At 52.0% G+C, this 68,988-nt stretch overlaps 3 protein-coding genes across 3 annotated transcripts in view; all 3 read left to right on the top strand.

The window, feature by feature from the left end:
- The first annotated feature begins 18,524 nt into the window (after positions 1-18,524).
- On the top strand, positions 18,525-39,071 carry GRHL3 (grainyhead like transcription factor 3). Its single transcript, XM_054292271.1, has 16 exons — positions 18,525-18,541; positions 27,206-27,392; positions 28,064-28,125; positions 29,103-29,439; positions 29,588-29,667; positions 31,175-31,328; positions 32,266-32,377; positions 32,540-32,634; positions 34,106-34,264; positions 34,684-34,762; positions 34,984-35,117; positions 35,649-35,683; positions 36,300-36,388; positions 36,471-36,556; positions 37,406-37,470; positions 38,957-39,071. Exons 1-16 carry the CDS (start codon positions 18,525-18,527, stop codon positions 39,069-39,071), a joined length of 1,806 nt encoding a protein of 601 aa, XP_054148246.1.
- A 12,761-nt stretch (positions 39,072-51,832) lies between these two features.
- NIPAL3 (NIPA like domain containing 3) lies at positions 51,833-61,440 on the top strand. The gene is made up of 12 exons (XM_054292275.1): positions 51,833-51,883; positions 52,550-52,852; positions 54,431-54,499; positions 54,587-54,758; positions 54,848-54,907; positions 55,425-55,570; positions 56,172-56,268; positions 57,664-57,799; positions 58,528-58,616; positions 59,303-59,366; positions 60,228-60,322; positions 60,770-61,440. The coding sequence occupies exons 2-12, from the start codon at positions 52,754-52,756 to the stop codon at positions 60,967-60,969; spliced, it is 1,227 nt and encodes a 408-aa protein (XP_054148250.1). The 5' UTR covers positions 51,833-51,883; positions 52,550-52,753; the 3' UTR covers positions 60,970-61,440.
- Positions 61,441-66,804: 5,364 nt separating this feature from the next.
- The window catches only part of RCAN3 (RCAN family member 3), a 6,814-nt gene continuing 4,630 nt past the window's right edge, over positions 66,805-68,988 (top strand). The window contains exon 1 of the mRNA XM_054292301.1: positions 66,805-66,845. The gene's annotated coding sequence lies outside the window, so the exon portion shown is untranslated. The remainder of the gene's footprint in view (positions 66,846-68,988) is intronic.

Raw genomic sequence — 68,988 nt, 5'->3', positions numbered from 1 at the left:
ATGGTTTGAAATTCCCATTTCTAGCATTAAATCTCTCAATGTAAAATTCTCCATGGTCACATCTAAGGAGAAAACAGAAAGGTGGCACCCCTCTAGTGAGAGCCCAGAGGGGAGCAGCCATGGGCTGGATGTTGTGAAAGAGGATTTGGAGCAGCCAAACCTGTAGTTATGAAATGAAGCCTGCCTCAAATATACCAGAGGAGGATCATAGAGGCACTTACTGTAATTACTGCTAATGACACTGACACTTAGCCATACGTTATTCCATATAAACCTCTTTCATTCCCTGTGCAGACAATGAATAATCAGCACCCTCCATCCCTGCCTTCTGCAGGATTACTCGTGTTCTCTGGGACAAAGACCATCCCTTTGAACAGCTCTTGCACCCAGGGCATCGAGTACCACTGCAATAAAAGCTTGTCAGAATTGCCAGTGAATTCATTAAGATCAGGAGGGACAAGTTATCTGTAGGGCAAAACTGTTCCCAGTGGAGCTTTTCATTAGCTTTTTATTGGGGTGTAATTTTCTAGGCTGTCATTTCACTTTATGGAGGAAATCTGTTTTAGGCTTGTTTCTTTTGCCACTCCAATTGTAGTGCACAGATGTAGGGGCTCTGCTGGGAGAGTTCTGCTGTTTCTGGATGTTTTGGCATCCACCTGCAGCTGTTTCCCTGTGAAATACCTTTCTCCTACCTGTGTTTTGGCACCCTCTCAGCCCTACGTGAGTGAAATGCCTCTCTCAGCCTTGATTAGGCATCAGGCATTTGCTTGTGAAAACAACAGCTCCCTTTGCCCTTCCAACATCATTTTTCCTCCAGACAAAATTGGATTTATTGCATAAACAAGGAGTTCACTATAGCTAAGGTGAGTTGGTGGTTAAAAGCTGCTGTGGTTTCCATCCCTTTCCAGCCCACCAAAGCCCAGCCCTCTGCTTTGGGCTGCTGCATTCCCGCTGACAGCAGTAATTTCTAGTGACAGATACAGAAATGTCCTTAGGGAAAATACAATATTGATGGAAGTTTCCTGTGGGAAAAAAGGGTTTTTTTCTTCTTCTTTTTCTTCTTAAGTGCTTTCACCTTTTCTGTTTGTTTTTTGGTTTGTGGGGTTTTTTTCTCCAAGGACAGTTTCATGACAAGTGTTACAAATCTCTTCATCCTCTTAATTCCCCCATGGTTTCCCCTGCACCTCACGAGGAACAATCAAGTTCTTTTAGGATCAAAGCTGAAGAATTGGCTGTGCATTCCAACTGTACTGCATGGAAGTGCCAGCTGTGGTGTGGATTTGCTGCAATCTCTGGCAAGGCCACACCTCTGTATGAAACACTGTCTTTTGCATAGCAAGTGATACTGGGAGTTGAGTTGGATTGCACAATTCAGACTCTAATCTTGACAGCCACGATAGCATCAAATCTGAGTCAGAACCCTGTTTTCCCGTATCTCAGAGACAGGATATTTTTTGCACTGCAAATGGCAAAAATTTACATGTATGCAAATGAGTTTAATCTTGATCCCACCGCTCTTGAGCGAGTCCTGGGTCAGGGAAGTCTCCCACTGGATGCAAATGGCTCTTGATGAAGCCCAGGAGGAACAAGGGTGGTACAGCCCTGCTCGAACCAGCCCAAAATCCCAGGGATTGCAGTAAACAAAGGGGAGGAGACTCCCAGGGGAGGAGGGAGGTTACAACAGCCCAGATCCTGAGATTCACCTGTTGTTCTAAACCAAATGGTTGGGTCATAGTGCAGAACCGAAAAATTTCATTGAAACAACGCTGGGACGTGATAACATTGTCCCTACTGAGAGCAGGTAAATCAGCAGTGTCAGAGCCAGGAAATGAGTAAGGGAAGAGCTGCCCACAGCTCCAACCAGTCAGGGACTGCCCAGCTCAGGCCACACTGGCCACCCTCACCTGTGAGCAACAAAAAGTGCAGCTCTGAGCCTGGGAGCCCATCAGGAAACCCCAGGAGCTTGTGCTGACAGGCACAAACATCACCTCTCTGTCTCATTGACCACCACAATTTCACTGAACTCAACAATTTTCTTGGCCTGAAAACAGCTTGGCATTTGTTGCAGATGTGGATGTGTGTGAGTGCCCATCTCTGCTCTGCAGTGCTGGCAATGCTCAGGGAGGATAACACATCTCCCTTGGCATCTCTGCCTGCCTGAAGTGTTAATCCTGGACAGGGAGAACCCCCTCACTGCAGCTCCTGCCTGCCTGAGCCCAGGGAATGCTCACATCTGCAGGGGGGCTCCTCACAGCTCACACAGTCAGGATTTCTGGTGTTAGGGGATGTGCTTCAACATCACATCCTTCATTCTGCCCCAAAATTACTGATCTCTTTCACTGCTTTGGCTCCGTGATGCCATTCCCAGAATGTTTTCTTTGAAGCAACATGGAAGAAAATCATTAATTGATACATTTACTGACTTGCCTTTGTGTATTTGGCTGTAATAATGGCAGCTATTACCTCTGATAATGAGGAAATGTATCTTAATTAGAACTTAATTGTTGTTGTAGCACAGGACCCCTGTCTGGAGCTGGACCAGCTCAGAAATCCCTGTCCAAAGAGCTCAGCTCCGATGGGATGTGTCATCAACCTGTTCCTGTAGCTTTCTTGCTTCTCCTTGGAGTGTTTGGTGCTAGAATTCCTGGGTTTTGTTTTGATCAGGCCAGTGACTAAGATATTTATGCTGTAATTGCTGCTTGTTTCTCTCTGTTTGATTACAGCGTGCGTGGTGTGAGGAGCAGGAGGTTGATGGCACATGGAGCAATCCCTTGTTTTGCTTCTAGCTGATGAAGCCGGGCAGGGGAAGTGACAAACACCCCTCTGGGAGTCTGGAGCAAGCTCTCAGCTGTGTCATTGTCTCCTGACATCTGCACAGCTCCTGACAGGAGGGTGCAGCCAGGTGGGGTCGGGCTGTGCTCCCAGGGACAGGGACAGGAGGAGAGGAAGGCTCAGGGTGGGCACAGCAGGAATTTCCCCATGGAAAGGGGGCTCAGGCCTTGGCAGGGCTGCCCAGAGAGATTTGGAGTGCCCATCCCTGGAGGTGTCCAGGGAATGGCTGGAGGTGGCACTCAGAGCTCTGGGCTCTCACCTCACAAGGTGAGGATCAGCCACAGTTGGACTCCATGACCTTGGAGATGTTTTTCCACCTCAATGATTCCATGAGTTTGTGATCCTATGGTTCCATGAGTTTGTGATTCTGTGGTTCCATGAGTTTGTGATCCTATGGTTCCATGAGTTTGTGATCCTATGGTTCCATGAGTTTGTGATTCTGTGGTTCCATGAGTTTGTGATCCTATGGTTCCATGAGTTTGTGATTCTGTGGTTCCATGAGTTTGTGATCCTATGGTTCCATGAGTTTGTGATTCTGTGGTTCCATGAGTTTGTGATCCTATGGTTCCATGAGTTTGTGATTCTGTGGTTCCATGAGTTTGTGATCCTATGGTTCCATGAGTTTGTGATCCTATGGTTCCATGAGTTTGTGATTCTGTGTTCCATGAGTTTGTGATCCTATGGTTCCATGAGTTTGTGACTCTGTGGTTCCATGAGTTTGTGATCCTATGGTTCCATGAGTTTGTGATTCTGTGTTCCATGAGTTTGTGATCCTATGGTTCCATGAGTTTGTGATTCTGTGTTCCATGAGTTTGTGCCTCTGGGGTTCCATGAGTTTGTGATTCTGTGGTTCCATGAGTTTGTGATCCTATGGTTCCATGAGTTTGTGATTCTGTGGTTCTAACTTGGGTCTTTTTTTGAAGACATTTTCAGCAGGATTCCCCAGGACGTTTCTTCTCAGCAGACATTCCATCCTGGATCCTGGAAACCTTTGGATCCTCTTTGCATTGTATCTGATTTATCCCTGCATTCTGTACAAACTGCCCTCCAAATAAACCAGCTGGGATGGAGGGAAAGAGACTTCTCCTGCAAGTCCTGTATGAAATCATCCTCAGAGACCCTGGAATTCCTGGGTTTCTCCCTGGCCATGGGAGCTTTGGGCTGGGATGTGGAGGGAGCAGCTGGAGGGACGGAGCCGCTGCTCAGGGCACCCTACAGTTACCTTAATTGGGACAGCTGTGCTCCAGCAGCCCGTGTGTTCATTAGAAACTGATGCTTATTACAATTAACCAGACACTGACATTAATTACTGGGAAGAAAATGATGGCTGTGTTATCCATCCACGGGAGGCAGAGCAGAGTTCCCTCTGTGGCACTTTCCTCTCTTGGCATTTTGCTGATTCCAGGAGGCTCCCAGTGCCTGCTGGGGTGACAGTTGGATGGATTTACTGATGTAATTCACTCCCCTGTGCAGCCCCATCTCCAAACAACAAAGCAGGAGACAATAAGTGCTCAGGCAGCCCTTAATCCACCCCAGCAGGGCAGAGACAGAGATGCTCTGAACTGGCCTGACAGGAATGATGAGCGACAGAGCTGGGGCCCTGCAGGGAAAGCTGGTCCCAAAAACCACCAATCCCTCTGGATCCCCGTGGCTCTGGGGCTGCTGGAAATGTTCTGGGGCACGAGAGCTTGTGGGGATTTGAGTCCTCACGTCTGGGGTTTAATCTGTTTATTATGGGGGAGCCTGTGCCTGAGACCTCCTCAGAATGGGATTTGATGTGGATGTGGGAATTCACTCAAAGCATTCAGGAAAACTGAGGCAAAGGGATTCATCCCATAGGTAAATGTGGAAAGCACTGGGCAGGAACAAGGCTATTTCCAGGATCATTTTTGGCCTCAATTTTATGCGTTTTTTTAGTGTGGACTGATAAAATCTGATGACTGTTGTCCAGATTTTATCATCAAAAGCAGGGGAGAGTCAGAGCATTCTGTGAAAAGAGCGGAGTCACCCTCAGGAGCAGAGGAGCAGAAGACACTTGGCATTCAAAGCACAAAAATGCAAATTCAGGGATTCAGGGATTAATAACTGATCAGCTACAAACATTTAATTTGGAGACAACAAAAGCAGGGAAGGGCCTGGGAGTGCTGTGGGGATCTCTGAGCTCTGGCAGGGTAAAAAGGCACTTTTCAGAGGAAGGACAATTGTGATTTAATGAATTTGAAGTGAATTTAGGATGACACTGACTGATTTTTCTGCCACCACCGATGAAAGGCTTTGGAAACACCCAGCAATCCTCCTGCCCTCCCTGTGTCAGTCAATGGGGAGGGTTCAGGAGGAAGAGGAGTCCAGATCCAGGCACATATCCAGTCTTCAACCTCCAAAGGTGGGGATTTAAAGCCAGTGGCTTGTCCAGTGCAGGACATTTGTTTTTTACCTGGTATTTCCATGGATGGTGAAACTCCTGCAGAATGTACCCAGCCACTTGAGCAATGCTGTGAACAGGAGGAAAAATTCCTCCCTTGCCACCAGCTCGTGCCCTCAAGCAGGAGCTTTCATGACGCCCATTTCCCCTTGGGTTACAGGACTGCCAGGGTTATTTGCAGCTGTAAAACTTTCCAACTCCAGCTTGAAACCCAAACGTTGTTTTTTGTCTCAGTCTCCTTCCTGCAGCTGCAAATTCCTGTGCTCTGCACACAGCTCCTGTAGGAGCCCACCCTGTCAGGAAACATTGTGGAAATTGTGGGATTAATTTAGATTTGTTTGTTCTTTGGTTCTAGATTTTATATTCATTTCCAGTAAATCAGGCTGAGAATTCCTTTCCATCCTTTTCCCTTCCAGCTGAGGGGTTTGCAAGGGTCTGGAGAGAAGCACATGGAATCTTTTTATTGCAAAGGGAAAATCCTGTGGAAAGCAGGAAGGGGCTCAACACTGAGTAAAGGGTCCCTCAGTGGCTGGGATGGGGACAAAAGTTGAGAATTCCTGCTGGAGAGGGGAGGCACTGCCACACCTGCCAGCTCTGCTGGTGCTCACAGCTCCACAGGCCCTCGGGGGCTGCTTTAGTGGAGATTTTTCTTTTTGCCTGGTCCTGCTTTTGTCTTTTTTGTGCCCTGCTCCCCTCCTGGCAGTGAGGCACTATAGTATAGGTGGTCTTTGAGTCCTAGTAAAATATCTGGATTGTACTTGAATATCTGTATTGTACTTGAATATCTGTACATAGGCCTTGCCTCAGTAGGTCCCAGTTGCCCTTGATGGGCTGCAGCTGTGGCTAGTGAAGATAACTGGGATAAAAGGGGGTGGGCTGGCCAGTTAGGGAGAGCCTTGAGGGGGTGCTGGCTAAGAAGGAACAATATACAGAGGAAGGAGTCTGTGCTGTGAAGATCTGCAGCCATAGGAAACCACTGAGGAGGTATGGGACTTTAGGAATATGATAACAGCAATATGGGACTCTAGAAATATAATGGTAACGAGGCACAGGCTGGGGTTGAAGCTTTGCTGGCAGGGAAAGCCCTGCTGGGTTCATTGGCTCCAAAAGCAAATCCTGGCAGGGCTGCAGGGGCAGAGGGCACAATGATGTGAGCAGTGATGGATCCAGCAGTGCTGGGCTGCCCTCATCCTGCAGCCAGAGCCCTCTGGGACCTGCCAGGACAGGCAGGGGACTCCCAGAGCCCAGCTGGAGGCTCAGGATGTTTCTGTCCCCTGCAAACTCAGGTTCGGTGTCAGGAGCTGCTCCGGGAGCAGAGGAACCAGAGCTGGTGGTGGGATGTGGAAGAGGCTCAGGCTCTGCCCCTCAGTGCCAGGAGCACAAACAGAGATCCCCAGGGTGGTGTTTGTACTTTCATCAGGCCCTCCAGATGCGGAGGGCCCCTCTCAGATCTGGGCAGCGATAACTCAGAGCATGTAAATAAATCCATCTCTGCCGAGATGCCGGCTCCGGTCGGGGCTGGGAGCTGCAGCGTTCGGGGCTCCCATTTCCATGATCAGATGGGGAAGGGAGGCAGCTCGGTAACAAAGGTGCAGCTGCCTGCCCCACACACTGACTCGAGATGAACAGATTCCCTGTGCCCCGAGGTGCTGCGAGTTTAATCTGCAGCTCCACGGAGATGCTCCACGCCATTGGCACCTCTGCTCATTACTCCCCTCGCTCCGTTCTCACCCAAAGCCCTCCAGACAAAAGGGGAGACGTTTCAAGCTCCGTTTGCCGTGGCAGTTTTACCCCGCCTCTCCTTTCTCCCCGGCTCTGAGAATCTCCCAGATTTGTTTGTGGTTTTCATTCTTCACAGGAAGTTCAGACTTTCCTTTCCCATATTAGGAACGTCTGTAATTCCGTCTCCTACACATCCATTTTGCCATCCTTCAAAAACTTTTCCTCCACACCTTTCTGCGTCCCAGCCCCGGCTGGTTATGATTTTGTTCCCCCACTGGGTGGCTGCTCATGTGTTTATTTGCAAAACTGGGTGGAGGTCTTTTAAGAGGAAGATATTTTCATTTAATTTCGTGTCCTTGCTCCAAAGAGAAGCAGAGGGAAGATCTGAGGATTTTTCCATCAGTCCCAGCCACAATCTGAAAACAGGAGTTGTTGTCTTGGCTCTGCTGCTCTCTCAGCTGTTTTCCCAGTTATCAATAGAATCAATAATTGGTAAATATATCCCAGGGATGCTGCAATATTTGATTAGGTAGAGCATTTCCAATCTGCAAACTAACTTTTATTGTCCAGAAAAAATACTCTGGAGAAAGCTCTGGTTCTTCCCAAGAGAGGAGGAATAAAGGGATGGGGATCAATTCCCTGAACACAGACTCCAGGGGATTTGTCTGGCTTCTGCAGGTGGTAACTGGGAAAAGGAAGGTTCTTGTCAGTTGTTTTGAACTGGTTTTATGGAGAAGAATGGAAAATTCAGAGAGCTCCTCATCCAAGAGAGGTTGAACACTCCTGATGGCTGGAAATGGGTCAGCACTGGGGTGGAAGAAGTCAACAAAGCCTTGCTGCAACTTTCATGTCAGTTCCTTTGTGACTGTACCCCTGTGGGCTGTTCAGGGATGGGTCAGCTCCCGAGAATAATCCTGGAACTGGTGAATTTTAAGGAGCCCTGATTTTAATTCATGTAGTTTAGTTTCTGTGGTTTACATCAAAAGACACCAAAATGCTGGGAAAACCTCGGGAGCAGCCACACCTCAGTTCTGAGCAGGGCAGTTCATTCACACTCCTCCCGAGCTCTTCCTTTTAAGCTGTAGTAATTGTTTTAATAAACAAAACAGTTTTCTTTCCAGAGCATTCTGCCCTCTTAGCTGCCAATCCCTTGCTGTGTCTCCCTATGCAATGATTCCTTTTGTTTTTCCTTCCTCTGACTTAGTTTTTAGGGTTTCATTGAGTCTGAGATGGTTTTTGGGAGTCCAGTCCTGTCTCAGAGATCTTCACTGCTCTCATCTCTCCAAATCCTTCACCTGGACACCCACACAGGGCAGGGAGCTCTAATACTGGGGAATTGCTGCCTCCTTACCCACTCTGCATGCACAAATTGACATTTCTGTGTGCAAGGGCAGCTCCTTGGATATGTAACTGCTTAGGTGTATATTGAATTTCTCCTTCAGATACTCCACCAGTTCCTTCTGCCACTTTCACTTGCTGCAAATTAGGGTCAGTGTGATTAAACTGCATCTTCAGTGAAAACTGCTGTGAACAAGGAGAGAATTTGGTTTATTGCCTCTGTGCTGTGCTGGGGTCATTGACTTTGCTGCATATTTGGGATTTTTGCTGTTCCCAGTGTAGGAAATCCCTGCCCAAAGCCACCCCCAGAAGGTGCCACCACCAAACCCCCGTGTGATGCTGACGAGTGAATTCCAGATGGAGCCTGGAGAAGTGATGATTAATTTCCAGCAGTCCCAGAGAGGAAATTATCCTCGTTAAATCAATCCGGGCGAATTTCAGCCCTCGCATAAAAGGCAGCCTAATTGCGGTGGTGAATGGAGGATGAAGTGCAGGACAGTGACAGGAAGTTCACACACGCCTGGCGCTGTCATTAGCGATTGCACAAGAGCCTGAAATGTTTACTCACCCGGCCAATGACATGTTTGTGCTCCCTCTTTATTTGGCTTTTCTGACCTTTAATGGCAGCGGGAAGGGGGAAACCTCCGGGTCTGTCCTGGCTCCGTGTCAGGGGCTCAGCCCCGATTCCCAGAGCAGACACCCGGGTCTGTCTCGGTGTTATTTTCCATTTTTTGTGGCACCAATCCCAGCCAGAAACTGGGATTGGGATGGAAATGCCTTCTTCCCAAGTGCAGCTTTCCCTGAGCCTTTCCCAGTGAGACATTTCATCCTTGGGCTGTGTTGGTGATTTACCAACATTGCATCCATCGGGGCTCAGCTCAGCGAGCTGCGAAGCAGAAAACAGCCCAGGAATGAGGCAGAGAGTGCTGGGAGCTCCGGGGCTCAGAGGGCTGAAACTGGGGCATGGAGGGGAACAAAGGGGTGGCCAATGTCCCTTCCCACTGGGGACATCAGCATCAGGGTCTCTGCTGGGTGTTCATTCAGGCTGGATGAAGATTTTCCATCCCCTCTGTCCAGGCAGAGGTGGCTGCTGTCCCTCCTCTCACTGGGGACATCAGCCTCAGGATGTCTGTTGGGTTTTAATTGAGGCTGGATGAGGATTTTCCATCCCCCTCTGTCCCTCCCTAGTGAGGACAGCACCCTTGGGGTCTCTTCTGAGTGTTCATTCAGGCTGGATGAGGATTTTCCATCCCCTCTGTCCTTTCCTGCTGGGGACAGCACCCTTGGGGTCTCTGCTGGGTGTTCATCCAGGCTGGATGAGGATTTTCCATCCCCCTCTGTCCCGGGGATTTGTCAGTGTCCAGGCTGAGTGCTGAGGGTTGTGTGTGGTCCCTGTCCCTTTATGGGACTTGGGCAAACAGCCGTGGCTTTGTTATGTTCTGAATAGGAAAGCCAGCCCCAAATTAGAGCTAATGTGAGGCCATTTAACCCTTATGGGAGGTCTTTTGAAAAATCATAATAGAGCCAGGCAGGAGTCACTCACAGAGCCCTGCAAGATTGACAGAGTGCACCATTATCGTGCTGAGACCAGGTCAAAAATGTAAATACTCGAGAGAAACTTTTCCTCCCGCTGGGCTGATTATTCCCAAAGCAGGTGCTGCTCCCAAATCCCCGTGCAAAGGCCGCAGGCTCCCCGTGTTATTCCTACAGGAGAATTTCAGGTGAATTGGAGTGGGCTGAGACCTCTCCAAGCAGAGATTTCCTTGGCACAATGAAGCCAGGGCAGCTCTTCCTCCTTTCCTTGTCCAGCCCTGGGAACAGGAGCTGTAATTGCCATGGACAGGAACGGTGTGGGGCTGGGCTGGGAGCTCTGAGGGGGCTGCAGACACTGCTGTGCTCCCTCCCTGGGCAGGGCAGGTTCCCCTGGCTTTGGCGCAGGGGAGCAGAGCTGCTCCCGATGTGGGGTCTGTACATGGGGGGGATTTGATTCCGAGCAGAACCCACCCTGGGTGAAAGCTGTGGTGATTTTTGGGATTAAATCACCTTTAGGGAGGAATTGTGAGGGTGACAGGCCCTGGCACAGGTGCCCAGAGAAGCTGTCCCTGGATCCCTGGCAGTGCCCAGGGCCAGGTTGGATGGGGCTGGAGCACCTGGGACAGTGGGGGTGTCCCTGGCCCTGGGAAGAGAACCCATGAAAGAATGGAGCACCCCATGGGGTCAGAGGAGATGGAGATCAATGAACCCAGATTCCTGGAGCCCTCATCTGTGCACCAGCAAGGGAACAACAAACCCTTACCCAGCTGCCTCCTTCCAATATTAAACCCATTTAAAGCTTCTCTATCACTTAGATCCAGATCCACGCTTTGAACCCAAAAGTCAGGAGGGAAACCTCGTCCCCTCTTTGCTGGTGCAAACCTGGCCGTGCTTCCCTGAGTGCAGGAGCTCCCTGCTCCCATCCCAGCCTCCCCAGGAGCGTTCTGCAGCTGTGTTGGGAAATCCTTTCCTGCCAAGCAGGACCGGAAGCTCCGGATCCCTTCCCATCTGCAAAGGCAATCAGACAAAATGCCAAGCCCAGGGGGCAAAATTTCAGTCTCGGTGCCAGTCTTGCTTATTACATATCTGGGTTCTGCAGCCTGCTAGACTTTCATCATGTAATTTATTTGCTTCTCAACATCCCTGCAGTTATTAAAAGCGCCGTGCTCGGAGCTGCCACCCAGGCTCTCCCTAATTGGTACATCTGCCTCTCGGGCCGCTCTGGGGTTGTTCCACAGCCTCCCCTGGGGCCAGGATCCCAGCTGGCTTCCTGGTAGCCAGGGGGGCTGCCCGGGGTCCCTGGGACAGGGATCAGATAGTGCAGGGATGGGCTCTGCAGCAATGTCAGCCAGGTGTCACCCTGGGGTCAAGGGGACAGCTCTGAGTGCCCTCAGCTGCCACTGCCAGGGGCACTTTGTCCTTGTGTGGGAGGGGAGGACAGTCCCCACTGCAGAATCCCCCTGCACTGCCCTGTCTGGCCTGGTCTCCGCTGAGGGTTCAAGGCTGGGCTCCCCAAGGAGCCTCTCACAGGGTGGATTCAGTGGCTGCAGCAAGGAAATCTCCTCAGGCCGTGCTGTGTCCCCATCCCTGCTCTGGGCAAGGTTTGCCATCCATCCCATCCCTGGAGTGCACAGGCAGTGCAGACCTCAGGCAGGGAATGTCCCATTCCTGCCCCCTGAGCACCTGCAGGGACACAAATGGAGACACAGGCAGGCCAGGTGGGAGCCTCGGGTCTCATTTCTCTCACCTTTTATTCAAGAATGGATGAAATACATTGAAATTCTTGCAGCAAGGCTTGCAGCAACCATCTGGCATCCTCATCTGAGCCCAGTCCTCAACTTTGCCCCTCCACTGAGCTCTGAAGATGGTTGTGTTGTCTCACGTTAGACTTTTCTAATTTATCCTAAAATGATTTCATTCTATGCTGAGAATCAGAGCAGCTTTCACTGGCAGTGATTAATCCTAAAGCTGCTGTAGGAGCTCACAGGAAAAGGTCTCACTGTCAAAGCCATAAATCCTCCAGGTTCAGGTGAAATCTGAGCTTCCTTTTGTGCCTTTTTAGGACTCAGCTGTGCTTGGGTTTTGGCCAGGAGCAGCAGTTCTGCTGCAGCAGAGCCACACTTTGTGCTGGTGCAGCCTCATTTGTTTGATCTAGCTTCAAACTGGGGTGAAAATGCATTGCTGAAAGTCACATCTCCCCCCGTGGTTTGCGTGGGTGAGGAGACACCCAGGGTAGGCAAATTCTCCTGAGACTCACATGGAATGACTGCCAGGAGGGTCGGGGCTGAGAATCCAGGGGGTGGCTCCTGTCCTGGGGCTCTGTGCCCCAACAGGCCCAGGGGGGCTGAGGGCAGAGCCCAGGCTCAGGGACACGGAGCAGGAGGAGTCTGGGGGTGCTGATACACTGCAGGGCCTGGCACACTGATACATTCACACAGCCCAGGGCAGCAGAGCCTCGAATCCCACAGGGCAGCTCTGGCTCGGGGACAGCACCTTGGCAGGGGCTGGAGAGGTTGAGGTTGGATTTTAGGGATTTTAGCAGTGCCCAGGCTCCCCAGGGAATGAGCACAGCTCCAGGAGTGCTTGGACACCACTCCAGGGTGGGATTGTTGGGACTCTGATCCTTCATCCCTTCCAACTTGGGATATCCCATCATTTTATGGGTACAGATAAATCAGGTTTTCCACTCTCAGTGGTCCCACCTGGCCATCAGTGGGATTTTTACAGGGCCATAAAACTGTGGGGAAAGTACAACAGTGTCAGCTCAGGAGGGAGCAGTTCTCAGATCATAGAGTAAAAGAGGGAGGCAGTTCTCAGATCAGAGTTGATTGATTCATTTAACAAAGGCCAGGCAGCAGTTGGTTTTGTAAGAGGCATGTGCTTCTTGCAGGAGACATTTTCTCAGAGGAAGGAAAATCCCCAGGCCCCGAGGCCAGCAGCTCCCATGTGCTCCCTGCCACCCAGGACATTCTTGGTGCATCTCTGGAAATGTTGCAAAATACCTGTTCTTTTTCCATCCATGGGATGACTGGTACTTGCAGTGAACTTTCTCTTCATCCCACAGCAGCAGCCTGCCCCAAGAAGCAAATTCCAGCCCTGTAGATGGAGGGGCTGAAGGGCTCCAGAGTCACTCCCTGATCAATCTTCCAGCCACAGCCCCTGAGGACACCCTGCAGCAGCTCCCTTGAACCAGGAGAAAAACCCCAAAAGTTTCCCCATTCTGCAACCCAAACCTGTTAATTTTAACTGTTCGTTTTTACTGTTATTTTTTATTGTTAATTTTTACAGGAGGTTTCAGCCCTGCTGCTGTGCCTGGGCTTTGCTGCATCACCCACATTGTGTCCCTGCAGGATTTTGGGGGGCTGTGGCTGCAGTTAGCAGGACAAGGCTGGAGCCCCTGAGGGAAGGAGCGGCACCAGCACTGGGATGTTCCCAAGAGGGAAATCCAATCCCTCTGTGCCTGGAGAGAGCTGAGAGCTCCAAGGAGCTGGAGCTTGTCCCAGTGGGGCTGCGTCCCCTGAGGGTCCCAGGACAGCCCTGACCCACCCAGGCCCTTTGGATTTTCCAGGTTTCTCCCTGGGGAGGAGATTCAGTTCCCACAGGAGCTGTCCCAGCCTCTCCTGCCTTTGCCTTTTCATCTGAATGCTTCAAGAGCAGGAGGAGTCTCCAAACCAGGCCTGGCACCCAAGCATGGAATCCCAATTCCAGGGACAATTTCAGAGTCAAATCAAGATTGTGGAGCCGACTCCTTCCTGTTTTCTGTAAGTAATCAGCTCCCACAGCTGTGTTCTCAAGCTGTTGTGGGAAAGTCAGCTCTGCAAAGTGCTGAGGCAGAGAAAGGCAGGGTGAGTTCTGCTGTGTGCCCATTCTGGCCACCCCAAAACATCCCCTGCTCCAGTATCCCATGGGTGATTCAGATGAGTAATGACAGGGGTAGAGCTGAAGTGAGAAATAATTAAAATTTGCAGTGCTTTGATGAGTCCAGCACTGACCAGCACAGCACTAATGTGTCCTGAGCCCTGGTTCTGCCTGGAAACCACAAGCCAGGTCCCTGCTAGGTGGAGGATTGCCTTGGAAATTGCTTCACTTTGTGGGGTGTGTGAGGGAGTTATTTTCCTTTCTGTCTCTTCATTCCTGAGCCTGTAGAAATTGGGGTTTGGAGTGTTTTGCAACGATCCTGAAGGACAGAGATTTTTGTGTAGAGAACACTTTCACATGATGGGATGATTACAGGAAGCCAGGCTTGAAGAGGCAACTAAATAAACTAATAACAGCAAGTATCAGCAGATTTGAGATGAAACCAGGGAGGCTGGCAGGGCTGAGATGTTATTAGTTCCAGATGTTGCTCACAGATAAATATCTCTGGCCTGAGCTTTTCTAATTACTGACAGAAACTGAGCTGTCACGTTAAGATGCCTCTGAAGGCTCCCTGAGCACATTCATTACAGTCCAGGCAGGACTGATATCCATTCATATTTCCTTTTTTTTCATTTGTTACTCAGGAATTTGCTGAATGAAATTCCATTTCTGTGCTGTGCTCAGATTTTGGGTGAGAGGAGTAGACAAGGAACCTGAACCCAGCTGTGCTGCTGGGATCTGCCACACTCCTGATAAGGGAAATTTATTCTGAGCAGCCCAGGACAGCTCTGCCAGGGCCATTTCCATATCTCTGCTCAGCCAGGGCTGATTAAGGAGGAGAGGAGTCAACTGAGGTACCCGAGCCCAAGCTCATCTGTGCTGCAGTCACTGCCTGACATCAGATAATTCCCCAGGGGAGGCAGCTTTGATCAGGCTGCAGCACTGGGGGAAATGCTGGGGAGCGATCCCTGATGTTTTGCATCTGGTCCATTTTCAAAAGTGTTTTCATGCAGGGAGGTTTCTCTGGGGGAGGAATGGCAGCACTGAGGAAGTGTGGGCCCAGCCCTGAGCCCTTCCTGCTGCTGCTGGCACTGGGATCACTGGGGGGGATCCAGCTCTGGGTTCCTGCCAGGAGGAAATGTGGGTTTGGGGTTGCAGGTGGGAGGGAAGCCCTGAGAGCTGGGTATGTGCTCCCTGCTGGGTGCTGGGGTGAGAAAACACCAAAGTTTCCTTGGAGCCAGGCTGAAATTCCTGTTAAAAGGGACAGTTCTCTGTGAAACCTTCCCTGGCTCCTTCCCTGTGCATGTTTGGAGCTGAACATCACAGGAATGGGGAAGGAACATCCCTGTGGCATCCCTGGCAGACTGAGCTGGGCTGGGCTCTGCCCACCCTCTGCACTGACAGTGTCAGGCCAGCTCTGGGGAGCAGGGACAGGAAAGTGAAGGTGCTGGGCTGGGGGTCATGTTTGTTTGTTTAACTGGAGCTGCCTGCCCTGCAGCCCCTGAGCTGGGTCACTTGTTTGCAACCCAAACTTGTTCCTGGGTGAGAACTGGTAGAACCCGCTGAGGACAACAGGAATTTTCCTAAAGCCCCCTGGGCTACAACAGATAATAACAAACTGCCCTGACTCTATTAAAAAGACATTTAAGCATCAGGTCACATTGTTTAGTAGTACTGGGATGCAGCAGAGCCAGCTGGATTCCCAGGAATCCTGCAGATAGGGGCTGGAAAACTGCTGGGAAAGGGCCAGTGAGGGGCTCATCCCTCTTGGTTTCTCCAGAAATCCTCCTTTTCCTTTCCCTCTTTATTCTTCTGCTGTGCAAACAGAGGGAGGGCAGCACTGCCAGACCGAGCCTTGCAGCCCAAGGAAGTTTCTGTTCCTCTTTTTGTTCTTCCTTCTCTGGGAAAAGACTCTGGGAGACACAGGGAGGGATGATCTGGTTTGGATATCAAAGGAGTGAATGGCACAAGGTGTGTTTTTTGCTGGAAAAGCACCTGAAGCAGCCCCATCTCACTTTAACCTGCTCCAGGCTGCTTCCTCTTGTTGTGTATTAATTGCTGAAGTGTTTTAATAACCCTTGGTCAAAGACAACTGCAATTCCTGGCACATCACAGGACAGCTGGGAAGGATGTTTGACAGCTGTCAGTGGGAAAAGCTGTGTATCCTAAAGGGATTAGAGTCCTTGCTTTGAAGTTCCTCACAAGTTCCAGAGCAGAGAAGCCAGACTGGGAGCAGGGAGCGTGGAGCAGCTCAGGTGAGGTCACACCACAAATGGGAGGCAGGAACAGGAGCACTGGGGTGTCAGGGGCACAGGGCTCTCCTGGCGAGGGTTAAACACCCAGGGCTGGCCCTGCAGGGTGGGGACCCTCTGGTGATGCTGAATCCATCCTGTGTCCCTCACAAACACAGCTCATCCCAGGCTGCCCCTGCGTGTTTGAAGAGGGTTTAACAAGCCAAACACAAGAGCAGCCCTGTTGCCTTAGAGAGGGTGTAGCTGTGAGCAAAATTTGGCCCTCTCTTGTAGACTCTGCAGTTTGTCTTGACTGCTGCATGCTTTATTTTTAGAGCATCATAAAAGGCTTTTGTTCCAGGGTATATTTAACAGGGGAGTGGAGGGGAAGTGGGAGGGTTTTGTTCACAGAGAATGTATCTCTTGGTCTCTTTCTTCTATCCCACCCCCTCACCAGATACTCTTGGAGGGTGGAGTATAAATGAAAAAAAAAAAAGAAAAGAAAAGGAGAGAAAATAATAATTAGAAATCCTGAAATCACAGTCAAAGGGATTGTCTGGGCGTCCAGGCCTGGAGGCTTCCGAGGCGCCACAAAACTCCATTATCACAAAAAAGGCACAAAAGGTGCCCAAAGGATGGAGGGGGCAGGACAGGGGTGGTCCTGTCTGGCAGGGGCAGTGCCCAGTGACACATCCCAGCCATGCAGGGCTGGCACTGGGGCTTTGCCAGCACCAAGCAGGGTCTGGGGGTTTGTTCTTCTCCTGTGCCCTGTGCTGGGGGGCACAGCCCCATCCCTGCTGCCCTGAGCCAAATCCAGGTGGCACAGGACACCTCCACTGAGAGAGAACTGGCCCTGCTCAGCTCTGCCAGACACGTTTCTGTCTCTCTTTTCTTTCTCAGGGTTTTCCCCTCAGAGGTCAGGGCCCTGTCCTTCCCCTGTCTGCTCTGGCAGCGTTTTCTCCTCCTTCACTTTTGTTGCTGGAGTCTGTGGAGGTTGGAAGAAACTCGGAAATGCCCCGAGGGGATGTTGCAGCTCTGCAATAACCAGAGCCAGTGAAATCCTCTCTGCCTGCATGGGGTAAAGGACACGGACTCAGAGCTGCCACTGTGGGCACCATGAACTCGGCAGGGCCTCATTAATTGGAGATAAAATCAGAGTATTGATCAACTGCTGCCACAACTGCACAGATGAGTGCTGCCCTTGGCCTAACAGGACACGGCCCTGCCCGTGGCACGGGGTTGGGACTGGATGATCCTTGAGGTCCCTTCAACCCAGCCCACTCCAGGATTCTCCATGGGTTCTTCCAGCTTTGGGGCGTTGCTGTCCCCTGCTCCTGGTGCTCTCCAGCAGTCCCCAGTGGGTCTGCGCTGCTCCAGCCCCTTGGCTTTCATTCCCAGAGCAGCCTCTGCCCAGCCCCTGGATCCTGGCACGTCCTGGGTTTGTCAGCAGGAACCCCACGGTCACTGCTCATGGAGGTGCTGGAGGCTGTGGTACCCAAAGGAAAGAGCTCTGTGCTCACAGAGCCTGTGTGGACACGACTCCTGCCTGCCCTGTGTCCCCAGGGAGAGCCACACTCAGAGCTGTGACACCCCCAGAGCCGTGCAGGGCTGAACTCATGGGGCAGGCAGGAGTGAGACACGATGGATGGGGGGGTGAGAACGAGGGGTGGAAGCTTTTCTTTTTCCCTTTGTTTTAAGGCTTGTATCAACTTGCCTGGCAAAATCCTCTGCTGCCTTCCAAATCCAGTCACCGTGAGTCACGGCTGAGCCCATCCTCGGCTCCTCATTGCAACACGGATGACAGAAACCATCCAGCAAGAGGGCTTGAATCCCTGATGAGTTTTGTTCTATTGCACAAACCTCTTCCCCGGGTGCAGGGGAGTTGCTGCAGAGGTGTTGTCTGGGTGGGATTCCTGCAGCCCCTTCCCAAAGCCCCCAAACAGAGAAAGGTTATCCCACAGCTCAGCCCTGCTCCTGACAGACCCAGAGCACTGCAAGGGCTCCCTGAGCCAGGAGATTTACGGAATATTTTGGTACCTAAAGTTAGGGGGGTTAAGGTTCATTTTTTAAGAGGGAAGACAAAAAAAATCTCCTCGTGTTCTGGAGTGAGCGGCTGAGAGGAGGTGAGGAGAGGCAGGAAAGGATTTTCCTGTCAGTACAACTACCACGGACAGATGAGAGGAAACTTTCTCCTTCCCTAATTCATTCCTTTACAAACACATGTATTTTGAGTGTATTTATATATGAAGAAACAGCAAAGGACGAACCAGCCCCCAGCTCCGTAGAAATGACAGCTCCTTGGCACGGCAGGCATGGAACCCGTGCACCGACCTGAAACTCATTATTATCCCCGAGATGAATCCCCGATCCCGCCCCTTTCTGCTCTCCCCGGGGGCTTTTCCCTGGCAGGCCGGCAGGGACAGGGTTACACTGCACCTGTCTGGGTGTACCTGTCCCAGGGCACCTGTCCCGGCAGCCAATCCCGGCACGGCCGCCCCACCTGTGCGAGCGCTGCCATAAATCAAACACCTGGCAGGGAATGTCTGTGTGAGCAGCACCGAGCAGCGCTGCTGAGACTCACCGCGGCGATGTCCAATGAGCTGGAGTAAGTGAAGCCTTTATCCCTTCTCCTGTTTGGGGAAATTCCTAAGGAGCTGAAGTGTGAGCCTTTATCCCTTCTCCTGTATTGGGGGAATTCCTAATGGGCTGAAGTGTGAGCCTTTATCCCTTCTCCTGTATTGGGGGAATTCCTAATGGGCTGAAGTGTGAGCCTTTATCCCCTCTCCTCTGCCTCAATGCCCAGTGAGCTGGAGTAAGTGTGAGCCTTTCCCCTTTTCTGCTTGGGGGAAATGCCCCATGAGCTGGATAAGTGTGAGCCTTTCCCCTTCTCTGCTTTGGGGAAATGCCCCATGAGCTCGATAAGTGTGAGCCTTTCCCCTTCTCTGCTTTGGGGAAATTCTCAATGAGCTGCAGTAAGTGGAGCCTTTTTCCCTTCTCCTGCTTTGGTGAAATCCCCCATGAACTGGATAAATGTGAGCCTTTCCCCTTCTCTGCTTTGGGGAAATTCTCAATGAGCTGCAGTATGTGGAGCCTTTATCCCCTCTCCTCTGCCTCAATGCCCCATGAGCTCGATAAGTGTGAGCCTTTCCCCTTCTCTGCTTTGGGGAAATGCCCCATGAGCTCGATAAGTGTGAGCCTTTCCCCTTCTCTGCTTTGGGGAAATGCCCCATGAGCTGCAGTTCCTTCTCCCCTCTGCCTCAATGCCCAATGAGTGCAGCGAGTGCAGCTTTTTCCCTTCTCCCCTTTTCTCACCACCGGGGCTGGAGGGGATTCCTGGGCTGCTCCTCTGCCTGCCCAGCTGTTGGTAAAGCAGGAAAGAACGGGGTGGGAGCATTTTCCTGATTTTCTGTCGCTGGTGCTGCTCTGGGGAGGAATCACTCCTCAGAGTCAATCACTCCTTTTCACTTGGGACTTGTTAAAAACCAAGATCCTGGTTGGTTTTTTATCCCCGGCTAAAACTGACACATGGGGTTTATGTCTAAAGGGAATCTGCTCTGCCTCTGTCCAGCAAAATCTAACAGCAGCTGCAGGAATCTGGTTTAACTTTATTTATTTGAGAAAATACCTTCCAAAGTATTTACCAGTCTCTAGTTTCTAGGGGTGGGGATTGTTGTGTGTCTTTTTTGTTGCTTTTGTTGAGGGCTTTATGATTTTTTTTTTTGTTTGTTTGGGTGCAGTTTTTTTCTTTCTTTGGGTTTTTTGTTTGTTTTGGGGTTTGGTTTTTGGGGTTTTTTTGTTGTTTGTTTGGGTTTTATTTGTTAAGTAAATGAATTCACACTATGACCCTGTCAAATAATTTATTATTTTAAATGAGAAAAAGCTTTTAATGCCTATTGATCCTGTATAACCCTGGTTTCTAATTTTGGCACCTGTGATATATTTTGGAGATCTGGATGCTGATGGTATCAGTGCCTCGCACCTCTGAAATAAATAAAGGCGAGCAAGTGTCAGGGTGGCAGAATGCTGCTGAACGCCAGCCCAGTCCAGAACCCCGCGTGAAGGATTTGTCTGTAAAATATTTCTCGAGAAATAGAAATTACATCTGTCTGTGTAAGGACCTGGTGCTTCCAAGGCGTTTTTTGGGAGAAAGCCGCACGCCCGAGTGTGTTTACCAGAGCTGCTGTGTCAGCCCATCTCCTCCTAATGAAGAACCCTGCAAGGGCACGGCAGTAATGATTATTTTATGTAAATCGTGGGATCGATCTGCGCGGATCGATCGAGAATCCGTCAGTGCAATTTTCCCTTTCGGAAGTTTTTGGGTCATTCAGAACCGATACTTTTTATGTTTGAGGCCGCGTTTGGCAGCGGGGAGGCGCGGAGCGTGCGATTGATGGATTTATCGCTAATTAGGGCCGGAATTACACGGCTGCTGCCTCTGCCCTCCCAGCGCTGTTAACCCTGAGCCTGCGGGCCGGGGGAGAGCCCTTCCCACAAACCATCCCTGGGGAGGATCCGGGATCTCGGGAAATTCCGCTTTACTTCAGCGCGGCTGGAGCGGCGGCAGCCCCGAACAGCGGCCGGGGGACACTTCGGGCCGGAGCTGCTCGCCCAAAGCTCTGCAGGGAATTCCTTGGGAATGGGAATTCCTTGGGAAAGGGAATTCATTGGGAGTGGGAATTCATTGGGAGTGGGAATTCTCGGCAGTGGGAATTCCAGGGAATGGGAATTCCTTGGCAGTGGGAATTCCTTGGCAGTGGGAGTTCCTTGTGAGTGAAATTCCTGGCAGTGGGAATTCCCGGGAATGGGAATTTCATGGCAGTAGGAATTCCCGGCAGTGAGAATTCCAGGGAATAGGAATTTCATGGCAGTAGGAATTCCCGGCAGTGAGAATTCCAGGGAATGGGAATTCCTTGGCAGTGAGGATTCCAGGCAATGGGAATTCTCGGCAATGGGAATTCCTGGCAGTGGGAATTCCAGGCAATGGGAATTCTCGGCAATGGGAATTCCCGGCAATGGGAGTTCCGCAGCACCAGGGGAGCAGGGAAAGGCTCAGCCCCGTTTGCTCGCAGGGCAGGAGGTGTCAGCGGGGCAGGAGCTGAGCAGAGGCTGCCAAAGCCCCTCCGGGAGCCGAGGGCTCCGAGGAGCTGCGAATTTGGGGAGAATGGCGAGAATGGCCAGGGAGCAGCCCCGGAGCAGCCGGGCACAGCTGCCCAGATGTGCAGGAGCTCCGATATCTCCATTCCCTCGCTCAAAACGCCACGGCCCGCATGGTCCCTTCCCACCTCCCCTTTTGGGATTTAAAATTCCCAGAGAGGACTGGAAGGGAGCAGCGGGGCATGGGAGGGGGAGATGTTTTGCCTATTCTAAAATATTCTAACTGCTGATTTCCATAGTCTTCTAAGCTGAACCTGTGTCTAACTCTGCCTGCGTGGGCTGGAAGGAGTTAACCAGGAGTTACTCCCAGTTGTGGTTTTGTGGTCGAAACCATGATCGCCAGAAGCAAATTTTTGTCATGCATAAGGTGTGTTATTAAAACTTGAGTTATGCTCCTGGTGAATGAAAAGTTAAAGCCCTTTTATAAAATCCTGGCAGCAAAGCACACAAGGGATAACCGTGCTGGAGCAAGGGAGGCTGGCTCGGATTTTTTTTTTTTTTTTAAGTTATGTAAAGAGAAAAAGAGATTTGTAAATTAAAGAAACAACAATCAAATAACTGCTATGCAATTCCCAACAAAGGAGTAAAAGCCCTGTGAATAAACTCCAGACTCAAAGCAGGAGTGAATCAACATTTGCTCAGTATCTCTGCTTTGATGCTTTGGGTCACATTTGGGGCTGATTGGTCCATGGGAATGGTTCCAGGGAAATTTGCAGAATAAAGAGTTCCTGGAGGAGGATTTGTTCTGGCTTGGTTCTGGCTGGGGTTTGAGCTGTTCATCAGTGTAACATCCAAAAATGCACTTGTGCCTGGATTGCACCTGCCAGCCCTTGGGATCAGCTGATTGGCAGGGACAGGGATCCTGGAATTGAGTGTGCTCAAAAAGGCAACAGCTGAAAAATGGTAATGATCAAAATGATAAAAATGAGTGGGACTCATTACTGTACATATGATTGTATGCCATTGCTCACAGCCAAGTTCCCAAGGCTTGGACGGTCAGAAATTTGGAAGAGATTGGGGTTAGATGGGATATGGGGAGGAAATTCCTCCCTGGCAGAGTTGCCCAGAGCAGCTGTGGCTGCCCCTGGATCCTGGCAGTGCCCAAGGCCAGGCTGGCAGGGACAGTGGGACGTGTCCCTGCCATGGCCTGGGTGGTCCCTTCCCACCCAAACCACTGCAGGTTCTGAGGGTTCATCTCTTGTCCCTTGAGGTGTCAGTGCTGTTCTGGCTGTGGGGTGAGGCTGATCCAGCCCCATCCCTGTCCCAGCCTGGTCACACTCGAGTGCTGAGAGCCCCAGGGCTGGCACTGCCCCTGAGCCCCCTGCTCTGCCCCTTCCTGGTCCTGCCGTGCCCTGCCCGGGCACCCTGAGCTCTGCAGAAATGTCTGATGTTATGGGGTGAATTAGGTTTGTTTGGCAGAGCCTGGAACCTGAATCAGGTTTGTTTGGCAGAACCTGGAACCTGAATCAGGTTTGTTTTTGGCAGAGCCCTTGTGTGAAGCTCCTTGTGCTGGGGTTGGGTTTTGTGTGGAGCAGCCAAGGAGAAGCTGCAGCTCCTGTGCTCCCAGGACACCGACCCAGAGCAGGGACACGCTGCACCCTGGAGCTGGGATTGCTCAGGATGGGCAGGGACAGGGGGAGCCCAGCCTGGCTGTGCCCCTGCAGGGCCCTGGAGCTGCTGGGCAGGGCAGGGAGCTCCATGTGAGGCTCCTGTCAAGTGTCCTGCCCTGGCACAGCTTCCTGGAGCCTCTTGGGCAACAGGATCCACCTCTGGCACCCTGAGCAGGGCACCAGCCCCGTGCCCGGCGTGCAGCCAGGCAGGGGAGGGATCAGCACAGCCCTGGCTGGGGGGACCCCTGTGCTGGGACTGAGCACAGAGCTGTGAGGCTGAAACCCCCAATCTCTGCTTCCTTGGAAAGCTGTGACATCCCCAGGGTGACCCTGCTGCAGCCTCTGGCAGGATGCGCTGAGGGAAGCAGAGACCTCTGAATAAAGCTGGGCTTTGTTCTCAGCACAGACAACCCATAATAGCTGATTGCTGGCTTAAAAATCCACATTATCTGAAGAGCAGTGAAAAGGAAACAAATTTTATTGCAGAAGTTTGTGTATTATGGCTGCCACTGGTGGGTTTTAAATCCACATCTTGTAAAACCCTGATTTTTTTAAAATTTCATTTTATTTAGAGGTCATGGCTGTTGGAGTTGGAGAATGTACAAAAATTACCTGTGAAATGTTCCTGTTGGTGGGTGAGGCACTGAGACCCTCAGTGGGGTTTGTGTCCAGGAATAACTGTACGTAAAGTGTCTGTGTCTGTCCACAGTGGAAACAGGAATGAGAGTGGAGTTTTCAGCAATATTCCAGAAGTGGGAGCAGATGCTCAGGGCCTGGTTTTGTGTCTCCCTTTGGGGTCAGATACCCCTGAAACTCAGGACACCCCAAAACGGAACCTGCTGGGAATGCTCAGGTGCCTGAGCTGAGCTAGCCCTGGGCTGAGGCTGCTGAAATGCCCAAAGCCAGGGACAGAGCCCACATTGTTCTGCAGCTGCCAGAGAAAATATCCCAGGAAATGTCCCGTGGGCAGAGCAGGACAGGGCCAGGGGACAGAGCCTGGTCTGTGGGGTGACACCGTGTTGTGCTTGGCACCCCAGCCGTGTTTTCCATCCTTGGTCTGTGTTTGTTGTGTTTCTTTCTGTGTTGTTTTTTTCCCTGGTTCTGTCTCTGTTTGGATTTTTGCCTGGCTGTGTGAGCGGGATGGTGACAATGCCCTCACTGCTGCCTGTGCTGTCACTTTGTCTTCAGGTGTGCTTGTTTATTAAACCTGCACAGGAATTCCAAAATCCCAGCTCAGCTGAGAGCACTGAGGGCCCTTGTTGGGATTCTGTCCTCCCTGACAGGGCTTTGCAGGCCACAATCCCTGCCCTGTGCAGGGCACTGCTGATCCTGCCCTGAGCTCCTGCCTTGGGCAGCTCCAGGGTCATTCCAGGAGGGAGGAGAGGGCTCTGCCCAAGCCCAGGGCTGGTGGAGCCCCCACAGGAGCTGCCTGGGCACCCCTGAGCCCCTCAGGGCTGGGGCTCTGTGCCGTGCCTGTGTTTGCTGCTCTCCAGGGCTCAGTGGGATCTGCTCTGCAGGGCCAGGGTCAGGCTGGGCTCGGTCAGCTGCAGAGGAGAGAACAAAGGCACCAAAGCTCCCACAGCCACCACAGGGGCAGGAGGAGTTCAAGGGCCCTTTCCTGCCCCAGCTGGACCCTGTGGGCACGTTCTCCTTTGCAGCATGGCCCTGAGTGTTTATCCATCACCAGGAGAAATTGGGGAAACAGAGATGGGCTGGGCTGGAGCGGGAGAGGGGCCGGGATCACCTTGTGTCATGCTCCCAGGTGTTTGGAAACAAACAAATGCTCCCTGCCCCAAACCCTGCTGTGCACATGGCCCCAGCTCCGGTGTGCACAGGCCAGGGAGGTGCTGCTGCTCCCAGGGTTGTGTTTCCCTGGCCTGGAGAGGAGCTCTGGCCTTGCCAAACACGCCAGGGAGCTTGGAACGGGCAAACAGGGCCTGGCCACGTGCAGGGGCATCACAGGCAGGAGCAAAGTAAAGTTCAGCTGTGTTTGGATGTGGGTTTGGGTGACTTTCCTGCTGTGTTTGGATCTGGATTTGAGTCTCTCCCTGCAGCTGTGCCTCACAGAGGCTGCTGATGGGGTCTGTGTGTCCTGTAGGTCCTGATGTCAGAAAGGGGCCTTGGATTTGTCACACACCTGCTTCTCTCAGATCCCCTCAGACACTGGGGAGCTGTGGTGGCCTTTGGGAGCAGGGTCAGAGCAGGGCTGATCCCAGGATGGGGTGGGTGCTCCCTCAGTCCCTGCAGGGTGGGTTCTGAGGGGCTCCAGTCACACATCCCAGGGCCTGCCAGGGATCCCAGGGACTCTGGAATGGGAACAGGGTGCAATTCCTGTCACCCAGGGCAGCTCCCAGTGCATGGAGCAGCTGCTGTGCCTCTGCAGGCCCCTGTGGGTTCTGAGCACTCCCCAGCTCTGTGTCCTGCTGTCCTGAGCTCTGCTGTCCCACCGCTGCCAGGAGCACCAGGGGCTCTGCGTGCCCACGCTGGGCTCTCTCCAGCTCAGGGCACTTTGCCTTTGCTCTCTCCAGGCTGGGGCAGGGCAGGTGGCCCTGGGTGGCCCTGGGTGTCCCTGGGTGTCCCTGGGTGGCCCTGGGTGCCTTTCCCAGGTTTCTCCCAGCAGAGGTGAGGGGCAGGAGGGAATACTCACACGAGGAATGCTTTATTTGAGGGAGGATGAATCTCCCAGGGAATATATCGGTGTTTTTAAGCTCGCGGGTGCTTTGTTGCCCCATCCTGCCCCGTGTGTTGATCCCTGCCGGTTCCCAGGTCGGAGCCGAGCTCTGTCCCTGGGGAGGATCGGGGAGCTGCGGGTCCTGCCCGGGCAGGAGAGCCGAGCCTGAGTCACTGCCGGGCCCTGGGAGGCAGCGGGCAGGAGCAGGAGGAGGAGGAGGAGGAGGGAGAAAGGCTCCGTGAGAAGCGCTAAAGAGAACGAGACCGCCGGGGCACTGCGGGCTGAGAGCGGGGCCGCTGTGCCCGGGAGCGGTGCCAGCCCTGCCCAGCCCAGCCCCGCCGGGCACGGAGCCCCGGGAGCCTCCGGGGCTCGGGGATGGAGGGAGAGCAGAGAACTCCTGAGGGAAAAGGAGCAGGGACAGCAGGGACAGCCCCCGGTGGCCTCATGGGAACAATCAGCTGTACCTCCCGAACTGCAGAGTGATTCCGTGCTGACATTTGTTTGTTGGGCAGGGCAGGCACCGGAGCAGGAGCCTGAGCCGAGCAGAGCTCGGGAGGCTGAGCCTGGAGCACCCCGAGCTGTCCCTGCACGGTTTAAGGTGAATCTGTGCAGGTGACAGAGCAGCCATGGGAGCTTCAGGGATGCCAGGTTCCTCCCAAGAGGAATTCTTGTTCTCTGAATGATTCACTTAAAAATCTCCACCAGGACTTATTATAAACACATGGAGTGGCTTAATGAAACAACATATTCCTTATAGAAATGCCATTAACCTGCAGCATTCATTGCTGTAACTCCTGAAGTTTCCTTTGCCTTTCCATGAACAAACATCAGGTGATGTCAGAGTTCAACTCCAGTCAGCTCCTGGCAGCTTTGGAGATTTAAAGATTTTAAAACCTTTCTTCTAATAAAACCCAGTCTTGCCCTTCCTGGACTTTGAGGAAAAGGGAATTTCTGTCCATGGAGCTGTTATTTGATGGTGAATGGTGTGGGCAGTGGTGGTGACAGGAAGGTCACTGTCACAGGAAGGTGTGACAGGAGCAGGGCTGAGCCTCTGTGGATGTGCTGGGATTCCCTCAAAGGTTGGACTCAATGATTTCTGGGGGCTTTTCCAACCCAAACAATTCCAGGATTCCACGATTCCAGCCTCCCAGGGAATGCACAGAGGCACGGCTGGCAGGGCTTGCTGGAGGAAAGGGAGAGATGACCGATGTTTGGGCAATTAAGTGTCTGACAGTTTATTAACATAAGATGGAGAGGCCTGGAGAAAGTGCCAGAAGTGAGGACAGGCAGGGCATTATTTTGGTGTGTTGCTTCTCACGTAGTCCCACGAGCCTCACCTCAGTCAGGAATTCTTTAGTGGAAGGGAGGGGGTTGTGATCTGCCTGTCTGCTGAGTAAAATCACCTACAAATAACTGGGAAAAAATAATCTTAAACCATGGACTGCAGCAAAGGGAAACAACGAGGTTTGGTTTCATCTGGCACTGAGTGCCTGTGTCTGACTGGGGGCTGTGCTGGCCTGGAGCTCCACATCCAAGGGAAAATTGTTCCTGCTCCCTGTTAGTGCCCAGCCCCTGGGACAGGGCAGTGGGGCTGGGGGAAGGAGCAGCTGAGGGGTTTGGCCTCCCTGGGCAGGACAGGGAGCAGCTGCAGGGGAGCTCTGGCCTGGATTTGTGCCCAGCTGCAGCAGCAGAGGGGCTGACCCCAAAGGCTCCCAAAGGGAGTTCAGCACCAGGAGAAGATCCGTCCTCATCCAACAGAGCCCTCGGGAAGCCCTTCCTGTGTCCATGGAAAGCTCGGTGGGAAAAGCTCCTCCCTCATTCCCGCTCCCCCCAGTTTCAGATCCGTGCGCCTGATGAAGAATGACACCATGAACTTCCAGAAATTCCCCTACACCAGCGAGGATGAGGCCTGGAAAACCTACCTGGAGAACCCCCTGACTGCAGCCACCAAGGCCATGATGAGGGTGAACGGGGACGACGACAGCGTGGCCGCCCTCAGCCTGCTCTACGACTACTACATGGTGGGTGCCCTGGGCTGGCAGAACTGGGGCAAAACTGGGGTAAAACTGGGGCAAAACCCGGGTAAAACTGGGGCAAAACCGGGGTAGAACTGAGGTAAAACTGGGGCAAAGCTGGGGGAAAACTGGGGTAAAAGAGGTGTAAAATAGGTGTCAAACATGTACCACCTTAACAGCGGACCCCTCTACTGAGCTCCCCCATCTCCTGAGCCGCCCCGGTTGTTTATCCAATACCCCACAGTGCCACCAGTGTCCCCAGAGGTAAACTGAGGCACAAACCAGCACTTGGAGGGAATCCAGAACGTGGAAAAGCTGAACCCAGTGCCCTGAGTCTGGATTTTTACCCATGAGGGCTTTGAGGGCTGTTGGGCTGGAGCAGCCTTGCAGACCCCACCAGTTTTATTCTCCCAGTGCTGCTGGAGGATGGAGCTTTGAGAAATGTGGCTCTGATTGGAAGCAATAGCAATGATGTCCCCATTTACTTGGAGGTTTTTAAGGGCCTGCCCAGAGAAGCTGCTGTGGCTTGTCCAAGGTTATTTGGGAGCCCAGGGCAGAGCCCAGCTCTGCTGTTTGCTCTTCTCGTGGGGTTTTATCTGGTTTTATTAGCCAGGGCTAACTCTGCTCTGTTTCCCTTTACCAAAATCCTGCCCTGACCAAACTCTGCCCTGTCCCAGGTGCCCAAGGAGAAGAGGATCCTGCCAGCTGGGATGGTGGCACGCAATGACCTGGCAAAGAGGTTGGCTTCAGTTCCTGCTCTCTGGGGCTGCCTCACTCTGCTGCAGCTGCTGAAGCGCAGGATGGGCTCTGAGCTTGCAGAAAATAGACATCAAAGCACGGTGTTATTACCAGCAACAGTGCAGCTCATTAACCCTGGGACACACATTAAAATTCTTTAGGCCAGGTCCCAAGCAGGGATAAATGGAGCTACACCCACTTACACAGCTGAGCATCTGTCAGGCTGTGCTCACAGGGGTTCTGCTGATTTGCAGCAGCAGAAGAAATTGCCTTTAGTTGCTATTTTGTGACAATTGCAAAGGGCAGAAGGATTGAGCACTGAATGGCCAAATCCTGGTTCATGCCCTGGGCTGATGAGAGTTTCTGTTCCACTCTCCCAGGATTCTCCTCCAGTGGCTCCCATTTGTCCTTTGAGGTTTTCAGATAATTGGCTATTAAATTAATGCCTCATTTGCCACTGTGAGTTCAGTTCCCCTCCCTGGGTGCTGTGTACTTTGGCATTGTCAGTTTTGAACCACTTGACAGAATAAACCTCCAGTGAAACTTCACCCCTTCAGAAGTAAACTGAGCTGCTTTTAGTTTTTGCTTCCCAAGTTGCTGGAGTTTGTGAATTTGTACAGTAATTGTTTTTCCTTAAAAAAGGGTATAAAAAAATGAACTTTGAGCATTGATGAGCCATAAAAAGACTTGTAATGGACAGCCCACACAGCATCACCTTTGTTATCACCCCTGCTGCTCTGAAATGAAGGAGCAGTGGATGTGCAGCCCCAAACCACATCCAGACCAAATTCCCTGGCTCCCTGTGGTCCTCCCTGATCTGCTGAGCACCTCTGGCTCTGCTGCCTGCCCTGAGAGCTGTGGGTGGAGATCCCCAGGGGCTGTCAGGGCTCCCAGGCACTGACTCAGGGTCAGCAGGCAGTGCCAGCGAGCTGGGGGTGCCCCCTCTGCCCTGCCCTGAGCCAGGACTGTCCCCAGCAGGCACTGCCACGGGATGGACTACGAGCCTGAGCTGCCCTCCTTCGATGGCTCAGCCCATCTCATGAAGCTGCTGTCAGAGAACGTCTCCATGAGCCAGGAGTTCTGCGAGCCCCCCAAGAAGAACGGCCCGAGCCTCGAGGGTGTCCCTGCTCCTCACAAGGCAGCCCTGCTCCCTCCGGGCACCAGCAAGCTGGAACCCACCCCAGACAACTTCCTGGTGGCCCCTGGGGACGTGTATGACAGCAGCTCCCTGAGCTCCCTGTTCGAGAGCCTGCCCATGGCCCCGGCCCAGCAGCGCTGGCAGCCCGACAGCACCTTCAAGGAGGACCCCCAGGAGGTCAGGCTGGGCTCTGGGGGCACTGGGCTGCTCCTGGGGGATTTCTGGGGTTTATGTTCATTTTGGAGGTCTGCTGTGGTGTCTGGGAGAGCTGGATGCCCAAAGCCATGAGAGGTTTGACTCTTGGTTTGTTTGCTCTTGTCTGCAGACGCTGCTCTTCAGTGACATCCTCAAACCCCAGCCAGAGCCACCCTGCCCCGAGAGTTACCCCACAGATGGAGTGAAGAGGTAACAGCAGGCCAGGGCTTTGGGATTCCAGGGACTCTTGGCTCTTTCCTGGGGAAGGACTGCGTCCCTTTCCTGTCCCCAGTCCAGCCCTGGCAGTGACCAGAGCAATTACAGATCCTGTGCTTGTGCAGGCACAGTTGTGTCTCCCTTTTGGAGCAAGGGGCTGCCCCATGAGCTTTTAGACCAAAGCTGGGATTGCTCTGCCCCCAGACTGGGCCAGTCCAGGGCCAGCTGCTGTCCCATCCCAGGGTGACAGCCCCTTCCTGCTTGCCTGGTGACACAGAGGGACCAGGTGGCTGCACCATGTCCCCACAGGCCACTCGGAGTGGGGTAAATGACAGGGAAAGGAGGCTGCCAGGGCAGGAGGGTGATAATCAGCCTCCCCTAATCTAAGGTTTGGGTCCTCACTTAGCACTGTTAGTCAGCCTTGATTTTAGAGGGTGCCACTGCCTCTCATTCCTAAAACATGAGAGGGATTTCTTCCTCCTTTCCACCCCTCTGCCAGGCTGAGCTTTGCTGCTCCAGATACCAAATCAAACCTCCCAGCAGGTAACATTATTTCACCTCCCACTTTTTATTTGCTCCTGAGTCAGCTGACTGGGTGAGTCAGCTGTCAGACGTGGGGATGTTCACACAGACAGCAGAGGCTCCTGCTCACTGTTTATTTGTGCACTGAACTCCTCTGGCTGTCCTGGCTGCAGATAAGAGGAGCTGCCAAGCCCATCTTCAGAGATGGCATCACAGGAGGTGGAGCAGGAAGAAGATGGGTTGGTGACTAAACAGGGCACTTGAAGGGTCTGAGTGAAGGCTCCTGTGCAGGTGGTGGCTTGCACAGATCCCTCCCAGCAGAAACCAGCTGTGGCCTCATGGTTTCAGTGCTCAGCTGCTGGTGAGGCCTGAGAGCTGCTGAATTCAGGCTCTTCTTTCAGTTTCCATTGCCAGCAGTGACACCTTCTCTGCGTGCCACCACAAAGCTTTTCTGTACAGATTAAAGTGGGTGCCCACCACAGTGAGGGTGTGAGCTGGGATTCTGAGCCCAGCTCTGCACAGCCAAGCAGGTGTTGGTGTCCTGCAGGTCCTTCTTCTACAGGGCCACTAAGGGAGAGTCCTCCTGGCTCTCCAGTTATGGGGATGGATTTGGAGCCAGGAACCTGAGTTAGATGTTGTAAAAGTCCCTTCCCAGGTCCCCATTTTTGTGTGTTTTGCTGCAGGCTGCTGGTTGAGCAATGGTTCTGTTGCCATCCACACACAAATGCTGGCTGCAGTCACATCCAGGGGTTTTTAAGCCAAAACTGGGGGTAAAATGAGGCTGTTGGGGCAGTGCTGCTCCCCAGGGTGTTGGGGAGGATCAGAATGTGCCGTGCTGTGTCAGGGTGTGTGAGGTGGGGAATGGAGCAGAAACTGGAGCCTGTAACCCGTGGGGTGGAGGCTCCTGGGGCTCTGTTTTGCTTTTGCAGTGAAACAGCAGCGTGTGCTTATTCATCCTTCTCTCTTTGTTCCATCCAAGTGACTTTGAATACACGCTGGGGTCACCCAAAGCCATTCACATCAAATCTGGGGACTCTCCCATGGCCTACCTCAACAAAGGACAGTTCTACCCCATCACGCTGCGGACAGCTGGAGACAGCAAATGTTTGCACTTGTCCTCAAATAAAGTGAAGGTAAGAGGCACAGACAGGCTGACAGCTCTGCTGACAGCTCTGGAATGGGACATGCAGCAGCTCCTCTGGCCTGGGAACATGAGCAGGAATGGCTTTGTGGCTCCTGTTGGCTTAAAGGGGTGAATGGGGTGGATTCAGTCCCCCAGGATAATCCTCTGCTGCCCTGCAGAGCCCCCCTGGCAGCTGGAACCTGTCACAGGAGCTCAGGGATGCACAAAGGGCCAGTGGGGCCCTGCTGGGACGAGCTCTGAGCCAGGGACAGGGTCCCCATCCTGCTCCTGGGATGTGTGGCCAGGCCAAGGAGCAGCCCCCGAGATCAATGTGCCCAATGGCTGAGCCCAAATCCCTTCCCCTGCCCTGCTCAGCTTCCCCAGCATAAAATTTCCTGTTGCTCTGTGCTGGGTCAGGGGGACACTGCTGTGCTCTGCTCTGAGCTGGCTGTGCTGGTCAGGGGACACTGATCACTGCTCTGTGCTGGTCAGGGGGACACTGCTGTGCTCTGCTCTGAGCTGGCTGTGCTGGTCAGGGGACACTGATCACTGCTCTGTGCTGGTCAGGGGACACTGCTGTGCTCTGTGCTGATCTGGCTGTGCTGGTCAGGGGACACTGATCACTGCTCTGTGCTGGTCAGGGGGACACTGCTGTGCTCTGTGCTGGTCAGGGGGACACTGCTGTGCTCTGTGCTGATCTGGCTGTGCTGGTCAGGGGACACTGATCACTGCTCTGTGCTGGTCAGGGGGACACTGCTGTGCTCTGCCCTGATCTGGCTGTGCTGGTCAGGGGACACTGATCACTGCTCTGTGCTGGTCAGGGGGACACTGCTGTGCTCTGCTCTGAGCTGGCTGTGCTGGTCAGGGGACACTGATCACTGCCCTGTGCTGGTCAGGGGGACACTGCTGTGCTCTGCTCTGAGCTGGCTGTGCTGGCTGTGTTGCAGAGCGTGGTGATGATTGTGTTTGACAATGAGAAGATCCCCACGGAGCAGCTGAAGTTCTGGAAGCACTGGCACTCCCGGCAGCCCACGGCCAAGCAGAGAGTCATCGACGTGGGTACGAGGGGCTGCCACACCACACCTGGGGGCTGGGCAGCTTCTGCCTCCTCTTCAGGGCCTCCCTGGCTCTGGGAGTCAGCCAGGGCAGGATCTGGGGCAGGAGGCCTCAGGGATGTCACCACTTTCAGCCCCAGTGCTAACTGCTCTCCCCTCCTTGCAGCTGACTGCAAGGAGAACTTCAACACGGTGCAGAACATCGAGGAGCTGGCCTACAACGCCCTGTCCTTCGTCTGGAACATCCACGAGGAAGCCAAGGTACAAACTGCCCTGCAGGGAGCTGGGAATGGTCCTCAGCAAAGCTGCAGCTCCCTCCTGAGAGCCCAGCCCTGCCCAGAGCTCAGAGGGAGGCAGAGCCACTGCACACTGCAGTGTTTGCCTGGCAGGACAGCAGGACACCGTGCTCAGAGTGCTCCAGCACGGCCATGAGCTAACAAACACTCTGGGTACACCCAGCCTGGCTCAGGGATGTTTTCTTAGTGCTGATGGATAACTCTGAAGAAAAGGTTTTGCAGCAATTCAGGGCTCTGCTCACATGTACCTGTTTAAATAAGCCCCAGCTGAGGGAACAAAGAGCCCCCTTTGCAGCAGGGGGATCCAGACAGACTGAGCACCCTTCTGTGGGGTGTGGGATGGGGAAGGGAGCCAGGCAGGTCACAAGATCCCTTTTCACCCTAAAACCAGCAAAGTTCATTACAGCAAAGCCTTTGCAGCTCTGCCTCTTCTGCATCTCAGACCTTTCATTAACACTTTGTATCTAGTGGGGATTGAAAAACAGATGAAGTAACTCAGAGAAAAAAGAAAAGCATAAATAGCCCAGGTCTCCTAAGCTTGGGAAAACCCTGCCTGGCTTTGGGATCTCAATGAGCCCAAAGGCAACCTGGGGCTTTTACAACCCAAGAGGTTAACAAATGTCTTCAAGGCAGAGCTGTCAGAAATGGAAATATGTCAGGTATGTGGCAAGCCCTGGGGGCATCTCAGCAAAACTGGATTTAACTCTTAGCAGAAACTCTGCTCACTCACTGGCCTGGGGCAGGGAGAGGTGAGACCTCAGAGAGCTGGGAGTGAGGCAGGAGGGGTCAGGGGCTGGAACAGGAGGGCTCAGGTGTTTGGGTGTTTGGGTGTTTGGGTTGGCCATGGCACCTGTTACTGCTCTATCTTCAATTAAACTTTACCCCCCAGTGAAGAGGTTTCTTTCCTAAGAACTGACTGGAGCTGACATTGGGTTTCAGGGCTGAAATCCTCAGCTGAGGGAGCTCTGGGAGCTTCTCCACCTGCAAATCTGTCCCCAGGGTCCAGGGGAATTCCAAGGTCACACCAGTGAATTGGCATTTGGGAGATACAATTTGGATTGAGCTGTGCTCAGCTTTCCTTCCAGAGTTCCCCCTGGAGTGAACTCCCTCCTGGTGATAAAAGAGCCCAGTGTGGGATGAATATTTATTTAGACAGCACTGCTGGGCAATTCCTGAGGCTGCAGCCTTGCCCTCCTCCCTTCCTGCAGGGCTTTGCTGTCTGAGGGTCCCTTTCAAATGAGAGATCAGAAATACCAGCAAGAACATCCCCAGGCAGGATTTGGGGAGGGGAGAGGCTGAGTTAAAGAGCTGCAATAGCTGTGGGGGAGAGGCTCAGGTGGAATCCAACTGCCCTGGGAGGGCTGAGCAGCCTCAGCAGCTGCTTTGGCCCCTTTTGAGGAGGCTTCCAGCAGCACCAAGGCTGTCCCTGTTTGCAGGTGTTCATTGGGGTGAACTGCCTGAGCACAGACTTCTCCTCTCAGAAGGGGGTGAAGGGGGTGCCCCTGAACCTGCAGATCGACACCTACGACTGCGGCAGCGGCAGCAGCCAGCTGGTGCACAGGGCTGTGTGCCAGATCAAGATCTTCTGTGACAAGGTACAGCTCTCCTTCCTCCATCCCAAAACACAGCTGGCCACAGGCCACAGGAGTGAAACCAGAGAGGCTGGGAGAGCCCAGAACAGCCCAGACCCCGGACTGTGCCCACAATAAACTCTATTCCTGACCAGTTGGTAAAATATCAAAAGAGATGAGAGTTTCCTTGGAGGTTCTTCCCCAGTCTCAGATATCTTCCCATGGAAAAATTTCTCACAGCTATTCTTGCCTGTGTGTTTCATTTTTAGAAGCAAATTTTATTTTTGTTTTTCTAATCTCTGAGTGTCAGAGAGTCTTGGCTTGGGTTGGGGAAGGTCCCTGAGTTAAGGCTGCCTTCACCTCAATGTGTCACACCCCAGAGGTGGCCATGGAACCAGTGTTAGAAATGTCAATGTCCTAAATTTCACTGGATCTTCCCACAGGGAGCAGAGAGGAAAATGAGGGACGATGAAAGGAAACAGTTCAGAAGGAAAGGAAAATGCCTGGACTCCAACAACAATGGTGAGTTCCTGTGCGTGCTCCCTCTGCAATCCCTGCCTGTCACCTTCCATGGACCTGGCTGTCCCCAGGCCTGCTGCCCTCAGGCCCTCGCTGGGCTCCTTCCCCTCCCAAAGCCCTCAGAGCACCCCCAGCCCCTGGCCATGGTTCTGGGCTGCCCTGGAGCTGCTCGGGCTCCCGTTCCAGAGCGAGGGGCCGAGATGAACTGGACTCTCCGTCTGTAGGTCTCAAAGGCTGTTTGCTCTCTGGCTTCAGAGGGAACGAGATCACCTTCCTGCGGCCCGAGAGCGACCTGGAGACGCAGCCCGTGCTCTTCATCCCCAACGTGCATTTCTCCGCCCCCCAGAGGTGTGGCTCGGTGAGTGCCCCGGCCTGGCTCCCCCTCCGGGCTGCGCTGAGCCCCCCGAGCCCCCGGAATGGGGGAAAAGCCCCAACCCAGCCCAGCTCTGTGGGATTGAGCTGAACTCCAGTCCTGAGGGCCTGGCCATGCAGCAGTGCAGGGTGAGAGAACCCCTGCAGGTGTTCCTGTGCTTTACACACCTGCACAGGACTGTAGTGGGATCAAAAATAGCAATAGAAAATAAATTATAGCAAAATGTGACCACCTCAGTCCCTGTGTGGGTGGGACATCCCCCCACTGTCCTCTGTCCAGTGGCCTTCAGAGCTCCTCAGCATTCCCTGCCTCAGTTTGTCAAAACCAGGGAATCTGGGGAAGTTCTTTACATCAAATTTCATTTAATCTAAGAAACAGATCTTTGGGTTTAATTGTGTGGGAAAACTGATGGAGGAGGGAAATCAGGTTTGAAGTGTGCCCAGGTTGCCTCCCCCAGCCTGTCCAGCACACAGTGATGCTGTGCACACTCACAGATCCGTTTCCTTTGCATTCCAGGTGCTCCCTCCTGCTGTTCCCAACTCTGCAAACAGGTGAGGATGCACAGTGTGCATTTCCCACCCATCAGCTGCTCTGTTCCTTTGGGGCTGTCGGATACCCCAGGGCAGGATAACACAGCTCAGAGTGTCCCTGATGCCCTGAGAGTCAGAACATGAGTTAAACCTTGTCCTGGCAGGGACTCAGGGCTGCAGGAACATGGACGCATTTCTGTCCCTGTCAGTGTCACTCCAACACGAGCTGCTCCCTGATTGTCCTGCTGTTCTCATGGAGACAATGTCTGAAAGGGAGAATAAAACATCACAACTGGCACTGAAGGGCTCAAACACCCAGAGGCTGGAAAATAATCTGGAATGAAGTGGGATCACACTTGAAAAGCAGAATCCCCCCCCACAGGAGGTGCCGGAGGATTTTGGGTTTGGTGACCCCAAACCTCAGCAGGCCCTCCCTGAGCTGTCCTGTGCTGCTGTAATTACAAACCAACAGTTAATTGCTGGCTGGCTGTGGGAGTGAGTGGCTGTTCAGGCAGAGGCTGGGCAGCTGCAGGAGTTTGTGTCCTCCTGGGGGTGTCTGTCCCTGCCCTGTGCCCTCCTGAGTGTGTCTGTCCCTGCCCTGTGCCCTCCTGAGTGTGTTTGTGTCTGTCCTGCCCAGGCTGCCCCTCAAGCGGAGCGGGGCCTCCTTCGGTGACGACTTCGACGCGGTGCCCCCAAAGCACAGCAAGGACGAGGATCCCCAGAGAGGTAACCCTGGGACCCCAATCCCCTGAGCCACAGGGCTTTGGGAGCCTGGCAGAGCCCCTGAGCAGGCCCTGTTCTCCTGCAGTGCTGCTCTACGTGCGCAGGGAGTCCGAGGAGGTGTTCGATGCTCTCATGTTGAAGACCCCGGACCTGCAGGGCCTCAGGACAGCTGTGAGTGTCCCCAAAGCCCCTGGGAGTGTCCCCAAAGCCCCAGGAATGGACAAACTGCAGATAAAAGGGGATGGGGCTGGTGACCAGGGAACTGGACATGGGCTGCTCATCTGCCCTGCCTGCTGTCCCTTGGGAATGGGAATGGAAGTGGGAGCAGGAGCTGAGCTGTCCCCAGAGCTCCTGGCGTGGCTGTGTTGTGCTGCAGAGGGAGGATCACACCTCCTGCCCATCCACACCTCCTGCCCCATCCAGATCCTCAGGGAAGTCTCTTCTTGTGACAGCACATTCATATTTTCCACTGTCAAACACCTTTTCCATTCTCCAGGCTGGGGATGTTGATCTGAAACCCTCCCTGGCCTCGTGCTGGAATTCCCTGGCTGTGTTTGAGGAGCACAAGGACATATTTCTGTCATGGTTATCAGCAGCATCTCTGATAACCCAGCCCTCTCTGGAGACTGCTGGGAAGGAAACAAACAATAAACCTCCCAGATTTGGGGTGGCTTTATGGCTGCACTTGAAGCTCTGTTGCTTTTACAAACTTTTAAAAATAGGGCGTTTGAAAAATGTCAGCACAGGGGATTCTTTGCCATCTTCTCCTTCCCCCATCCCTCACCACAGAGAGTCCAAAACCTTCATGGAAAATGCTTGGCAAAAACCTCCAAAACTCCTGCCAGCCCAAACCAAAACTGAGCTTGCCCAGGAGAATGTTCAGGTCATGGTTTTGTTCTCTGCAGTAAAACTGAGGGTGAATCCTTTGCTGCTGAACACCCTGGCTCGCTGGTATCTCTGATTTTTATCACGGGAATTTCACTTTACAAGTATGAGAAATTGCCATGTTTTCTCTCACAGATTTCAGAAAAATATGGGCTTCCTGAAGAAAGTATTTACAAAGTCTACAAAAAGTGCAAAAGAGGGTAAGCTAATCTCTCATCTGCTTTTCTGCTGTGCCTCCAAAGCTGTTCCCTCCAGCCCCTGCCATTGGCTCCAGGAGCATTTTAACAAGATAATAAAAGGTAGAGCCATGGCAGGCTCTGCTATTTGCAGCATATAAAACTCAGATCTTTCTGGGCTTTAAAGATTTGGGATAATGCCTGTTTGCATTATATTTGTTTGGAGGGTAAAGTCTCCCAAGGAAAGGAAGTTGGGTGAAGGTGGAACTGTTTGGGGATTCTTTGTCTCAGTCTGAAAGCCTGAGGTTATGGAGAACTTATCAGAGAGGGATCAGTGTTTGCTGCTCCAAAAAATGCTGGAATGTCCCTGGCTCAGGATGAGGGCTGGGCCATAGTGAGCCTCTGAATTCTTCCACCTGCTGCTGATGCTGCTCATCCCTTAGCCCCAGAAATGGGAATTTTCTCCCCAAAGGAAAAGAGCAGCACTGGTGGCTTCAGGGGAGAGGCCACCTCACTCACTTTGGCTTTGGTTTTGTTCATGCCTTGATCTGATAAGCGGTGAGTGTTTGGTGATGACTGAGAGGGAAACCAGGCAGGAGGAGCAAAGAGGTATCTCATGAAAAGGAAAGGCCACACCTGGAAATTAGATTAAATAAATAATTTTGACACCTGGTTTAATGAAGGCTGGATGTGACCCATGCCAGCAGCTACTCCTGAAGTGTGGGAGATTGGAGATAGCTGCACTCAGGCTGGTGGCAGGGTCAGGCCCAGCTTCCTGCTCCCCCAGATTTAATTTTCAGTAATTTTATCCTATTGCTCCACCCTAAACAATCTTCCCTGGTAATTACAGCTTGAGGGGCAGATCTCCATCAGGTGAGAGCCAGTGCAGCTCAGTGGGACTGCCCGGCCTGGCAGCAGGGCAGGGCCTGCCCCAGCCATGGCCCTGCCACAGGGGTGAGCTCAGCACAGGAGCTCGGTCCCAGGGTGACTCAGGAGCAATCAGGAGCAATTCTGGATCTTGGTGAGGTTTGGTCTGGAGGAACAATCCAGGGCTGATTCCTGATCAGCGTCCCTGGGATTGTTTGTGGCTCAGCAATCAGATGGGAGCTCAGCACAAGGGGCACAGGTGACTTCTGTGGCTCCCTGCTCTGGGGCAGGCACAGATGGAGGGACCAGCTCTGCTGGGGAACCTTTTGGGTACCCACAGAGTCTGTGGGGCACCTGCTGGAGCCAGAGCTGGAGCCAGGGCTTGGGGTGCTGCTGGGGCTGGTGCAGCCAGGAGGATTCCGATGCCCTGGGCAGGGCCAGACCCCAGTGCCAGCAGCCCCTGGAACTCCTGACTGTGCCAGGACAGAGCTCCCAGGGCTGGTGACTGTTCTGTGCTGGATCTTCCCTTGTCCTGTGCCATGGCTTTAATTCATTCATTAACAGTGGCTGAGCCCCTCAGACTGGGGAAGGTGAATTGCTTTCAATGTGCTGCATCTGACCCAGCCATTCTCCTTCTCTGCAGGATCCTGGTGAACATGGACAACAACATCATCCAGCACTACAGCAACCACATGGCCTTTCTGCTGGACATGGTAGAGGCAGAGAACAAGTTCCAGATCATCCTCAAAGAGCTCTAAAGAGCTGCAGGCAGCACTTCCTGGCACTTCTCTCCGAGCTGGCACGTGTGACCCCACAGAACTCAGCCCTGTGCCCGCTCTTGTTGCCTTGACTTGAACCCCACGGCCCCGGGGCCGGGCCACAGACTGCTGTGAGATCATCCTGTGAACGTGGAACTTGGCTCTGTTGACTTTATTATTATTATTATTATTATTTTTTATTATTATATTTGATTCCCTTCTGGCAGCGGGCCTGAGCTGCCGTTTCAGAGCTGGGCACACGAGGTGACACTGCCAGGCCTGGGCAGAGAGCAGAGCTGGTGGCCCTGGCAGGGAGTGATGCCAGCCCAGGCCTTGGCCTTTCCCAGCAGGGCTGAGCCTGCTCTGAGCTCTGAGCTCCCCTCTGGCACAGAGACTCTCCCAGCTGCAGCCCCAGCTGAATGGACACTGCCTGCTGAACACCCTCCCTGCACATCTCTGACTGTAAATACCACGGAGGCCTCCACAACCCCTGTTTATACATTTCTGTGTTGTTCCTTTTGTATTTTATATGTGTATAAATATGCATTGTTTTATACTGGACTCAATATGTGACACAGAGCATTTCAAACACAGGCTGCTTCACATTTCTCTGTGAACTCCTTTTGTAACTGTGTTGTTGGTTGTGTTGTTTTGGATATTCTGTACTAATAAAGGCTCAAGGACTGAAAATGAAGCATTTCCCCCAGCTCTGGAGTTGGGATGGGCTGGCCAGGAGCCAGGGCAGGGAGGTGACCCCAGAGGCACCAAAAGGGCTCCAGGATGGTTTTGGCCAAGGTCTGTCCCCTCTGCAGCCACCGTGTCCAGCTGTGTCACCAGGTGGGACCGGGTCCCTGCACTCCTGTGCTCAAACTGCCTCAAGCTGCTTCCCATTGGGGTCATCAGATGCCAAGGGGAGCACTGCATTTTCTAATTAATCCTCTGACCAATGAAAACCAGGGCTTGCCTCCTCCCTCTTCTTCATCCTCTGCTTTTCCTGGCTGTGGTAAAGATGTACCTGAGGCCTGTGAGTGGGGAGGAAAGAAAGAGCCCTGGGAAGGGGATTTGGAAATGCTGGAATGTGTCAGCTTGGTGAGTTTTGGATTACTTCAGTTCTGTTTGAGGATGGCCTCTGAGATGAAACACAGATAAGCTGCAGGTTTATCAGCCTTTGGGATCTCTCCAGCACTCCTTCCCTTCAGATCACAAACTCCTTCTTCAGCAGGATGGCTCTGAATCAGTGTTGATTCCGAGTCCTCCTGCAGCAGTTTCAGCTCCAGTTCAAACCAGTGCCACCAGGAATCGCCCAGGGCTCGGTGTCACCAGCTGGAAGCTGCAGGTCCCCTGTGCCCTGCTGTGCCAGGGGACTGTGGGGACAGCTGGCTCTGCTGTGCAGATGGGGACAGCTGGGGAGGGTGCAGGCAGCCCTGGGCTGTTGTGTGCACGCAGAGTTGGGGTTTGGGGACCTCTCAGCCCTCAGTGAGTTGCTCTCAAAGTCTGATCTTCCTGCCAGACAAACATTTACCCGTGTGAGCCTCAGTTCCCCCAGCAGCACCACTCCTGATTTACAGCAGCAAGAGCCATCTCAGGTGTAACTTTGTGTTCCCAGCAGAACAAGGATGAATTTTGCTGGATGTTTTGGGGCTCCCTTTCCCACAAACCCCTCCTGGCTTTCGCAGGGGCTGCAGCTCCCCGGGTGTGCCCTGGGACAGTGACTGCCCGCTCTGGGGTGGGATGGGGGCAGACCCGGCCGTGTTTCCGTGCGGGTCGGGGCAGTCCGGGCCGTGCCGGGCCGGGTCCCGGTGCCGGCTGCGAGCAGGGAAGCGCTGCCGGGGCAGAGTCCCCAGCCCTGCCCGGCCAGGTGGGTGTTTTGCTGACTGCTCAGTATCGCTCATCCCTTCCAGCCAAGGCGAGTTGCTGGGAGGTTGCGCAAAGCAGAGCTCCCAAATATGTGAGAGCATTCCTGACTCCTTGCCCGGAGCCCACCAGTTCCTTTTGAAGATTGAGATAGGAGCGATGAAGGCGATTTTCACCCCGAGCACCAAAGGTCGTGTGAAAGCAGCAGGGATTGCTCAGGGCTCCCTCGGGAGCTGCTCTGTGCTCAGAGCTCACCTGGGCTGCTCTGGGGGTGGCACAGGGGGTGGGTGACAGACCCCAGTGCCCGTCCCTGGCCAGCAGCACCTGCCCCTGCCCTTCTCCCTGACTCCCATCCCCTCCAGGGTGACTCCCCAGCCTCCAGCACTGGGAGTTCTCAGGAAAACACAGAGGAGCCCATTGCTTGTTTTAATTACTCAACATCTACAAACTGGAAGCTTTCAAACCAATTTTAGTTAATGATCATCTCCCAATTCTTAGAACTGAGTACCACTAATTAGCTGCCTGTGAGCCAGCCCTGGCAGGCCAGCACAGGCCTGCTCACGGTGAGCAGAGTCTGAGGGAAATCCTGATGCAGGAATCCCACTCTGGCATCCCGGCTGGGGAGGAAGGAAAACTTCCCCAGTGCCCACAGAGACAGAGATGCATAAAAAGGAGCAGCAGTGAGAGCTGAGTTGTGCAAGAGCTCTGGTATCCCCAGTGCTGGGTGGAGGGCTCTGCTCCTCACTTCTACAAACAACACCCAGTTTCTGTGTCTTTATTCGTGCTTATTCACTGCTTGCATCATCAGGCAGGCAGCTGAGGAGCTCGGTGTGTGGTGTGGCTCTGCAGGGCTGTGAAGGAAAAACAGCATCCTGTGTTTTGTTAGGACACCCACACACGTGTCCGGAGGTGCCCTGGTGCTGTGCTGGGCATGCAGGGGAGGATTAAAGTCAGGGAAGTCAAACCCTGCCTGCCTCTGTTTGTAAGTGTGCAGAGCTTTAATGAACCTGCTGAGGGCTCCCCCAGCTCTCATTTATTTCCCCAGGTAGTGCCTTGGATTTATAGAATAAAATTTTGGGTGAGGTGGGCACTAGAACCCCCAGAGCTGTGGGAATGCCCTGGGATCATCAGCTGGAAAGTGGGCACAGAGTGAGAGCTCAGTGCTCACAGATTTGGGATTTACCTCAGTGAGCTGAGGGTTGGCTTGGCTGCACTTTTGGCTGGGAGTGCTGGGAATGCTGAGCCCAGGCATGAACTGCTGAATAACCAGCCTTTGGTGAAGCTGCTGTGTCAGCCCCTGCCTGACTGAACTGTGATTGTGCCTCCCTGTGGCTCTGCTCTTTGGGGCAGGCCCAGAGCAGCTCTGGGTGCTCATGCACCGGTGTGGCACTGCACAAATCACGTTAGCCGAGCCTGGCACAGCGAGCCAGCGGGCACGGAGGGAGCCAGCGGGCACGCAGGGATCCTGCACGGTCCCACAGCTCCGCCCCGCAGGAGCAGGCTCTGCCCCCAGCCCGGGCCGAGCCCGGCAGGATCCGGGCAGGGAAGAAGGGACAGGGATGGGTTTGTCGCTGTGTCCGCCTCACCAGTGCTGCTGTCAGGGTGGGCACCCAGCTCTGCAGCTGCGCCCTGCTCTGCCTGGGGGCTGTGTTTAACCCATTCCCCTCTGAGGTGGGTCCCTCCTCTGGGTTCCCCAGCAGGAAATTGATTCCAAGCTGCAGGATGTGTTTCTTCTCCCTGGTTTCTTCACTCAGTTCTGGGTGAGGAAAGCTCTGGTGAAGCCAGAGCAAAGGGATGCTGGGGGTTCTGATGCTGCTCTCTGCTCCCACCCTGTCCCCTGCAAGTGCTCCCCTCTTCCCATCACAGAGGAATTCTGCAGCTGGAATGTGTTGTACCAACAGTCAGTGATGTGAGTTTTACACACACAGAACTCACAGAACCTGTTTGTCCAAAGCCCTGACAGTCAGTGATGCTTTAATGGCCTTTACACTGCAAACACGCTTTTATTTTTTCAACCTTACCTTTAAAAATAATATTGTAAAATATGAACCAGCCAAGCTGGACAAGGAGCTGGCAGTGAGGACTCCAGAGGTGCTGGGTGGCCCTTGGGGTGATGCTTAATCCTTCTAAGCCAAAATCTTTGGGAGATGGAAGGGCTCTGGACAGCCTGTGGTGTTTATTGTAAAATCCATGGATTTGCCATGGTCCAGCCCTGCACAGACCTGGTGCTCCCCTCTCCCCAGGGCTGGAACAGGACAGGGATGCCAAAGGACCCCAGCTGGGAGTCCCTGCTGCTGTCCCACAGCAGAGGGAGCAGGCTGTATCCCAGCAGCTGGGTGTGGAGTGTTTGTGTGTTTTCTGATAACAGCCTGGGGATCTTCCCTCCTCATATTTAATTTGCCCTTTCCTCCAGCCCTCTGTCCTTATCAAATCCCTGCTGGCATTGCTTCCCTCCCAGCTTCCTTTTCCCCAAACCTCTGATAGAAGATCCAGCTGCTGAGAGATGTAGTAAAGATTTCCCTGTTGGGTAAGGAGAGCCCTGGGCTTTCTCATGGGCTCATTCTTTTCCACGGTCAGGAATTTATTGATGATCTTAATCTCAGGCCTGCAACGTCACTGTGTGGTGACAATAAATGTTTTTGAACGATCTGCTGATGGATTTATTTGCCTTCCCATGAGGATCCCAAGGGGTGGGAGGGCTTGGGAGAAGGGAGTTTCTGTTCATGCCTTTTCATCCCTCTGGAGTGGTGGCAGGATGGAATAGCTGGGAATGGCAGTTCTGGCTTCTAGGGAAGCACTGCTACAGTGAGCCTCTCTCCAGCTCTCATTCCCAGCTGGGGAAATGGCCAGGGGAAATGGCCAGGTTTCATCCATCAGCTGCCCTGGGGTGCTGTGCAGACAGCAATGTCCCTCCCCACTCCTGCCCCAGGGTCCCCCCATTTGGGTCTTTATCCTCAGTGTTCCTCAGGGGAGAGTTCAGGCACAAAACCAGCCCAAAGGCTCTGCTTGGGATGTGAGGAATCTTTTTCCAGGTCAGGTGTGCTCTGGTTCTTGCTCCATGCCATGGGGATAAGAAGTGGCCCCCACATCCCAGGGTGGTGCAGCTTTAATTACTGTTTGTAAATGTCTGGGAGATCAGCTGATAAAGGGCCCCTGATCCACTGCTCCAGGCTGTTCCCAGCCCACACTGCCCTTCCAGGCACTGCCACCTCCCAGCCACTTCCTGGGGACAGCAGCCATCCCCTCTGGGCCAGGACACTCTGGGATCACCCTCCTGTGATGGGTTTTCATGTGTCCCATGGCAGTGAGGTGTTCTCCAGGCTGCACTCACCTGGAAGGAGTTTTCTTTGCTTCCCTGCTGGGTTTGTGTGGCTGAGGCTGCAGACTCTGGAATAAATCTGGAGTCAATTCCTTGTTCCCTGTTAGGTGGGAAGCCTTTGACTGGAAGATGTTATTCCCTTGGTGAGGGAATCCATGTTGGGATGACCTACAAGACAAACAGGAAAGGGATGTAAATACCAGGCACTGGGGAAGGAGAGTGTATCCAGCAGGGAACGTGAAAAGGAAAAGAACCAGTGTGACAGGACCGTGGGGAGCTGCTGCTGGACTGGAAAGGTGCTGGGCAGAGCTGATTTCCAGGGACACTGATAAGGCAACACTGAACTCAGTCCTGAGCCCAGGAGCACCGTTAGCAATTCCAGGGAATCAAACAGGAGAGCTCCCAGATAAACTCTGTGCCCTCACCCCAGGTCTCACCCTCAGGGGCAAAGGGCCAGGAGATCTTTTGAAGCTTGGTGCATTATGCACCAGTGTGGCTTCTCCTCGAGTCTGTGGCATTTCCAGTGTTGTGGGGTGTTCTGGTGATCCCTACAGCTACTCCAAAGTCCCAGGGTGGTTTCTGGATGGTTCTCTCAGCAGAGGTTCAAACCTTCCCAGTGCCCTGTGACACCTCAGCCCTAAGAAGCCCTGGCTCTGTGTGTGAAGGAGCTCCATGGAGGAGCAGAGCCAAGGTCAGCAGCACCATCCTCCCTCCCAGCTCCAGGCTCACAGACATGGACAAAGCCATTTCCCAAATTTTTCCAAATTAACTCCTCTTGTGGTTTGGTCCACAAACACTGCCAGGGCAAAGTGGTGCTGCTTTGCTTGCAGAAATGGTGAGTTTCAGAAGGAAAAAGGGCTTGGGGATGCCTTTGAATTGCTTTTACCTGTGGGTGATGACCAACAAAGGCAAAGCCACATTTCAAAGGCAGATGTCTCCCTGTGAGTGGTTACAGCTGCCAGCAGCACTCACACCAAAATCTGGGAGAGCTTTGAACACTCTGTGACTGCCCAGGATCTGGCACTGGCAGGAAATGTCTCTGTGTGGCTGCTGTGTCCACAATCCTCCATCATCTCCATGTGTCTGATTTTGTTCAGGGCCCCAGAATTCCAGGAGAGGGAATTTCAGGAATCTGTGGTGCCAAGGGTTGTGTGAGTTACCCCAAATCACACAATAGATCACAGTGACATGGGACAAAATCCTTCAGATTGCCAGGATGAAGCTTTACCTCCTGCAACCTCCTCTAGGATTTAAAGCTTTTGTTGTTGACTGTCAGGTTGACTTTCCTAATGGGCTGTGATGAGAGGAAACACCTGATGGCCAGGCCTCATCAGGGATGTGGGAGTGTCCAGTTCAAGCTGGAGAGGAGAGAGGTAAGAAAACTCCTGTATTACAGATTCAGACACAAAAAGATGATGCTTTTCCCCTTTTTTCTCCTTGTTTCCTATGGCAAGCTGGTGACATGCTGAGATGTTGAACTGCCTTTGTTGTAACACAGGGTTTGGTCCCAGAGCTGAGGATGGCTTTGAGATCTGCTTGGATGCTTTCCTTGTTTCTCACTCCTTTTCTTCCCCCTCAGTTTTAAGCTGTCACTCAAAAACAGATCCAGTGACTACACAAAAGCTCCTTTTTGCTGAGTGAGAGCAGTGACCACGAAACTGCAGGATCTGTCCACCTTCTTCTTCTGAGATATCTCTTTGTCTATAGCCATAAATTATCAGCCACTGCCATCTTTTAAATAGATAGTTTCCTGTTCTGCCTCTTGTAGGTTAGATATTATCTTCCCCAGTAAATCATGAGTCAGTGATTAATTCAAGAAGGCCGTTCCCAGAAGCAAATTCTTACAATGTTAAAATTAATACGATGCAGAGCCATTATACCATGATAGAGAAAATAATTATGGCCTGCAAAGCAGTTTAATGAACCCAGACATGCTGGGGCAGGTGCTGAGCCTGAGTCACTGCTCAGAGCCCAGAGTGCCAGAGCAGGGGCTGGGGGTGAGCAGGACTGAGGCCCAGCACTGCTCCCTGTGCTCTCTGCACACCCAGACTGGCAGGGAAAGCACCTCAGACACCCCTGCTGATGTACAAACACCATCCAGTGACTGTAAAAGCTTGGATTGCTTCAGCAGCGTGCTTGCAGGCAGTTAAGGTGTCTCAGCTGATGAGTGGCAGCCTATTAAGCTGATTAAGCTGTGTGTTCACTCGTGTTAACAGCTCTGCAAAGTCATCACATATTCTGCAGTCTGCTCAGCACGGGGCATGGGGCTGCTCCAGGAGCACTCTGAGGGGGCACAGCTCACTGGGGAATGGCTCCAAGCTGGGGAAAAACTCAAAAACTCCCTCTGGAGATAACAAAATCCCAAAGCAATCCGAGCTACAGCAAGCCACCACGACAGGGACAGAGCAGCCCAGGAGGTGTGTGTATGTTATTATAAACATCTGATAATGGCTGATGACACTGGGTGCTCTGTTAACAGCTCCCACATCTCCAACACCCCGAATTCCTGTGGATGAGGGCTGACAACACCCTGTGCAGCCCGGGCACCTGCAGGGCTGGGCAGCAGGCACAGAACAGTTAAGTGACTTGCACAAGGGTGAATCAGCAGGACTTGAGGAACTCAACCTGAAGGCAGGTGCTGAGCTGCAGGAACTGACACAGCTCCCAGCAGTGCCACCAGGTGAGACCCTGCACCTCTGAGCCCAGCAGTGCCACCAGGTGAGACCCTGCTCCCCCTGAGCCCAGCAGTGCCACCAGGTGAGACCCTGGCACAGTTCCACAGCAGTGCCACCAGGTGAGACCCTGGCACAGCTCCCAGCAGTGCCACCAGGTGAGACCCCCTGAGCCCAGCAGTGCCACCAGGGGTCACCTGCCAGTGCCTTTTTCAGAGTTAGGGTGGCCAGAACCAAACCCACCATTCCAGCAGCACCAGTGCTGCTATTTTTGTATTTCCTGTTTTGCTTTCCAAGTCACACAAATTTCATGCTTTGATTTTAACTGTGCATCGAGGTAGGTGCACAGAGTTTCAAAATGTTAATCCTTTAATGCAAGCCTCCTGTTGCATGGAAAGCTGAGTGATTCTGGGGATGGGGAAGATCAAATTTCTCTGCTGTCTACAGGGCAATTTGTATAGACTGGGAGCCAGAGCACATCTCAAATCCCACCTGTAACTTCTGAGCTGGGCCTAATTAATGCAGCATGTGGGCAGAATGCTTTATTTGCAGTACCACACCTTCCCTGCCTCCCTTCTTTTCCTGGGCTTTTCAAAAAGAGGACTGGGCAGGATTCTATTTATAGAGACAAATAAATGCAGCCCTGCCTGTGTTGTACGTGATCCCTCCAGCTTTTCAGATGTGGTCCCAAGAAGGCCGAATGCCCTTCATGTCCTACTCCTGCCAATCCCAGTGGGAACTGGAAGGTCTGGGACCATGGAAGATAAAAGAACAACTTTATATTAACACAAATGTGAAATTATTCCAGTGTGTAGGATGGGAAGAGTTCCTGGTCTTTAGGAACATTGTGTGAACTTCATTAATTGTCTTGTCTGCCAGTTACCAATGGAAACCACTCTGGAGGTGCCTTGGTTCCTGTTCTGGTGACTTGAGAGCTGGATTCTGGCAGTGATCCCATGTCCCCTCCCCGAATGGCACAGGAGGCAGAGAACAGGGAAGGCCTGGGATTGAAGAACAAGGCAATGGCAGCTGAGGAGCAAATGAAGCAATTGGGGCCTGACTGCACTCATACAGACACGAGGATGAAGAGATTTAACTGTGTTTGGCAGGAGCAGGGAAGAAGCCAAGCTCAAAGAAGGGGAATGGATGAGCCAAGGGCAGATTAAAACCCCCATGCAGATGGAAGCTGTGCTTGGCCACAGCAGCAGCAGTCCTGGAATGACTCAAACCCCTCAAGGAACAACCAGGAACGGCTGGGAGGGGAATGGAGGCTCCTGCTCTGCTTGGCCTTACAAAAGGCTGAGGGAAGAGTGGCAGGGAGTGGGCAGGCAGTGCTGGCTGCTGCAGAAGCTGCTGATTTACAGTGAGATCACAGGGAACTCCTCCTGCTCCCTTTTCCTCCCTCAGCTGAGCTGTTCCTGCCTGCATGCACGGGCAAGTGAATGGTGCTACTATGGTGCTAAAAATAACAAACCCAAATATGGGCCACTCCATGAAAACTGGGAGAGCTCTGCAAGGAACCAGAGCCCAAGAATCAGTCTGCTGCTGGATTCAGCCTTTCCTGTAAAATACCCCTCGAGTTACCAAGCAGCTCAGCACAAATCCTCTTTTCCACTTATTTTTCTTTGTAGGAAAACGCTGCAGGACAGCCCAGGATTTGAGGTGTGTGCTGCAACTCCGTGAATTTCAGCAGAGCTGCTCTGACTTGGGTTGCTCCAAAATGACAGGAGATTTCTGAAGATGTGGTCTGAGGGTCCAGACGCAGAAGCAGAGGAGAGCCTGCACTGCCCTGCCCACGGTGTCCCTCTCCACGTGGCCCTGCCATGTGCTCCAGGTTGTCCAGCCCGTGCCCTGTGGCCAGTGGGGTTGTGCTGAGGGAAGCAGGACCTGCCCAATTCTGCTGGAGCTGATTATTAAAACTGCAGCAGGTTTCCAGAGCAGCTGATAAAAAACTGCATCTGCAAGCTCCTTGTGCCCTGGTGCTGCCAGGCTTGGAGGGCTGGATGCAATCCTGGGCAGCCAGGGCAGCTCCTGCTGGGCAGCACGTGCTGGGAAAGGCTCTGAGCCCTTCTCTCCTCCATGATCCAGCTCTGGCTTTGGCACATCCATCATCACCCAGTGCTGCTGAGGGTAACTGGAGACCAGGCACCTCCACACCCTTGGGTTTCAACTCCTGCACGCCTCAGAGTGCCAGGAATTGTGTTTGGGTGAGGCAAGGGAAACCCAGCAGCAGCAGCCCCAGTGGCTGGGTCCTGCAGAGTGACACAAGTGGGTCAAGTCACCTCTTGGGTGTTCCAGGTCAGGCACTGAGAGACAAATAAGCTCCTTGCACTGCCTCAATTACAAGTGGGTAACTTCCTGTGCTGGCATTTATCCCTGGCTCAGGGAATGTGCTCCAGAATGGCTGAGGGGGCACAGCCAAGCCCTTCAGCTGGGGGAACCAAGGCAGCAGCCCCCAAAGTCCTGGGGTTGGTGTCTCAGTGCCTCCCCTCGTGACCTGCTGCAGGAACTCCTCTCCAGGGATAAAGCCCAGGAGAGAAGCAGCCAAGCCCTTGTGTAGTTTGTGGTTTGGCCTGCTGCCCACTGTGCCCTTCAAGCAGGAAATTCTCAAAGGGAAGGGAGTGCTTTGAGGAGCTCCCTGCAGACTCTGCCTGCTCTGCTTTAGTCACAGCTCAGCAGCAGGTCAGCTGGCTCTGCTGGAAGCTGACCAGGCAGACTCACGGCGCCTACACAAAGTCTTTAAGCAACTTCTCCACCTTGATCATTTTCCCCTCGTCTTTTTTTGTCCTTTACGTGCTTGATTGCTGTTATTCAGCCCTGAGATAATGCACTCCTGATATCACCGAGATGGGAGAGACAAGCGAGGAGCAAGAGATCAAAGCAAGGAGAAGAAAGAGAAGATGCTAAAGGCAGGAGAAGAAAGAGGGGAAGATGCCAAACACCTCCTTGATGTACCTACTTTACATACCCGGTACCGAGTTTCAGAAACCCTTCCTGTAGGTAATTTTGGGAGTTCTGGGGTTACCGCGTAGTCCCCAGACGGGGAGGCTGTGGAAGGGCATCCTCCTTCCCCCAGCTGAGGAAGCAGCTGGGAAGGCGCATCCCGGAGGCCCAGGCGGCCCTTGGCACTGCGAGCGCTGCCTGGGAAAGCGCCGCGGGTTTAACGCATCCTGCTGCTTCCCTCTGCTGGTGAAGGAGGGCAGGTGGAATTCCCGAACACCGGGAGCCGCGGGAAGGGCAGCAAGGGCAGGGACCCAGGGAATTCCTCTGGCTGCCCTGGAGGGCTCTGCCCCTGCCCGGGGGGCTCAGAGACCTTGGCACAAAGCCCGAGCCCCCCGTGCCTTTGGTCTTGACCCCTGGTGAAAAAAACCCTCTCATAAACTTCAAACATTTTTGGTTATACTGAAATTCCTTTGATTGAGACTTAAATCTCTTCTTTTTTAACCCAGTTTGAGATCCCTTTCCTGCAGTGTTTATAAGGAAATCTTGAAACCTAAGAACAGCCAAGGATAACAACACTGAATATGGAGATGGAGGAAACGTGCACACAACAGCAGCTGTCCTTTGAAATGGGATGAGTAAGATAAAGGCAAATGCAACATTAATGCAGCATTCCTGCCAGAAAACAGCAGTCACTCCTGCATTTCATTTCCCTGGTTTATTTAAAAATACCATTGGCAGCACTGCTGTTGGTGAATGTTTTCTTTGATTGCATTTCTTATTCCCTTGCGCTGGTTTATCCCCAAGAGGAGGAATTGTGGACCTGGAACTCCTCTAACCCACTGTGGCTATAAATAATTCCAGATACCCCTTGATTTGCTCCAGAAATGAAGCTTGTTTGTGCTTTGAGTGAAAAACCTTGGCGTGGTTGATATTTTCACCCTTCACTGCGGTAAGTGCTGTTTATTTTCAGGACACGGCACCGAGCGGTGCTGTTGTGCCACAGGTACCTCGTGCTCGCAGCATCCCTGAGCTGGAAGGGCGGGGATCCGGTCACAGCCCTCGCGTTCAGTGTGACGACTCAGGGCAGAGCCGGGATTTTGTTTCTAAACTCAGTCCCGGCTCGGAACGTGCAGCAGGGCCGAGGCTGCAGAGCTGGCCCGACTCAGCCACGGCCTTTGCTGGCTGCATTGAGAGAGCCGGCACTCGGGGCGATGGCTCGGGGAGCCCAGGGCAGGGATGAGGTGAGGGATGAGGGGGAGCCCGCCAGGGCCTCACCTGAGGCGCCACCGGAAGTCGCCTCACGGCCCAGCCCCGCCCAGGTGAGGCGGCGCGGGGCGCGCTGGGAACGGCGGGTGGGTACCTGAGCGGCTGAGGCGGCGCGGGGGGCACCGGGGACATCCCCAACCCGTCTCAGGTGCGGTCTGTGGTTTGTACCCGCCCGTTCATCCCCGGCCCTCAGTGGCCCCGGGAATGCGGACACCCGGTTACCGAGACAACAGCCGCCTCAGCTCTCCTCCAATCACCGTGCTTGTTACTTTGAGAAGTCGCCCAATCACAGGCGAGCTCTCAGCGGCACCGCGGCTGGTTTAAGGTGGCTCGGCGGATGCGCTTTGCGCATGCACCTTAAGGAGGCTCCGGCTGCTGTTCGCGCCACCGGCAGCCGTGCACACGGGGAGGGTGGGAGGAACGGGTCTCACCGGGGGAAACCGGGGGAAGGCGCGGAGCCGCGGTTGTCCCTGCAGCTCTGGGCTGGGGAGCGGCCAGGGCGGGGCCCGCGGAACCGCCTCGTCCCGCCCCAACCGAGCGGCGGAACGCAGCTTCTTCCGCCAGGCCCCTCAGAGCCTTGCGCCCATAGGCTGGATTAGACCCCGCCTTCGCGCGATAGCCAATCCTCGTCCTCACCTTGGGGCCGGGTCTTTGATTGACAGTGTTGGAGACCAATCGGATGCGCCGGACAGGAAGCTGCGCTCGACCGGGAGCCGGAGTTGGAGGCCGAGGCCGGACCGGGGTCCGCGGCGGGGCCGGTGGGTGCCGGGGCCGGGCAGGGACAGCGGCGGGGCCGGTGAGTGCCGGGGTCAGCGGTGGGACCCGGCTGGGTCAGCTGCAGGGCCGGTGAGTGCCGGGGCCGGTGAGCGGCGGGACAGCGGCGGGGCCGCGCACCGGAGGGTTCGGTGGCACACCCCGTGTCCCGGCCCGGGGCTGTCCCGCTCTGCGCTGCCCGGGCAGGGCCGCTGGCGGTGCGAGCGGGATTTGCTGCCCCGTCCCCTCACCATGGGCTACTTCGCCCTTCCGTGGCTGCTGTGCCCGCGCTGGGGCTGCCCGCGGTGCCCGGGGCCGCTGCTCCCCGGACACCTGCAGCCAGCTCGGCCCCGGGAACCGGCGCTCGGAGGAAGGAGCTGCGGGGAGGAGGGATATGAAAGGCAGAGCTCGGAGGACTTGAGAGCCTTTGTGATGCTGTTAAATGCCAGCTGAGTGTGTCACCCCTGGGGCCCAGCCAGGTCACAAGAGCTTGAAAAGCAGAGTCTGTGAGTTTCTGTCCAAGGCTTTCGAAGAAGACATTTGAAATCTGCTTTTCTTTTCTATGTGCGGCTGTGAGCTTGATTTCTGTGGCCTATCCTTTATTACAGGTTTTGGACCACTGATTTATTTGCTCTAATTCTTTGGGTTTTATTTCTTTTTTTTTCCCTTAGATTCATCGTGGAGGGACATAACCCAGCTGCTTCACTGACTGGCTGGAAGCAGCAGAACTCCTTTGTTCTTCCCTGAACTTGTCCAAGGAAGCAGGATGGATGGCAGGGAGCAGTACCAAACGTTGGTTCCAGCAGGGTCCAAGTCTCTTCTTTAAAGAGAACTTCCAGCATCAAGCAAGCTGAAAAGCAAAGAAAATCCCCAGAATGGAAGGAGGGAACAGCCCCAGCCTGCAGCTGCAGCAGCTCCCGCTGGCCACAGCAGCAGTGTCTGTGCAGCCGCACACAGACTCCTTCTCCTACAAGGTCAGCTTCCCTCCCCTCGGGGGTTTCCATCCCTGAGGCCCTGATTCCTGAACGAGCTGATAATGGTGCTGCTTTGGGGTTGTTTCCTGCAGAAAGGGCTCTGTCTCTGTATCCAGCCGTTCCTGGGGTGCCATATCTGAGTGACAGAGGAATTAATTCTGTGTGTGCAGGGCAGAGGAGCTGCAGGAAGGTGTGGCGGGGAGGGTGTGGAGGTGTTTGGGTGCAGAGATTCCCACAGGCGCTTTCAGCCATGCAGCAGTGACAGAGCAGAGGTTCTGCTGTGCTCTGTGTGTTCAGGTGTTTGAATTTCAGGGCTGAGCCCACAGCAGAGGCTGGGACATGGGGCTGTAATTCCTCCTGTAATTCCTCCTTGTTCCCCAGCTGGGAGCAGATAAATCCCCTCTGAGTCCCTGATTCTGCAGGTGCTCAGAGAATCTCAGCTAAAAGGGGTTTTATTTTCCTTTGAGACCACAGTCCTGGCCCCTTGTGGGAGCTGCCTGGGGCTGTCACAGCCCAGAGAGCTCTGCACTGTGTCACACAGTGACATCCTCCTGCCACCTTCTCTCTCTGTCCTGGGAACCTCTCAGGTGCTTTTGAGGGAAGCTCTTTTTGTGAGTCAGTCTTTTTTTGGGTCAATCTTCTTTTTGTGCGTTCTGATAAAGAGGTTTTTGTTCTGCTGCTACGAATTTGAAATCTGGAAGTTCTTCTGTGTATGAGAAAATCAAGATTACTCCATTTATTCCTATTGACTTGTGAATCCAAATCAATCCAAGTAAGGACTGGGCTGAAGAACACTGCTAATGACATTGAATGAGGTTTAGGCAGTTTGGGGAGCACACAAATGTTTGGTGGCCTCAGGCTCTTCCCTTCAGTCCTCCTCTGCATCTCCTTTGTGACTCAGCCTGCTTTCCATCCTTTCTTCATTTCAGATTCCATCCTCAGAGCGTGAGAATTGTTGCTGAGCTTTGAATGCCAGTGCAGAAGGGGTTGGGAGCTGTCAGCAGTCTCCTGTGACTTTGGGAATAACTGGTTTATTCAAAAAGCAGATTAAAATCTGTGATAATTTGGCTTCCTCATCACATGGCTGAATCAGTGACTGAACCAGCAGCTGTCACAAGTGGAGAAGAGCAAAACAGTTGGGAAGCAGAGGTTCCTGATCCATTCTCTGGATTCCAGGGCAATAAAATCCTCATAAATGAGTTTTTCAGAGGCAAGAATGAGTGATGGTGTGGGGCTTTTTTACCCTTATCTTCCCCCTCTCTGAGAAACTGCAAACTAATTGAAATCTCTTGTAGAAAGTGGCTGCTGAGTCTTATCTTGCACCTGAGTTCACAGCCTGGAGCACAGGCACAGCACTTATCTGAGCTGCCCCAGAGCAGCAGGAAGGGAGGGAGATAAACAGCTTTTATTGGCAGCTGGGTGCTGGACCCAGTGACCTTTGCAGGTCCCTTCCATCCCAGGCTTTTCCATGATTCAGGAATGGTTTAAATCTGCTCTCCTCCAGACTGTGCAAAGCCCTCTGGGTTCCTTGGCTGAATTTGATAATTGTCATTAATTGTGTGTCCATTGGTTTTGCAGGAGAACTTGATTGGGGCACTCCTGGCTATTTTTGGGCACCTTGTCAGCAGCATTGCCCTCAACCTGCAGGTGAGTGCCCTGGAGCAAACCCTCACCCTGCACTGAGATAACCAGCCCAACGTGACAAAGCTGCTTTGTTTCTGTGTTCTTGCCCAGAAATACAGCCACATCAGGCTGGCAGGCTCCAAGGACCCCCGGGCCTACTTCAGAACCAAGACCTGGTGGAGTGGCTTCGTGCTGCTGCTGCTGGGGGAGCTGGGGGTGTTCTGCTCCTACGCCTTCGCCCCCCTCTCGCTGATTGTGCCCCTCAGTGCAGTGTCTGTCGTGGGTAAGGAGCAAGGAGCCTGAGTGTGGTCTGTGGGAGATTCCTGACTCCACAATTCACTGCTTTTCTCTCCTTTTCTTTTGTTTCCATAGCTAGTGCAATCATAGGAATTATATTTATTAAAGAAAAATGGAAGCCCAAGGAATTTTTGAGTAAGTTCCACAGTTCCTTTTCATTTCTCCTCTGTGTTTACAGTTCATCACACAGCATGGGCCCTCAGGAATTATAATTACAGGGCTGGCAAGGTCTCATTAGCACCTCTTGGATGAAATGTGTCATCTCCTCCACTGTTTATTACAAATGGAGATCTTTTCCCTGGCTTGTGCCAAATCCCCTGAACCTCACAGCATTTAGAAACAGGCTGAAGCTGCAGCAGAGGCACAAGGGAGTGAATTCCATAAATGTGGAGGTGTTTGCAGAGGTGGGAAAGGGCTGTGGCAGTGCCAGGCAGGATCACAGACCCTGCAGCTGGATTTATTCAGCAGATGCCACCTGGTCCCAACTTTGTGTCAGCTCCCACAGCCCCACTGCCCCTGGTGGCTGCAAGATTTTGGAGGTGGGGCAGGAAGGGCACCCAGAGGAACACCCAGTGATGGTGCTGTGGCATTAATTCATTAATTACATGCATCCCTCATTAACCCTGTGCTCTCCTGTCCCGTGCTGCCCCAGGGCGCTACGTGCTGTCCTTCGTGGGCTGTGGCCTGGCAGTTGTTGGCACTTACCTGCTGGTGACATTTGGACCCAACAGCCACGAGAAGATGACAGCAGAAAACATCACCAGGCATTTAGTGAGCTGGCCATTCCTGCTCTACATGGTGAGGGGCCATGGAGGGAGGGGGCAGTTTCATTTCCAGCATTATTTTTTCTGCTTGCTACCAATGTTTTCCCTGTGTTCACTCATGAACCTGGGCCAGCTTTTCCAGGTGTCACACACATGCACAGCTCCTTTTGTTTCTCTGAATTCTGTAGGATTAAATGCCTTTGACTGAAAATTTACCTGAATCTGGGCTTTTTCCACACTGACTTTCTCTGGGCCCACAAATCTCTTATTGATAATCCCATGAAATTTGTGTTCTAAGGAAGACAATCCTGGCATTGCCCCAGGGATCACTGTGGGAGCTCAGTGCAGAAAGCAGACTGAGATCTCCCCTGTGAATATTCAGTCAGGACTGTTTGATCAGCTGCTTTCCCATAAATCCAGCACCAGAAGTGCCCTGTGTTTCCTGTTCTGCCAGCAGCTGCTGAGTATCTCCTCTAGCTGGAATCTGAGATGATGCTGAATTTGGTCTGGAATTGTGTGGGATCCCCATTTCCCTTTGATTTGCCCTGTTCTGATGTTTGATTGGCTCAGAATCTCATTTACAGCCAACCCCATGTGCTCTGCATCTCTGATATTCTCATTTCTCTCTCTTGTAGCTTGTGGAGATCATTGTGTTCTGTCTGCTCCTATATTTTTACAAGGAGAGAAATGCAAACTACATTGTCATTATTCTCCTGCTGGTGGCTTTGCTGGGTAAGTTGATATGCACTTGTAAGATCTTTTATCAGTAAATTGAGGCATGCAGGGGATTATATTGATTCAATTAATGCCATGAAATGCAATAATTTCCTCCAGAAATGTTCCTGAAGCTGATATTTAGAATCTTTGCAAAGAACCTTTGAACAATTAAGGCTTATTCCCCATCAGGCAAATAATCTGCCAAGCACGGAAAGTGCAGGTTATTTATTAATGTTCTTAATTTTAATCTGGGCACACAAAGGGTGGCATTCAGTGTGTGAGGAGGGCTGAACCAGTGGGTGAAAGAGAGGATTTGACCTACAAGGATTGTCTTAGCTCTGTTAAAGAAATGAGGAATTCTCTGCCACCCCAGCTTGTCCCTGTGAAAGAATCCCTGGTGATTGTGATATCCCACAGTGGGATCCTGCAGTCATTTTGGATTTACACATTTAATACTTCTTGAAAATGGAAACTATAATCAATTAAACTTTAAAAAGGATGAGTAATGGCAAGTCTGCCATGCTGAAATCTGTGTCACACTCCTCAGTTTTTGTTTATGCACCTTCAGTTCCTGCAGTGTCTTTTCTTTTACTCTTTTTTGATTTTTTGAGTTGTTTGGGGCTGGATTTCAGTGGTGTGTCACAGTGTCCATGAATGACAAAGCAACTGCCCTAATTCTGAATGGCCCAACTTTCAAGAGAGGAAAATTCTTCCTGATTCTTGTTTTGGACACTTCTTTGGCTTTATGAACCAAACCAAATGGAAAATTTTATCCTCCCATCCTGTAATTGCAGAGCACTCTTTACAAACTGACAGCACCAGTAAATGTGTAGCCATGATAATTTCTGAAAAATCCTTTCCTTAGGATTTTTCCTCCTGAGAAGCTGAGAGGCCTCAGGAACAAAATGCAAACATTGATTATCAGCTGCTGTGGGATGCAACAGGTGCATCTGGGATTGGTCCATGTGGTTGTTTCTAATTAATGGCCAATCACAGTCAGACTCTCTGTCCGAGACAGAAGCCTTTGTTATTCATTCCTTCTTTTTCTATTTTTAGCCAGGCTTCTGATGAAATCCTTTCTTCTATTATTTCAGTACAGTTTTAATATAATATATATGATAAACAATAAATCAAGCCTTCTGAAACATGGAGTCAGATCCTCATCTCTTCCCTCATCCTCAGACCCCTGTGAACACGGTCACAGTAAATTCTCCCAGTTCTGTAGCTGGAGAAGGGTTCAGTGATTTATTGGAGCTTGCTGTGGTGGGTTTGTGGGGATGGAATGGGCAGAGCTGGTGGCAGACAGAGTTTGCATGCCCTGTCAGGCTGGCAGGAGGAGAGGCAGGTTTTGGGGTGCTGGGGTTTTTGGGGTGCTTTGCAGCTGCCCCAGCTGAGTGTGGTGCCCCCCAGGTTCCATGACTGTGGTGACAGTGAAGGCCGTGGCTGGGATGATCCTGGTGTCCATCCAGGGCACCCTGCAGCTGGACTCCCCCATCTTCTACATCATGTTGGTGTGCATGGCTGCCACTGCCATCTACCAGGCCACGTAAGGACTCCTCTCTCTCTGCAGTCTGTGGGGTGTGGGGCAGGGGCTGTTTGTACCATGCCAAAAATACCAGTAAAATCTAGGGGAATTATCCATTCTTTCCTGTGATCTGTCCCAGGAGCCTGGGGAGTCTTTGCTTTTCCACTGCCAGGTGGTTTTAATGCCACCATTCAAGTGTTTACTAAACAGTTTTAGGGCTGAAATGGTGGCCAGTCAAATGCACTGCACTGGCTAAAATCAAAGTGCAGGATCAGTGTTGTTGAAAATGTGTCTATTTTTAGGGTTTTTTTCCCCTTTGTACTTGCAAAAACATAAAAATGTTTTAATGCCACCATTCAAGTGGTTGCCAAACAATTTTAGGGCTGAAATGGTGGCCAGTCAAATGCACTGCACTGGCTAAAATCAAAGTGCAGGATCAGTGTTGTTGAAAATGTGTCTATTTTTAGGGGGTTTTTCCCCTTTGTACTTGCAATAACATAAAAAGCTGCTAGCAGCAGGGATAAAAGGCTTCTCAAAATATGAGGGACGCTCTGTCCCTGAGGTTGGGGCAGTAATTTCAGTGCAGCCACAAACCTCCCTCTTCTGTCCTTTTTATTCTTTCCAAGGCTTGCTGCTGCTGTTCAGTGGGAAAAAGAATGAATTCCTTAAATTTATGCATCACTTTTGAAAGGTGTTTCCAAAAAAAGGATCATCCCAATCAGCCCCTGTTGCCTGTGATTGTGTTGCAGGTTTTTAGCTCAAGCCTCCCAGCTCTATGACTCAGCTCAGATCTCCAGCATTGGCTACATCCTATCCACCACAGCAGCAATCTCAGCAGGTAACTGCACAAACCTTTCTGAAAAAAGGGCAAAAGATTTTGGGAAATAATCCTCCTGAAGAAGGTGAATACTCAGCAATATGATGACTCTCATTTTTTTGTCATCTCTCATCTGCAGTGGCTTCGTTTGGTTTATTTTTCCTTTTTAAAAATGCGAATTATCCCAGTAGACTGTTAACATTTTCTGTTCAGTGCTGTCATTTTGTTTAAAGTGCTGGGGAATTTGTTTGAGACTGTTCCTTGTTCAATATGTATCCTTATATGTGTGGGTAAAATGTTTCCTTGTTATTTATTTTTTACCTTATTTTCTTTCCATTAAAAATGCAAAGAGCAGGAGGCAGAATGTGTCCTGCTGCCACCCAGGGCACTTCTAGAATTTGGAGCTGTTTGTTGTTGTTTGGGGTCAAGAGTTTGCATCTTTTTATAGTTAAATCCAATTTGTCTCATCGTTCCAAAATAGTCCCTCTTGTTTTTGCTGCACAGGTTCATTTATATCTCTGTTAGTGACACCAGCAGAACTATTTTGGTAGTGAAACTCGAAAAGATTTGTCAATAATTTGTGTTAAAATAGAAATCAGGACACCTATTTTCAGATGATTAAATAAACAAAGGTGCTGGCTATAAAAATAGGAATCCTGGCTGAAGGTGGAATTGGGAAGATGTAATTGAATTATTTCCTTTTCAAGGAGCAACTTTTTACCTGGACTTCATGGGTGAAGATGTTCTCCACATTTGTATGTTTGCACTGGGGTAAGTGCTCCAGGTTTCCTTGACAGGAAACTGTTGCTTCATGTGGCTCAAATTTTAAAAATGCAAATCTGTTTTAAAATGCCTCTCTGTCAGAGCAGAGAGTGGCCCTTAGAGCTCAGTGTTGTGTTTGGAAAAAATTGTGTAACCCTTGGTAATGCACAATTACACAACAATTAATCACTAAATCCTGGGGATCAGCTGGGGTGCTCAGCATATGGCTTGGTTTTCAAGCTGCCTGCTCATGAATTGTAAAATAACCCAAAGACTCTCTCTGGGAACCTTCTTGCAGATTTTGCCCCTTCCCTGAACTGTGCCTGACTTCTGGAGTTTTTAGAGCATGGAGAAGGCACAGTGCAGATCTGATCAGTGAAACATTTCCTGTGTAACTCAGTTTTGGTGAAATTAGCTCTCCATAATCAGGAGACATTCTCAAATGGCTTTTAGATAAGCACAGAAAAAAACCTCCAAACCATTGGGAGATGATTGTTCTGAGCTGCACCTTGCTCTGTGACAATGCAGGTCCGTGGTTGTTGCTGCGTTTACAGGGAGCCTTGGAAAGGTCAGGCTGCTGAATCCTGGAATCCCATCAAAGCAAAACCAAATGTTGCTATGCTTCCTTGCCCCTGCAGTTAGCCAAGGTTAATTAATTAATTAACATGGAAACTTTTCCGTGTGTTTGATAAAGGTGAAGCTGTTTTGGTTGCTGGGGGTGTTCCAGGGCTGCTCAGCTGGGACAGTGCCCTGCAGTTCTGCCTTGGCAGGGCCTGAGCTGCAGCTCTGAATTCTGTAGGGAGCAACAGGGAATAAATATTGTGTGCTCTGCCTTGCCAGGCATCTCAGTGACCCCTTCTCCTCCCTCAGGTGCCTCATAGCATTCCTGGGAGTGTTCCTGATCACCAGGAATAGGAAGAAGCCTGTCCCCTTCGAGCCCTACATCTCAATGGATGCCATGCCAGGTGACCAAGCCCAGCGTTTATCACCCTGTTAGGGAGCTGGGCTGCACAGGGAGGGCTCAGGCTTTGCCTCAGGGTTGGGTGGGTCACACAGTTGTTATCTGAATTTGGACTGGTCTGAGCACGTGCTTGGGATGGGGCTGGGTCCAGCAGGAAGAACTGATGTTTGGGGATGGCTCAGAAGTGTGAGGTAGAGGAGCAGAAATCTCCTTTGGGAAGCACGGCTAAGCTCTCTGGTGAGCTGTAAGAAAGATCTGCAGCACTTGCTGGATAACTGAGAGCCATCCCTCATTCACTGGGAGCTTATTTCTCATCAGCTGCTCCAGTGCTGAGCACAAACCCTGTCTTTGATTTAGCAGCTGAGGAGCCTCAGGGACTGCTCATTTCCTGGCTGAGCAGAGAGCAGCAGAAATGCACTTTTGTGCCTAATGTGTGCCTCTGCTCCTGCAGGCATGCAGAACATGCACGACAAAGGGATTGCAGTGCAGCCTGACCTCAAAGCCTCCTTCTCCTACGGCGCCCTGGAGAACAACGACAGCATGCCAGAGATCTACACCCCAGCCACGCTGCCCATCGTGCAGGAGCAGCATGGCCCCAAGGGGGGCTCTGCCCCTCCCTACAGGGTGCTGGAGCACAGCAAGAAGGAGTGAGTGACCTTCAAGGACACAGCAGTTGGACCTGTATTTATTTACCTGTTCAAATAGAAGCGAGCCTAAAGCCGACCTTGAGAGGAGTTTTAAGCTCGTCTCGAGCTGAACTTTCCAGGCTGATTATTAAAATCAACAACTTTTGCTAGTTGGGAAGTTGAAAGCACTTGGCAGGAAGCAGCTCCCAGTTGTGCATGGCATTGTGCTGGCTGGGAGTGTGCAATGATGGACTGGGGAGTGCAGCCCTGTGGAGCTGATGGCAGAGGAGATGCCAGTGACTGTGCAGTTTTCAGCCCTGCTGGGAATGGTTTTATCTCCAGACAAGTTTGCAGGAGCTGCTCACAGAGAGGGGAGGACAGGATTTAATCTTTCCTTTACAGGGACTGTGACAGATTTCCAGGAAGGCTCTAAATCCTGGTGTGACCACGGAGCTCCCCTGACACAGCAATAAATGGAATTGTTTGGAAGCACCAACACTGGAACTTGCTGTGTCTTTAGAGCAGCAGGACTGGTGAGAGTGAACATTTATCCCCTCAAAACACCAATTCTGGGCACTTCTGTTCTGGTGTTGAACACAAGCACTGAGGATGGGGGTTGTTTTTAGAGCACCACTGGATTATATGGCTTACAACAAAGATTATTTGCCAGTTTTCTGATTTCATAGCAGGAGTTCAAGTTGGATTAAATGGAGCAGAGGGAGCACTATAAAGGATGAGGACAAGGAGAAATGAGAATGATGTGACTGTATCTGTTGGGAATTGATGTAGTTTTGGACAAAATCTGAATTCTTTATCATGTTTATTTATTTTCTTTCTGATTGAGGCAGGATTTCCAACTTTAGTGGTCCCAATTCTTAATGGTATTGAAGTTCCTTAGTTAAAAGCTCAGTTTAGGTGATGTAAGCTGGGGTCCTCCCCCTTTTTCTTTCTTTTGAAAAAACGAAAACCAATACTTGTCTTCTATTGTGGATGACCTAAGGAGAGAAGTTGCCCAGCACTCACTGAGGCCTGTGAGGAAAATGGAGCTTTGTGTACTTTGATATTTATCTTTCCAGCTTCCAGGAGATGGCCAGGAGCTGATACTGAGGGAGAATGGACACAGGGGGGACAATGGGGAACTGTCAATTGAGGAGAAAGTACAACATTCACTGCTTATCCTGCACTTTGATAGCACTGGCTGCTCTAAAATTGGGGTTTTTTTCTGGGAAACTGAATTTAAGTCCACTCAGTGTGGTCTGGGCTGTTTGCACAGTAGAGTCTCCAGGACCCTGGAACTTTATTTGAAAGGAATAGTGCTCATGTTCTGTGTATTTCTAAGTGATTCCTTCAATACCACGGAGTTTGGGATTATCTTAGATTTGGAATAGTGTCTTTCTGCATTTATTTATTTTTATTTGTTAAATTGACTCATGGCCAGTTTCTGTTCCCACTGCCAGAAATTCCCACAACTCCCCTGACCTGCACATGATTATTCTAGGTTCTTGTTGTTGTAAATGACAACAGAACTGTTCCTTTGCATTTGTTTGCTTTGCAGACTGATTCAATCTGGGCATGCTTCGGATTGCTTTGGCATTTTTGTGCAGCTTAGAGAAATAACCTTCCCCTGCCCAGGGGAGGTGCCCTGGGGCTGTACCCAGGTCCCTTCACCAGCTGGGCACAATTCAGATCTTATCAGTGGCATCCCCTGCAGTGGGACTTAGGAAACCTCAAGAAATCACAGCTTTGCTTTCACCCTCAATCCTTGATTTGTGATTAAGCAAGATAAGGATGTTAATGGGCTCCTGCTGCCAGAGCATTCATCTGCTGGGGTGCAGTGACATTGATTGAGTGCCTTTGGATGTGGCCATGGATTGTTGGTGAATTTATGGGCAGCTTTTGTTCATTAACAATGCAGAATGAGGCTGCATGGGAAGGGCACAGGAATGCTGCCTTTCCTTATCTCTTCCCATTTCATCAACCTGTTGTGACCCATTGGTTCTGCAGCCACAGAACACAGAGTCTGGAAACAAGCTGTGCCACCACACACTTGTTCCATGGCAATATTCTCTGTGCTTGAGTGGTGTGAAATAATCCAGGAGGGCCTAAATGGCTGCTGACACCCAGATCAGTGATGGTCCCAGCTCTCAGCAGGGATTAAACCCAGCACAGACTGGAGCACAGACTTGGCAGCCCTGGATTTGGGTTTGGGTTTTCCTCCTCAGCACAGCCCTGAGAGATGGACACAGAGCCAGGGGACAGAGCTGTGGCTGTGCCTCCTGTTCAGGGATGGTTTTGCTGTAAATTCCCCAATTCTCCTGAGCCCTTGTTCCCTTCACAGAGCCCTCAGGTGTCAGCCCTTCTCTGAGTGAAACTGCCCCCAGCCACCAGCTGAGCTTTTGTGCTATTGTGTGGCTTTGGCCCTTTCTTTGCAAAGATTCTAAATCCAAAGCTTTACATAACCATGTTTTATTTACACAGGCTCTGTGTGCTCAAATAATTCTACTTAATAATGACAGTTCCCTTTACCTGCAGCCACAGGGAAATCTTCCTTTGTTTGCTTCTGGAAACTTCCCTGCCAAAGGCCTCCACTGGAGGTGGTGTCTGTTTCTCCAGCACATCAATCACAATATTTTTGATCACTGTGCCACAGCAATGGAGCCTGGGGTGTTCCTTGGCCATGGGCCTCAGCTCCATCACTGATGTAGGAGTAGGACTGAGGGACTGCACCTCACTCCTGTTTGCTGCTGCTGTTCAACACTGGAATCTTAAAATGAGGTTGGTTTTGTTTGGCTTTTTTATTTTATGCAGGTTCCTCTTTCTGCTTTTTCTCCCAGTTTTCCAAAAAATGTTATTTTCTGCTCTTCAGCCTAAGAAAAGGCATGAGCAGGGCCCAGAGAAACCAAGTGTCTTGTTTAAACTTGACTGAAGGACTTCTGTGCTCTTTCAGGAGTGAATTAAACTCCTCACCTCCCTTCTAGTCCAGAGAAGCTGGAGCAGGAAGGGCTTTGCACCCTCACACTGAGCTTTTCACAGAATATTTGTCAGTCTGAGGTGACAGTGGCCGTGCCTGGGACTGCAGCAAATATTTACAGCAGAGCAGCACAGCAAGGTTTAAAGGAGAGGAGCCCTGTGCCACATTCCAGGGTGAAAAATTATTTAAGTGTTGTGCAGCACACTCTGATCAGTGAATGTCAGCACTGCAGGGTTCATGCAGGACCCTGCACGTGGCACAGCACCCCAGACTCCAAATGGAAGGAATTTCTCAGCACCAGGAGCTGCTCCAGCACTTTGGTGAAGGAGCAGCTCCTTGGGTTCATCCCTGCCTTCCTTACCCAGTGTGAGCTGACATCTCTGGCCTCCCCTTGTGTGGCTTCTTGAGGCACCAGAGCACTTAAAACATCCTCAGTGTGTGTTTTATGTGTAACTGCACTCTGTGGAGCACAGCTGAATGTATAAAATGATCTGCCTCCAACGTTCTCCTGTCACCTTAAAATGTGCAAATAAATCAAGCTTTACACTCTTGCACTGTAAAGGATAACTGCTTCATTTTTCACAGGCAGTGTTGCATGTCTGTTTAATTCTGTTTGTCTTTCAGGTGAGACAAATGAAACCAAACTTTGAATAAATGATTGTGGTAAAACTGATGGAATTCTGGCTTGCTCCATGCTCATGGTAGAGCTTTCATTGACCAGAAATGTCTTGGGAGAAGTTGACAGGATTTAGGTGACTAAAGTGTACATTGAAAGAGTTCTCTGTCTGTTTTTAACAGGATACTTGTAAATGAGATGCAGATTGTTACAGCATTACTAATGCTCCCAGTTTCACAGGAGTCTCCACAGGGTTGGGGTCAGCTGTAGGAATTGTGCAATTTACCTTTAAAACTTTCTTTTACAGGGCTTTGAAAAAAATATTTCGTATTTAATATTTTGAAGAGCTTGAAATTGTGATCCAAAGAAAGGGGTGGGGACACAACCCAAACTCACTGTATGTTTGGTGGCTTGTTTAGTGATGTTTATTACTGAAATTGAGCTTCTCTGACACATCTGAGCCCCCTGAGAACAGCTGGAATGCAGCTGTGGCAGGTGTCATCCCTCAGGCACAGGGCACCGTGTCTGGGGGACAGAAAAGTGGCAATTTGGCTTAATCGACAGCTTGCCAACCTAATTAACACTCACCAGATGGGTTTGCAGTCCACGGGGAGAAGCAGAGGATAACCCTCAGGACACTTTTAATTAAGTGTATCTCTTGGGGCCCCAAACCACAAAGGGAGAAAAGACAAACAACCCAAGGGCAGCCTTGGTGTTAGAGCTGCACTTCACTGAATCCTGGATTCCCTAATCCCCAGAATTTCTGATAACCATTCAAAGATTGGTTGTATTACAAGTGTTCTAAGTGCTGATACAAAGATGTGCCATTGATGTCAGGAGTGTTACAGGAGTGCTACAAACGAGGTGTTATTGCAGGAGACAAAGTATTTTAAATGCCACTGAAGTGGAGACAAATGTTGCAGTTAGTGGTATTAAAGCAGACTCTATTCTTGCCCGGGGAGGAAAATGTGGTATTGAATCGATAAAGCAGGAGATTGCAGCAAGGGAGGGCTGAGGATGGAGGGTAACCTGTTACACCTGGATTTGCACTGCATCTGAATTGTAGAATGTTTTACCTGGACAGGGGAGACTGATCCTACCTTCCTGAAGTGACATCTGCTGGGCTGTTTTCTTCCAAAGGAAAGGGACAAATCCTGGTAGACAAGCCCAGCTCAGCATCTCTCTCTCTCTGTTTCTGAAATTTAAAGGAAAATATTTCAGCCACAGAAATTTCACTACTTCTATCACCAACCCACGCTGTCTTCTGCCTTTCCAAGCGAGGACAAAGCTGTAGCACTCGATATTAGTGTCAGTGAAACTCAATAGTTTTGTGTGGGTTTTTTGTGAAAAACCAAAGAAAGGATGTTGGTTTGTGTTTTCTTTCTAGAGGTAAATGTGCACGGCACTGATGGATCACTCAGCTCAGATGATGGCTGTCTGAGCCATCTCATGGCTGGATTAAGCTGTGATTTACTCTGAGGAGGACACAAACTGTCACTGTTCCCAGCTGGCAGCTGGCCGAGGCTGATGGCAGAGCCATCCCGATTGATGGCAGGGGACGAATCAAAGAATCCCAGAATGGTTTGGGTTGAAAGAGACCTTAAATCTCATCCATCCCGCCCCTGCCATGGCAGGGACACCTTTCACTGTGCCAGGCTGCTCCCAGCCCCAATGTCCAACCTTGGGCACTCTAGGGATGCAGGGGCAGCCCCAGCTGCTCTGGACAGCTCCTTCCTCCACAGCAGCCGCCGCCCCTCGTCCGGAAGCTGCTCCGAGGGCGATTTGCAGCATTTTACAATAAATTCTCATCGCTCTGAGCTCAGCCATTCCCACAGGGAGCCTGGGCGGCCGCTCCTCGGGGCCTCTCCAGGGCTGGCTCAGAGCCACAATGCCACACAAACACCGCCCGAAGTGTCCCCGGAGCGCTTTGGGGCTCTCCCTGAAACCTCCCGGGGAAGGCGGCGGGGCCGGGACAGCGGGGCCCTCAGGGGAGCGGACCCGCCGCGACCCCTCACGGCGCCGGGCATGCGCAGAGCCCCGGCTCCCTCCCGCTTCTCTTCCTCACCGCTCCCTCCCGCTCTCCTCCCCTCCTCTCCCTCTCTCCATCCGGGTCACCGACCCCCCTCACACACCCTCAGCTCCCGGGGACGGCGGGAGGGGGGGGAGACGCGCGCGCAGGCGCGTTCCCGCCGCCGCCCCGCCCCGGGACCCGCGGGCGCCGCGCGCTCCCGGCGCCTCTCACGGACACCCGCGGGACCCGCGCGCTCCCGGACCCTGCGCGTCCCCGGCGCCCCTCAGGCAGAGCCGTCCGCAGGTGAGCTGAGCCGCGGCCCCGCTGGAGCCGCCCGCGGGCCGTACCGGGCCGTGCCGTGCCGTGGGTGTGGGCGGGGAAGTTGTTTTCATCCTCTCTCAGGGCGGAGATGGAGCGTTTGGGGGTTGAATTAAAGAATATTCGCAGCCGAGCTCCGGCCCCGGGCCGCGCTTGTCCCGGCGCGCTGAGCCAGGGCAGCTCCGTGGGCTCCCAGGGCAGCTCCGTGGGGTCCCCGGGGTTTGGAATCGTGGCATGGTTGGGGTGGGAAGGATTAAATCCCACCCAGTGCCACCCCGGCCATGGCAGGGACACCTCACACCGTGCCAGCCCCAGTGCCCAGCCTGGCCTTGGGGATCCAGGGACAGCCACAGCTGCTCTGGGCATCCCCGCCCTCCCACGGAAGGATTTTCTCCCTGTCAGAGCAGATTTAACTGCTCCTGTGGAAATTGCCACCGTTCCCAGCACTTACATTCCCTGAGCGGTGGGATGTGACCGTGAATGAGCTGCTGCTCCAGAGGATGCCAAGGAAAACTCCCCGGTGCTGCCTGAGCCCGTGAAGAGCCACAGTTCCCCATGGCAGGAGCTGCTTTGCTTTCATTTCAGATGATTGTTAGCCTTCTATGAAGTTGGGGAGTTTGTTTATAAGCATTTGTTATTATAAGCGTTTCCCTGTTAGCTGGTATTTAAATGATAAGCAGGTGTTAATGCTCAGAGAAAGGACTTAGTGAAAGGTCTGATCCTAGTGGCTTTAGTTCTTGGAATCCTTTAAATTGTGCTGTTCAATCTGAAATCTATGAGGGAACAAGTGATCCAATAGTTTGCTAATGAGTATTGCAATGAAATTGTTTATAACTCTATTGCTGTTAATAGTATGATAAGAATAAGCTGATTGTAATAAATAACGTAGATTTGCATATCTCCATTCACATCAAACAATTTATAAATAGGAATCTCTCACCTTTCCAAGGAGGTAAGTGCAGAAATTCCCTTTTTCCTGAAGCAGTTTGGCTGTTGCACTGATAATCACATTCCTGTACCTGTCAAGTTTGGAGTGTCCTTCTTCTGATTTTGATCCTTTCTAATAATTGCACAGTAAATAGTTCTACCCAGTCTGTTCAAATATCACTTCTCACAGGGCTGTTACTCACTGTACTTCTTAATTAATATTCATACCTGAGTCTCACCTGTCCCATCCTGATGGCAGGGGGCTGCTGGAGATTTTTGCCTTGCTCAGCCATCAGGTGTTTTGAATTGATTTGGGTGAAGTAATGAAAAATCAGTTATCTGAGAAAAGAAATAGAATTAACCATGAGGTTTATGATAAAAAACAACACAACTATGATGAAATCTTAATTTAAAAAAGAAAGAAATACAAAATGATTGCAGTAGCTCCTATAGCCCAGTGTGTTTCTACAGAAGCTCTGTGCTGAGCTGGCTTTGGTTTAATGTCACTGCTGCCCTGACTTTGTTCTGCACTGAGGCTCAGACCTGACCAAATCTCAACTTGCTCTGTGTGTTCCTCACTCCATGTTTCATTCACCATTCATCCAAGTATTGAGTTTACTTTCCAAACTCTTTTTTTTCTCTGCCAGTGTTGCTCTCTCCTTGCTGGAGGCCTCCCCATCCTTTGGGCTGTCAGGAAAGCGCAGTTGGTGGGTTGGGTGCTTTGATCCCTCAGGAATGTGGGATCAAAGCAGGCCAAGGCTGGAATGTTGCTCCCAGTCCAGCAGAGCTTGGCTGGATGTGGGAGTCTGTCCTGCTGCTGTTTGGATGAGCCCAGATCTCTCAGAGCCAGATGGTGCCTTTTGTTTTCCCCATGCTGGCACATTTTTGTTCCTCTTCTCTTCCCTCCTTGCATGAATCAGCAAGCACAAGAACTGAGGTTTCCACCAGCTGCCTGTTCTCCCAAATTTCCATCCCTCCTGCCATGCTGGGCAGCAGAACTGAGATCCCCAGGTGTGACTGGGGCAGTCACTGTCATTAACCCACTTAATCCCCCCTCATTAGGCAAATATTCAAATGAGATCATTGCCAATGGAGCATCATATATTTACTACCTTCTTGTAGTGTTGTGTCACAATTATCACTCTTTCCAAACCCAGATCTGGTGCAATTAACCTGTTTATCCCTCAGCTCAGAGCAGTGT

This window comes from Melozone crissalis, unplaced genomic scaffold (genome assembly GCF_028551555.1).
Source record: "Melozone crissalis strain CALT ecotype California unplaced genomic scaffold, PUWL_Pcris_2 ptg000108l_1, whole genome shotgun sequence".
Classification (NCBI taxonomy): Eukaryota; Metazoa; Chordata; class Aves; order Passeriformes; family Passerellidae; genus Melozone; species Melozone crissalis.
This window is presented reverse-complemented; position numbering and strand designations above follow the sequence as displayed.

Bases quoted from the DNA above. Each gene is read 5' to 3' on its own strand.
- GRHL3 (XM_054292271.1), top strand. The intron at 31,329-32,265 runs GTAAGAGGCACA...GCTGTGTTGCAG, and splicing joins TGTCCTCAAATAAAGTGAAG to AGCGTGGTGATGATTGTGTT. The intron at 35,684-36,299 runs GTGAGGATGCAC...TGTCCTGCCCAG, and splicing joins GTTCCCAACTCTGCAAACAG to GCTGCCCCTCAAGCGGAGCG.
- NIPAL3 (XM_054292275.1), top strand. From the start codon at position 52,754: ATGGAAGGAGGGAACAGCCCCAGCCTGCAGCTGCAGCAGCTCCCGCTG. The intron at 54,908-55,424 runs GTAAGTTCCACA...GTGCTGCCCCAG, and splicing joins GAAGCCCAAGGAATTTTTGA to GGCGCTACGTGCTGTCCTTC. The intron at 55,571-56,171 runs GTGAGGGGCCAT...TCTCTCTTGTAG, and splicing joins GGCCATTCCTGCTCTACATG to CTTGTGGAGATCATTGTGTT.